This window comes from Ruditapes philippinarum, unplaced genomic scaffold (assembly GCF_026571515.1).
Source record: "Ruditapes philippinarum isolate M1 unplaced genomic scaffold, ASM2657151v2 ctg2709_1_1_1_1, whole genome shotgun sequence".
Classification (NCBI taxonomy): domain Eukaryota; kingdom Metazoa; phylum Mollusca; class Bivalvia; order Venerida; family Veneridae; genus Ruditapes; species Ruditapes philippinarum.
The window spans coordinates 271,486-343,574 of NW_026860156.1; the positions used below are offsets into that span (position 1 = coordinate 271,486).

At 32.3% G+C, this 72,089-nt stretch overlaps 5 protein-coding genes and 1 long non-coding RNA gene across 6 annotated transcripts in view; 2 read left to right on the forward strand and 4 right to left on the reverse strand.

Annotated features, from left to right (window-relative positions):
• Positions 1-2,271: 2,271 nt before the first annotated feature.
• Positions 2,272-5,598, reverse strand: LOC132759066 (demethylmenaquinone methyltransferase-like). Its single transcript, XM_060750792.1, has 4 exons — positions 5,548-5,598; positions 3,851-3,968; positions 3,245-3,475; positions 2,272-2,897 (listed from the first exon to the last, which is right to left on the reverse strand). The coding sequence occupies exons 2-4, from the start codon at positions 3,965-3,967 to the stop codon at positions 2,403-2,405; spliced, it is 843 nt and encodes a 280-aa protein (XP_060606775.1). The 5' UTR covers position 3,968; positions 5,548-5,598; the 3' UTR covers positions 2,272-2,402.
• A 15,687-nt stretch (positions 5,599-21,285) lies between these two features.
• LOC132759067 (uncharacterized) lies at positions 21,286-23,531 on the reverse strand. Its single transcript, XM_060750793.1, has 3 exons — positions 23,144-23,531; positions 22,475-22,705; positions 21,286-22,251 (listed from the first exon to the last, which is right to left on the reverse strand). The coding sequence occupies exons 1-3, from the start codon at positions 23,258-23,260 to the stop codon at positions 21,757-21,759; spliced, it is 843 nt and encodes a 280-aa protein (XP_060606776.1). The 5' UTR covers positions 23,261-23,531; the 3' UTR covers positions 21,286-21,756.
• A 27,197-nt stretch (positions 23,532-50,728) lies between these two features.
• LOC132759070 (uncharacterized) lies at positions 50,729-54,502 on the reverse strand. The gene is made up of 3 exons (XM_060750796.1): positions 54,108-54,502; positions 52,413-52,553; positions 50,729-52,071 (listed from the first exon to the last, which is right to left on the reverse strand). Exons 1-3 carry the CDS (start codon positions 54,346-54,348, stop codon positions 51,677-51,679), a joined length of 777 nt encoding a protein of 258 aa, XP_060606779.1. The 5' UTR covers positions 54,349-54,502; the 3' UTR covers positions 50,729-51,676.
• A 1,029-nt stretch (positions 54,503-55,531) lies between these two features.
• Positions 55,532-61,661, forward strand: LOC132759068 (uncharacterized). The gene is made up of 3 exons (XM_060750794.1): positions 55,532-55,920; positions 59,928-60,068; positions 60,700-61,661. The coding sequence occupies exons 1-3, from the start codon at positions 55,659-55,661 to the stop codon at positions 61,080-61,082; spliced, it is 786 nt and encodes a 261-aa protein (XP_060606777.1). The 5' UTR covers positions 55,532-55,658; the 3' UTR covers positions 61,083-61,661.
• Positions 61,662-62,941: 1,280 nt separating this feature from the next.
• On the reverse strand, positions 62,942-67,432 carry LOC132759072 (uncharacterized). The gene is made up of 3 exons (XR_009629660.1): positions 67,054-67,432; positions 64,952-65,092; positions 62,942-64,562 (listed from the first exon to the last, which is right to left on the reverse strand). It is a non-coding gene; the product is annotated as an uncharacterized LOC132759072 (long non-coding RNA).
• Positions 67,433-70,416: 2,984 nt separating this feature from the next.
• LOC132759069 (uncharacterized) overlaps positions 70,417-72,089 on the forward strand; it is a 5,509-nt gene continuing 3,836 nt past the window's right edge. Inside the window, exon 1 of the mRNA XM_060750795.1 lies at positions 70,417-70,766. Within this exon, the coding sequence (XP_060606778.1) occupies positions 70,511-70,766 (256 nt within the window). The 5' untranslated portion in view covers positions 70,417-70,510. The remainder of the gene's footprint in view (positions 70,767-72,089) is intronic.

Below are 72,089 nucleotides of genomic sequence, written 5' to 3' on the forward strand. Positions count from 1 at the left end.
TCCCCCTCAATGCCCTCTACCACTGTATGAAGTTTAAACAAATTATCTCCAAGGGTTTTCAAGTTATGCTCCGGACAAGAAAACGGACGGACAGACGGACAGACTGACGGACGGACAGACGGACAAGGCACCGACTATATGCTCCCCGAAATTTTTCGGGGAGCATAAAAATCAAATTATGGCTACTGAGCCTGCTGTCATGCTTATTTACAATAGCTCATTATACAGAGCTGTGTTTATATGGAGTATCCTTTCACAGGTACAGTTTGATAGTTGCTACATGTATTCTAGGGTTGCTTATAATTTAATATATTCCCAACAGTGATTTTATTGCTAAATAAAATCACTGTGCGGGGATGCCCGAATGAAACATGAATAATACTGCAGATCTAAACAAAAATGTTTTTATAAAGCGATAAAATCAGTGCTTTTATTTCGATTCTAATACAAAATGCTGCCGTCACTGATTATGAAGCGAAATTGTGCCTAATTTGTCTATGTTCTTATTTGCAGCGCGTCGTTCTTTTAATGATTATGTCACATGTTTAAATATAGATCGTCAACAATGGTTTTATTCCATATTTTCGTCCTTCTATGTTAAATAAGAAATATAGCATATATAGTGGTGATGAAACGTCACTGCAGTGGGCGTTACCCTGTACGGTTGGAAATTTCGGGTTTGTAAGTACACTAGTTGGCAACTAAAAATGCAGGTCGAGTTAGAACATTTTTTCTTTACGTAAAGGAAACGAGAGATAATCACAGCACAGATCATTGTACTATATCATACTGATTAAGTCCCTTAATAGTCCAGTCATTTTGTGAAAAAATACTTCAGAAAAAGGGAAAAGCACCAAACTTTGTACAAATGAACTTTGATATATATTTAAGAAAAATTGAGTTACATATTGAGTTACACCGATTATTCACAATATCTAAAATCACAACATCTTTATGACCATCATCAGTAGTCAAATATTTCATATCATTCAGGTATATAAAAGCAATGGTTTGAGTGAAAGATTTTTTGTCGACTTATTTGTTGATAAATAGTAAGAAGTATACAGTTGTTTCTAGTCCATTTACTTGTAAATATGGAGACTATGTGTTCCTTCACCTAAGCTCACTTCACCAGAGATGCGCTTCTCCCATAAATATAATATATGAACTCATTTATACATTATAATTATTATCATTAACTTATTACTATAAGGGAAATACATATTACATATTTACTTTGCGCATTTTTCAAGTTTTCAGATTTTTAACTGTCATGTTTTTAGTATGAACAACACAACATTTACTTGCACCGTATAAGTTTCAGCATCTGAGGTTTAGTTTGACATGTTCTGTGACAATGCCTATACACAAAATAAAAAGACAATAACGACTTCGAACATATTAATAATATCTGCCATATGTTGCGGTTGCGATCGGAATATCCGTCCGAGGCTTGCTGAGTTACTGCTCATGGGCGGGTGACCGAGGGATGAATATTCCGATCCGAATCGCAAACATATGTCAGATATCTTTTCTTGCATATTCTACCATATTCCATTATATTTTTAATTCTTTATCTTTAATTTCAATAGAAATTTATATCATTACATCCGTAACTATTTTCTTACAACAGTGTATGAATAACATCTTCATTCATAACGGTAAAATGACGTCATCATAAGCGTGCCATTGCACAGCATGCGACTCATCTGGCACCCCCTATGCCAGATGAAATTTACGGCATGGGTAAAACTCACGGAAACGTCAGTATGATATGCAAGAATATAAAGGTTATCGTATATGCACTGAAATGACGAAAGTTTCTTGTAAATAGGCATGCGAAACTGTAAATGTTACGTAAATGAAATGACATTGATGTTGTTTTAGTACAAAACAAACGATGGGATGTCCTACTGATGAGACTTACAATTAGCACATTACGTCCGCTCCGAAGGAGCCCCATCGCATATTCCTCCGATCAAAAATATTCAATCTGTGTGCTTCTATTATTTTATATTCGGGATATTATAGATGTTTTCAAACAAGCCAAGAAGCTGTGACGATTGAACACGTTACCGTCGGCTATGACATACTTTAAGCATTTTGATCGGCAATTGGCTCAATTCGCTCAGTGACCGAAACGCTTAGAATTTTATCACCGTCAAAATGAGGAACGTGTACTTAAGTCCACTAAAATGTCATTCATATGCGGCTAATAAATGAGAATTTGAAGAAAGGATAGAACATAGAATTTATTCATACTAATCATTTAATATGATAATAAATATATTTTGTACCATAATATAAATGCATATTATCATTTCTAATCAACCCTTGATATACATCACTTTTCAACATTTGTAAATACCCAATAGGATCAATGGTGTTAAATGTTGCACATACTATTTACAAACAAACATAGTCAGAATGCCATGGGTGTTGACCTTATCATGCTCAATGACCCAGTCATTAAGTTCCTTCTTATCCTTTAATGACTGCAAGGTTTGCATTACATCATTCAATTCTTCATCAGTAGCGCATGCCCAGTAAGAGTCGCATTCTCTCCAAGCCTTTTGGTAAGGACCATCTAGATTTAGATAGTCGTCTAGAATAGTTCCAAGAAGTCTCAGCTTCTGGGTGCATTGAAATCCTGTGCGATCAAATATATCTTGGTACTGCTTGCAGGATGCAAATTTTGTGACATATTTCTTAGTGATGTCATTGTTGATTTGGCAATACCAGGTGTTTCTAATATCATCTTCGGACTGTGCAATGATGATAAGGACGCCGTTGTTCCGAAGAACACGTCTGGCTTCAGCAATAGTTTGCTCCATTTCGTTGAATGGCCTTTCCTCGTCTTTCAATCCATCAGACCTCGGATTCAAATGATGCAACACCTGGTATTAAATGTAAAATATGATAAACAAGATCAACATGGAAAAACGGCGTTTAATGAACGCAACCCCCACACGACCATGCAATAAGAACCAGTGGCAAGGAGCCCAGGTGGACCCCAAACAAAAACATCAAAGGGTGCAAGGCAGAGTAAACCATGTTCTGTACAGGTAGTGGCATATTTTGTATGGAACATTTGCGAATAAATTACTTTGAACTAATAATTTAACAAGAAGTATTTAGTATAATGAACGTTTTTGTCGTGTATCTAGTACAAACGGCACATGTGTAAATATGGTTTCATACAAACAAACTCAAATGTTGCCTTAAAATATCTTAAAATACTTACTAGACTGAAAAGAACGGCATCAAATGAGTCATCTTCAAAAGGTATTTTTGGAAGTTTATTCTGTACAATGCTGATTACTATTTTGTCATCTATGGCATTAACTAGTTTTTTCTTAGCTTGTTCTAGCATTCCACCGGACGCATCCATCAATGTTACTTTTCCAACTCCATATTCGATGAGAGCTTTGGAGTAATTACCCGTTCCACAACCAGCATCAAGAATATGGAGGTCCTGTTAATGAAGGTCAGTTGAAAGTAAGCCACATTAGATAGATAATCAGAAAATTAGAACATGTGTAAAGAAATTAAACGAGATGACAATTATTAACTTGTGACACATGACCTTTCTGTTTTCTGTACCGAAGTACTATTTAAGTTAAGTCGGGAAAAACAAAAAAAAACAAAACAAAAAAAAATCAAACAAAAACAGCAACATTGTATACATTGATTGTCAGTTTAGTTCATTCTTTCAGCAAATCAAATCTATAAAATATGGCCTTACATCTTTATAAACATTAATATGAAACGTTTATTCAGATTTACAAAGAAATAACATCTTTATGTTTATGTCTATCATTTGAAGATTGTTTCTCTGTTTGTTTCATACCTTAAGCTGTTTTCCGATATTCAATCTTAGCATTTCTACAACTAAGTCAGCACCTAATGGTTTTCTTTGGTTGTCATAACTGGCACATGTCGTGTTGTAGTCTTCGAAAGCGCTCATCCTGAAAAGAATAAAAGGTAAACATACTAGATATAGTCTGCATTTACTTTGCCCGAAGTTTTGTTTTTGTTTTCATAACCTTTATTGGAATACCCCCTATTTGTTCATATTTGATTTTATACTACTCCAAATTGTGTGTTAAACATGTGCTTATGCCCAGATAAACCAGCACGAACCTTTACACAAATCATGACTTGAATTACTAGAGCAGATATAGTAATGTGGTGCTCATACAAAATGCTTTACAACCATAAGAAATTTTTTATACAATTGCATGTTAGGTGGCTGTTTATATTTGAATTTCGGTTCCGTTTTTGCTTTTTACGAAAGCATATCTATGGATATTATCGACTTGTGTTCCTTTTCATATAATCATTTCCTTTTCATATAATCATTTCCTTTTCATATAATCATTTATTTTTTATTAAAAATTGTAGCAAAAATGCATCAGCTACATCTTTACCTATTAGTTTACAGTAAGTGTAAATATAGGAAACAAAATACCCAAAACTTTCACATACATTTCATATGTTACATGCACTAACTTAAAGGCATACTTTAAAGATCATTGAGTGTATACCACTCCTACGTGACATTATATTATGTATATAATTATGCTAAAACAACAATTTTCAAACATCGAAGAATATATAAAATATGTACTGCAAATATTTGTACATATTAAATGTAATTATTTAATTATATGCTTTCATTTCTTATTGGGAAATTTGACTAAGAATTAACAGAAATGTTTTTTATTACCTCCCTTTATTTACTTGAAATATTAAATTCGGTAATATCTTTATAAATAATGCTTTTTGGAACTTAAAATATTGATAAATCTTAATTTGAGCATCATATTTTTTATATAAAACCATGAAAAAAATGTGTTACGGGATCTTTAAGACACATTGCAAATACCGATAATTATTATACACTTAATTATATAGGAACTTTCATTGATGCGATAACTATGTACAATTTTCTCATTTAAAAGTGATGGAAATTCCTTTATTTATTTTTGTCGTTTATATTACTTTTTTTTTGCTATGTTCAGGTAAATATTTTACGATCAAACATTCATTTATTTTGCTTCTATATTTGATGAACCTGAAACAGCTGCTGAAAAAAAATAAAGTTGCAGGTATAAAATATCGAAAGTAACATATGTTTGAATGATTGTCTGAAAAATTCAAAGTTAAAAAAGAAATCAAAATCCGTCTATTTGACAAAATATAGTTAAAACGTCATCTTAATTTGAAATCCCTTGCGTTTCGAAATATTTCATATTGTTACTGAGAAACGACTACTAAAGCTTTCTTTCCGCTTTGTTCTACTTTGATTATTTACATGTGACCTTATATTCTGAAATATAGCTCTGAAAGGGCTTTTACATATAAAATAGTATTGTATAAGAAATGTTCGAAATCGATAACTAATTTATCCACTTATGCAATTACACATGTGGCAACCCAATTTCAACAAGCTGGTTTAGCTATTTCAATACTCAAAACAAAATTATACATTTTACAACCGCTGATATTTTGAATCAAAGCATTACATAATGATAAATTACCAACCTTTAAAATATTTTGACTTGGATCCACTGACTACACTGTTCCGAACTAAAAATAATTTATTTATTTAATTTGTAATAATCTATTTTCTATTACATAAGTTTTAAATAAATAAATAAATTTTAACTAACTTAGAGGTGCAAACTCTTTTACATATATGCGTTCTTTGTATTAAATCGAAACATAAATAAAAAACCAAAACCAATTCGGAAATGTTACTCTAGCATAAAAGGGAAGTTACTGTGACATTGACTTTTTTTTAAATTTTTTTCATTTATAAACAAAAATTCATGACCCATCAGGGCATAAAAGTGAACAAACAAACATTTCAATGCTAGTAAAATTGCTTCCTCCTGTGTCATTGTTGTTGTTACATCCGGTAACTTGCGACAAAAGGCTTTTTGTTGTTGTTTTTTTAGTTTTATTTTAGTATCAATATTCAGTCGGAGCAGTATTGTTAGTGACGTCAGCGCATGGAGTCCAAGTCATTTTATTTTGTTAGGATAAAAGCATAAAATGACAATTCATAATTATGAAATGAACTTATGTAAAATATCAGCGGTTGTATAAGGTGCAATTTTTGTTTAACCCATTACTTCATGAGCATTTTGTGAAAAATGGCTGTTTTCATTGAAAAGTCTCCCGTTACAAGTTCAAATTGCTATAATACTATAAAAACTGCTTCAACACTAATCAAACTTGGCACAAATGTTGACTGGACCATTGCCCTTGCAACAACATGCTCAGGCTTAAATTTTCTGTTACCATGGCAACGAGGGGACATCTCAAAATTGCCAAAAATCACTATTTTGCGTTTATTTTTTCCATCAAAATTGATTTCAAAGTGCTGCAACTTCTCAATGGATTGAGATAGGATCAAATGCTTTTCAGCGTTGGTTACACGTTACCTTATGATCAATCTGGGGTCATTTACAGCCTCTCACAAGTCCAAAATTTTCTTGGCGATGAGGGGGACTCCGCCCCCTTTCACACCCCCCCCCCCAAACAGAAGGGGGCACACCCCCCTTCTGGCAACCCCCTGATGTATCTTTTGGTTGGGGTGCCGCGCCGAATAAAAGGTCACTTTTTTTAACAACATTTCTCAAACAAAAACAAGTTTGTTGCCTTTGATGTGAAATTCGCGTAAAGATGTATCGGGTTGTTAAAAGGTATTGCATTCCTTGTGTTTATCTATTATAGATCTGGGGCTTTTCAATTTATTTCTTATTTATTTGAGTATATATACCAATGATTGATAGAATGTCAAGCTCTTTGTTTTCAATCTATAAAGGTTTTACATTTTTCCGCATTAAGTCAATTGATATCACACATTCTAACTTATTAAAAAGGTTAACGTAATATTGTGTCTTGGATGAGATCTTTAAATGGGCGATGTTTTTTTTACATGCCTACAGCATAATAGCTAGCTTTAGTGCGCTGAGATATTTTTAATTAAGATAAATTGATGTCAAATTTCTTAAAAAACAATCCACGTTAGTAGATTTATTTCAGCTTTACTAATATCACTTCGATATCAAAATAAAATGATAAATCACAATTCAAATAACTTAATTGTTCATTTATAGAAGAATCTTTTAAAATGCTATTATTGTATATATATTTTTAAAAAAGTTACAGCAGTTATAAAGCCTAATCAGAAATCACTTGACATCAATAATTATCTTAACACTACTTAAATAAGTTCCCATAGTTTTGTAACAACATAATGATGTTTAAAAAGATAGCAATTATAACAAAAATACAAAAATAGATAAACTTTAGTAAATTCTTACCTTAAAAAATCAAGCACTCAACACAAATAGCAAAAAATGTATAAAAGTCAATATTTATCACCATCTGTTTTTGAACAGTTTAATTAATGTGTCAAGATACATCAATATTATAATGAAGATGTTTATCATTTTGTTAGATACTCACATGTGTATAGGCCATGTATCTGCTGCTTGTAGTTAACAGAAGTTTTGCTTTATTAAATATGTATGAAGGAAATATGTTGTTTTTTTAATTCCATTTAAAGCGAATGATGCATGACACGAAATCATTGTTAAAAAGTTTAAAGATTGCAAAAAAAGATAATTTTGTTCGAGAATATATTTTATAATAAATAGCATAGAAATTTGTTTCCGTTTTATTAACGATACAATACTTGAGATTATCAATGACCTAAATTTCATATTTTGGCAGTAATGAATATACAAAAAAGCACGATCACTTGATAATGAAGAGTAGAAAAGCAAAGCATCTTCTATATAAACGTTTATACATGCACATTAACCCATAAATTAGCTGTTTTATTTTACAATTTTACCTATTTTAACTTTTAGGTGATAAAAAAAACAAAAAAAGTGCATTAGGAATTTCTTTAAAAAATTACAAATCCAATGAAAAATATCCCTGCTTATGTGTTATACTTAGTATAGAACAACTAGATGATACCCACCAGGCAACATTATTCGTATCAAAATTATTAAGTTTTGGAATAAAATTTTTCATGGCAAAGAACACAAATATTCAAGTATTGCATATAATGTAATGTTACATAATGAATAAGATAAGATAAGTTTTATTTCAAGTCGCAAGTTAAAAACAGTAAGAAAAGATAAGCTCTAAGGGCTTTTATAACCGACTGTATATAACATATAATATCAATCAAAGGGCTGCAAGCTCTGTGGTATTTTCTGATCTTTGCAATCTAAATCGTACTGTATATCTGTATTTTTTTTCCTGTATAAGTTGATTTTTGGCGTCCTCGGCGCAGCGCCTCTTATGGAATGAGAAAGGGCGACAGCAACTTCTCGAGCCTTTTAGTCGGACATAATAAAAGCCGATCATTCCGATCAGTATGAGGGCGGTCTGGAGACCGCAGGGTACGCATTGGTACGCGTTTAACTTTTGAGGCATGGAGAAGCACGTGACCTGTTTTCGGTACATGGAGGAGCATGTGATCTGTAAACCGTACATGATTGGTTAATTGACCTTTTCGGAAACCTGGATAAATACCGTTTGCCGGTACGTTACGGATACTCCTCTGGGGATTAAGACACCTAATTAAGAACAAAAAAACTATTACGTGATATTTTTAATTTTCTATAATTATGTTACCGTTTAAGGTGGAAAAACTTGAAAGATGTGTTTGAAAATTATCAATGTTTCTTTAATATGTGTAAACAATAAATTGTTTATACTGAAAATCTACAAAATTAAAATATTCGTAGTGGCATCTGCTATAATAAATACTTGTGTGTTTACTTTATTAATTTTTTTTGCTCGGAATTATTCATAAAATGGTAAGCCTATTTAATTTTTTTCTTAAAAAAGAAATAATTGTGTTATGTTCGACCTTCTCCGGTCATCAACGGTCACCAGTTTCCAAAGACCTTCTTCTATATTAATCGATTACTGTCAACTATATTCCTGATACAAACGTTTATTTATCCTCGCCCCCCCCACCCATTGAAATTAGTTAAATGAAATATATTTATATCATTAAATACGTTTTCCGCAGGAAACCATTTTACTTGTTATTAATCAAAAATGAAATGTCGCGATATATACAATGAATAGCGAACTGGAGAATTTCGCAATGCAAACATTTTCAAATGAAATAACCTTTTCCGACAATAAATCGCGCTCTTCGGGGTATTTTTATTTATCATTTTGTAGTACACAGTGGGTTATTATGGTACATGTATCCGAAAGCTGAATAGAATGATGAGTTGGTGACCTATATATTCCGAAAATCTATTTATAGAGGGATGTATTCCTATCGGTAATTCCCGGTCTCTCCTGGTCTATTTTGACCGGAATTTACTAGTGACCGGCGAATAGTACCACACGTTTATTGTCTGGTCTCTCCCGGTTTTGGAGTAGATGTTTGATATCGTTACAGAACAGAACAAATATTTACAGTTATATAAGTTTTTTCAAAATGAATGTTTGTCACTTAGTTTGGTTACAATTATTAATAAACACAGATCAACTCTCAAATTTATTGATTATTATTATACATAAACATACAATTCGAAAAAAAAAACAACAACAACAATAACATGTTTTATTTTATCTATATGAGATAAAAACAATAAATATGTACAATCAAAAGGTACATTTTTATGGTATTAATATGACACTATCAACTTTGTAACATTTTATTTAATTTGTTATTCGTGTTTAGTAAAGATGCCGAGGAATTATTCAAAGTTACAAATTAGATTTTATGAATTATTCAATTGATTGATAATTTAAAAAATGATAAAGAAAAATACAAATGTACATGTATATGTTTTAAGAATAAACAATATTATATATTAAAAGTTTAACCATAATTTACTGCCTTTTCCAGTCAAGTTTTTACTTATAATCGTCGGTCAATATGACAATTGAATTCTTTAAATAGTAGTAAACGTAATAACTCAGTATTGAAATAGCACATAAAACACAACAAAGAAAAGAAAACAATATTCATAAAATCTGTATTTTTTATTAAAATAGATATTACAATTATTGTATAATAAACAATTATGCTCAACATGATCAACATGGTAATGTAACCAGTGTCATATTGTTAGTAAGTGTGAACAGATACCTTTAGAGGGGGTCTTCGCTGATAGCAATAACATAATAAGGGACAATTACACAAGTGTGGTGTTGATCATGCATTACACATATGGATTATAAATGATTGTATACATGTATATCTGTTGCTAAAAAATCATTTATGTTCATTTTTTATGATAGCTGCACTTTATCCTTGCATATCGTGGCTATTTCCTTAACAAAGACACTAAAAAAAAGAATTTAAATTTTTTTTGACTCGACTGGGATTTGAACTCTAGACCTCTCACACATTAAACGAGCGCGTTACCCCTGCACCACGGAGAAGTTATATAAACAGAGGCTGAATAAAATCAAGTCATTCTAAATTTAGAATTTCCATAGCATTTCGGGTTAGGATAATTTCGAGGTATTTTGTTCAGGGTAAACCTGTTGTTTAAAATTGAAGTAAATAATTTAGCAAAAAATCTTCTCGCCCAAACAGTCCAACATGTAGAAACTATGTATTCAACTACTCGGCAGTCAGATTTATTTGTGTAGTATTCGGTAATCGACATCGCTAAAAATAGCATTTTCATTGATTAAAATCATATTCATCCGCGTAATTTGTGAGTGTGCATTTATTGACAATTCTATAAGCCAACGCTACTTTTAAAGTTTGAATGTGTACTAATTTGTTGGACACTTGTCACAAAAAATTGTTCTTTCCTTTAAATTGCTGGTTTTTAAGCAGTTTTGAGTGAGAACTTCTTTGCGTTGTTAGGACTGTTAGGAAATTTTGTGTTAGACCGTGGATGTTAGCTATGTATTTACTGATCTTGCGAAAATGATAAAACAGCCGCAATAAAAAATGATTAGGCATAATGTAAACATATGCATATGTTTAAATATAAAACAGTTCTTTTTAATTCAAACATTAATTAATAAAAATAAATCAGATGCTAATAAAACTAATATGATAGTTAACTTAATTCTAAATCACTAGCTAGTTTTTAAAGATCTTGTATGTTGTTATTAAGGTTGTTACCACATTTAAGTGAAATTTTATTTTTGTATATAATTATGCTTCTTAAACAATTTTCAAACATCGAAGGATAATTAAAATATGCATTGCAAATATTTGTCCACATAAAATGTAATCATTAAAATAATTTGTATACATTCATTTCTTATTGAAAAACTTGACTTTATAGAAAAAAGTTCTAATTACCATTTTGATTTTATGCTTTTCAGTGGAATACTGATTTATCCGTGAAAATTATATTTGATAATTTCACAGTGAAAATTATGAAAATATAATTTCACACCTTTTCATTGAAGAAACTGTTTTTTTAAGATTTTCCCCACGTACGTGGTACATCTGACAATGTCAGGCAGTTTAAAGAAAAGCACAGCTGAAATTGATAAATAACTTAAATGTCAAAAGTAATAAAAAGAAGAAAACTTACTTCTATTCATTCAAATACCAATCACCAAATTTCGTCTCTAAATTCTTATGTTTCATTTTGACAGTCTGAAAAATACATTCCTTCCACATGCAAAACTGCTCTTGATGACATTTGTGCATATTAAAGTATCCTACGAGCAATAGCTGCCGTATGATTTATGACAACTTGAAAAGCAATGACAGCCATAAACCGGAAAAATAAGTAAACTACCCAGCGTTCCTGAGCCAGCCTTTGAAGTTTATAATTTTCTTGCTGCTTTTGAATGTTTTCTCATCTGTCAACACTTTTTTTGTCTGTAACAATCCTCAAATAAGTTTTGTTTCTTTAAAAAGTGTATGACTAATTAATCCAAATGATATCCCTCTGAATCAAACACAATTATTTTCCTCCCGTGAAATACACAACTTTATAAAATGGCTGACGCTTACATTTAACAAAGTCAGGTCTAATATAAATCTGCAGTAAGTAACAGAAATATGGATGGATGGTTGGACTTTTTCTCCTACAAGAATTGATTGTTTTTATTATCAAAACATGCGATCATTCATATATTTTTCAATAAAACGAATAATATCACCGTCATTTAACGTTGATTGGCGAACTTATTATTTCAGCTCTAGCCTTCTTGTATTTAATGAGAAATTCCGACTAAATGGGGCTTTCAATGGGGGAAACAGATTTTAATATTGACGATAATATTATGGAAATGTTGTTTTAACTTGTTTTTAAGTATAAAATAAAAAAGAAAAAAAATGTTTGTTGTGTAAGATGTAATTTCATTTCATCTCGTGAACTTTAAAAACAGTATTCTCACGAGTGGCGTAGCCATTCGTGAGAATACTGCTTTTAAAGCCCACAAGATGTAACGAAATTTAATCTTTCACACAAACAAACAAATATCCTCTATTTATTAACATGAAATTGTAAATTCGGTAATATCTTTACAAATACTAGTAATGCTTTTGGAACTTACATTTTTGATAAATCTTCATTTGAGCATTATACTCATTATATGAAACCATAAAAAGTGGAGTTACAGGATCTTTAATCATACTTACAATGTCAAATATCTAAAATAATTTTACTAAAAGTTCATACACAGAAAAAACAAAACAAACGTAAAGTAAATAAATAAAAAAATAGCTGCAAACAATACATTTACACTGTTTACCATTCCAGGATGATATTAATCTTTTAAACGGAACAAAAATTGAACATTTCAAACTGTCAGACAGGGAGTTCCATAAAACAGGTGCAACATACCTGAAAGATATTTTCAAGCATTTGTAGTCCTAACTTTTTAACACTTCATATTTTGAAACACTTAAAAATAAGTTCATTTGTTTTAACATGTCGTGAAATATTATAACTGATGTACATTGTTAATTTGACTTAATAAGGATTGTCCGATTTATAATACATATCAATATATCAAATGTAGTCAAACCAGCTTTGCTTATGTTTACTATGGCATTCAACGACATTCCTTAACCATGATTTTCTGGTGATCTTATTCTCCAAACACCATTTGTGCACCTATTTCACCACGCTTTTTCTCGGAACCTAATTCTCCCAACATATCTACAAATCACTGACATACCATATTACTACCACTCACCTTTTTGTGATGTTGATTTCCCATTGGCCAATGGGTGTCGTCTTACTGTTAATTCAAGTGTACCACGTGACTAAGGAATTTGTACTTTTGCATAGGTAAAAAATTCTGGTCACATGGTTAATTTTTAAAGAACAAAATGGCCCCCAATCTTTGGCCGATTCCATCTAGAATAGTTTGAAGTTCACTATGAAGGGTCATCGCCAGATTGACTATGACAGCCAAAGGAAACTATTGCATTTTTGCATGGGGATATACACGAATCAATATGGAACAAGCAGACGATCAAAGCATGACACAAAGGATTATATGACGAATTCAGTAATTGAAACATGAAAACTGTGGTCGACAGTTCTATATATTCAGATGTAAATGCACATTGTCAAAAATTATAAACTAAACAGAGTCAGATTTCACAGATCAAACTTTGTGTTTTGATTTCTTAATGAATTGCAGTTTTTTGTATGTTTATGATTGATAGATATTCTTATTTGCTAAACGAGTAGAAAAAAACAAGTTTAACACTAACAAGGTAAGGACAGTTGAGTTACTGTACGCTTGGTAGTTAGATTTAGTTGTAAATTTCATATAATTACAGTATTTGTTTGAGGTAATAAAATTAATAACACATAGGTTTGTTAGTAACAGTGAAAATATCATCCCGAGGAAAAACTGTTATCCGAGGCATCAGCCCTAGTACATGAACGTGTTTACTGGCTATATTTTATCATTATAAATGATATTGAATCCGAAAACGAAATAAAGCTTTAATGTTATTACAGCTTTGTTTGAAATTATACAAATACTTGCAGTCTGTCTTGAACGCGGATAAACCAGTAGCTTCACTATTAGGTATTGGCATAGCAGTAATATAGAGTCATGTTACTTTACAACAACGTTAACACGACTACATGCATTCCCTTTATAACGCCTAAAACTCCTTTGTTCGATGTATAACCTCTAAAGTGTAAATGATATCACACTTCCATATATTGCTGCAAAGAAGGGCCTCCAAATTAATATAATTTCTAATCTAGAACGGAATCACACAAAAGATGTTTTGAAAGGGTGGCATCAGAAAATGGTGTTTATTTTCAGCACATTATGCCACAGAAACAAATACAATTTTACTTCTTTCCAAAGTACAAACATGAATTGTGTACTGTTTAAATACTGTTTGTTTTAGAGAATGTTAGATTCTTGTTACCCGGAGAAAGAAGCGATGGTAAATAATTTGTCATAAATTAATAAAATATAAATAAAGAGATATATAATTTCCTATTCTGAACGGAATTATATAAATTCATGTTTGTTATTTCGAAAGATTTTTTTATATTTCTTTCTGTGGCATAATGTGCTTTAAAGAAACACCATTTTCTGATGCCATCCTTTCAAACATCATTTGTGTGATTCCATTGTTGATTGGAAATTGTATTAAATGAAATTATATCAATTTGGAGGTCTTTCATTACAGCAATATAAAGCACCGCGCTCTTGGCCATGAAAATTCCACGTGTCATGGTTGTTTTTGTACCGGCGATTTGTTCTTTTTTCTAAATGAAAGGTAAAGATTTTCCTAAGAAACACATCTGTTCATGCCAACTTTTCAGCACCGCTTATGTGATTCCGTTCTGGATTGGATTAGAAATTGTATCACAATGGCGGTTCATATTTACAGTAATATAAGGCACCAAGCTCTAGGCCAAGAAAATAGTCCGTACCTGTGATTTAAGTATGAACGGTCTACAAATACCGATTCTACAGGTATATCTGCAGTTGTTAATTTGTCATGTGCCCCTTTAACGGAACACGAACAATCCTCTCTCTCTCTCTCTCTCTCTCTCTCTTTAGGCCTTAATGTCTGCCATTTCCATTCATATTTTAAGTTTCAACGGATTTAAACTTTGAAAAGGTTACGATTACAGAAATTATTGTTGCGATAAAAGAGGGTCGGCTAGAGATTCTCAAAGTTTATAATCACAACAAACGAAACTTTTTACAGACTCAATCAAACCGAGACTGGAATGTTCATGTAATTTTATTGTGATTAATGCGTCCGAAGGATCACACTTCTTTTTCCAGATTCTTTTGCTTAATTTAAATGTCATTTCAACCAAAAATAATTGATGGTTTGATTCTCAACTACCTTAGAAATCAAGCAATTTTTGAAAGTCACACAGCGTTACGCCGTTTTTATCGACGACGTCAAATGACATTTCAATGTGCCCCGTGTACCCTGCATTTGCTGAAAACTTTGTGAATTTATTATTGTTTCAATATACATTTCAAATGATTGTATATTTTTATCAAATTAAGTGCCGTAATTATAGAACTGTCACCTTGTATAACAGGTTTGGCATTACAGTCCGTCAATTTATGAATTACAAATATATGGGGCATCTATCACCTAACTTCCAGTAAAGGCATCTTTACAAATAGCAAATTTATCCAAAAGCTATATTCCACGCGAGGCAAACTCACTTTTAACGTCGTTCTGCATGAAAGCATTATTCCAAGCTTGTTTAGAATGGATTGAAATGTATGTTTATTTAATCACTCGGAGAGGGATATAAGAAAATCTGAACATTTTTCATTATATGCTTTTAAGAAAGGTTTGGGAAGCGATTGCAGAAAATACTTCCTTTAATTGCACTTTCTATGGTAGCTATTGTTTTGAGATTAATGGCCATCAAATGTTATTAACTACTGTGGGCGTTTGGGTCCGCAGTGCTTCATAAACACATATAGAGCCAGTTTCATCTGTTCACCAATATCATCTGTTATTCTGGCATTATCCTGGTAACTCTTGACCGTATCATTCGGAGCATCTGTTGTCATAACGATCTTACTGTTGTTTTTTATTGATAATTAAATGAGACATTGTATCTCCTGCAGCGTAAACATTAGCAATAATTAAATGAGACAGTGTATCTCCTGCAGCGAAAACACATGTCATTATTGATTAAATAAAATTACTAGATACTTGACTTGATCTTTATGTTGACGTCTTGACTGTGATACACATGCTCTTAATATTCAAAATCCCATTTATCCAAGTTTCGCCAATTGTTTTTTCTTTTATGACACACACTATTAGGGACCATACCCGCTTTTCATGGAATGGCACTTACGTGTCACATTGAATGTTACATGATAATCGCCGTATGAACACATCTGCGAATGTTTCTCAGTTCAAAATTTCACCATTTTCGTCTGAAATGTTGAAATCTGTTAAAGCCAGTGCCAGGGATTGCGGACGGTCGTCAATCAACAGGCTCAATCAAACCGGGCCTTCAACAATTTCAATTTCGTCGTTTTAGTCGTTCTGTTGGGATTTCACTGATAGGTATTATTTTGTGTTGCTAATTTACTGTTGGCCACGCTCTGCAATAACTTTTACGGACCATGCTAAAAATCTACATCAGTTTCATCACAGTTGTGTCTGTGTATGGAGTTCAGAAAAGATATTCAACGAAGTCGTTGCAATAATAATCTAAATGTTCATCATCCTAGACCGAATAGATGAAAGTTTCTTATAGTTATACCCATATGCTGTCGCTTTACCCCCTTTAAAAGGTTATGAAGTTCGCAATTAAATCCGTATGCAACAAACAATGTTTCTAGTAATAATTTGTTTCAACAATTTAACCTTTAATATCTGCTGGTATGGCAGAGGTCTTTAGTGAGACAGGGGCTAATATAAATTTAATCGACAGTATATACGATCCCAAATGGTATTCACACGTTGAACCGTGCAGCTGTCTATCTACCAATTGGAATTCATTGCATTCACAGCGTTGTTCTGTAAACTTTACAGAGAAAAACTGAGAAAAGGCATATGTTTATGAGCTATAGATTTTTTCACTAAGGTACTAAACTTAAGTTCATATCCTAAGAATATTTGTTTATTTATATGTGTTAATTATTTTTTGTATATCCAAAGATTTTTCTAGCAATCGTTTTTTTCTTGATTATTGATATCGTAATGTTTATATCTATAATAATTTTTTTTTTCGAATTTTCATAAAACAAAGATTATGAGAAAGTACATCAGTAATAATATATCGTATGTCAAGTTTATCCATATAAAAACATTATTTGTATCACAGACAGACTGATACAAACAGATCTTTACACCTTTGCTCAATCACCCTTTATTTATTGTCTTAATATCAGTAGATACATTGAGTTGTTCTTAAAAGCTGGTGTCTAAGTGTTTAAGACACTGGTGCTAAAAAAGACTAGTACACTTTTAATGTTTCTGTCTTTTTTACAGGCTGATGTACATTGAAAATAATCACAAATGTTATGTTAGGGAGCCATAAAAATCGGCTGTCTTTGTAGTGTGTTATATGGGTAGGATTGTTTCAAGTTGGTCTGTCAAAAGATGCAGTTATAACATGTACGTGTAAATTCGTAGACAGAAATTATTTATAATGCCTTTGCTACGAACCTCGAACAAAATGAAACTTACATATGTCCGCCTCCTACTCAAATGATAGGCTTGTCTGAGAAAGATACAAAAAGCAATTTAGATTTTACAATTTCCTGCATCCGTGCCTATGTTTTACTTACTTTATTGGTTTAATTATTAAAAACATACTTTTTCTTTGGGTAAGTTATCATAACATGTGGCTCTCTAAGTTTTTTGTTGTATTTTCCATTCCATTCAGGTCCATTTACAAGACCGTTTTGAATATCTCCTCATACTCCAAATCTATTGCCATAGTATTCTGTTATTTTGCGTAGCTATGTAGCTGCCAAAGCGCTTTCATTTAAGATCCTGTTTGTTGAACTTAACCCTTTACCACATATATACGCGAAACAACGCACTTTCGACCCCCCCCCCCTTTTTTAGGCCTCAAATAGTGAAAAATTTCCTATTTGGGCCCTAAACATAAGTTTTCGTTTGAGAAATGTTGCTTAAAAAAATTGAGCACTTTTTCGGCACCGCCCCCCATCCAAAAGATACATCAGGGGGTTGCCAGAAGGGGGATGTGCCCCCTTCTGTTAGGGGGGTTTGAAGGGGAGCGGAGTCCCCCTCATCGCCAAGATAATTTTGGACTTGTGAGAGGCTAAAAATGACTCCAGGTCGATCATAATGTAACGTGTAACCAACGCTGAAAAGCCTTTGACTCTATCTCAATCCCTTGAGAAATTGCAGCACTTTGAAACAAATTTTGATGGAAAAAATCGAGGCAAAATAGTGATTTTTGGCAATTTTGAGATGTCCCCTCGTTGCCCTGGTAACAGGAAATTTAAGACTGAGCATGTCGTTACAAAGGCAATGGTCTAGTCAACATTTCTGCCAAGTTTGATTAGTATTGAAGCATTTTTCATAGTTTCATAGCAGTTTGAACTTAGGCTTTTCAGTGAAAAGGCCATTTTTTCACAATATGCTCATGGGGGAAAGGGTTAACTAAAAAAAATTATAAAATGTTACAAAACAACAATTTTTTCACCAAAATTAGGTGAAAGACCACATGTTAACTTGGAAAAACTAGTTTTTAGGTGATTCCAAAGTTTTTCAATTTTTTGTTAACTAAAAAAATTATTAATGTTACAAAACAACAAGTTTTCACCAAAATTAGGTGAAAGCACATGTTCTTGGAAAAACTTGTTTTTAGGTGAAATTTTTTGTTAACCCTTTACCACATATATACAAGAAACAACGCACTTTCGACCCCCCCCCCTTTTTTTTAGGCCTCAAATAGTGAAAAATGTCCTATTTGGGCCCTAAAACATAAGTTTTCGTTTGAGAAATGTTGCTAAAAAAAATTAAGCACTTTTTCGGCACCGCCCCCATCCAAAAGATACATCAGGGGTTGCCAGAAGGGGGATGTGCCCCCTTCTGTTAGGGGGGTTTGAAGGGGGGCGGAGTCCCCCTCATCGCCAAGATAATTTTGGACTTGTGAGAGGCTAAAAATGACCCCAGGTCGATCATAATGTAACGTGTAACCAACGCTGAAAAGCCTTTTGACTCTATCTCAATCCCTTGAGAAATTGCAGCACTTTGAAACAAATTTTGATTGAAAAAATCAAGGCAAAATAGTGATTTTTGGCAATTTTGAGATGTCCCCTCGTTGCCATGGTAACAGGAAATTTAAGACTGAGCATGTCGTTACAAAGGCAATGGTCCAGTCAACATTTGTGCCAAGTTTGATTAGTATTGAAGCATTTTTTCATAGTTTCATAGCAGTTTGAACTTGTAACAGGAGGCTTTTCAGTGAAAAAGGCCATTTTTTCACAATATGCTCATGGGGAAAGGGTTAACTAAAAAAATTATAAATGTTACAAAAACAACAATTTTTCACCAAAATTAGGTGAAAGACCACATGTTAACTTGGAAAAACTAGTTTTTAGGTGATTCCAAAGTTTTTCATCATTTTTTGTTAACTAAAAAAAATATTAATGTTACAAAACAACAAGTTTTCACCAAAATTAGGTGAAAGACCACATGTTAACTTGGAAAAAACTAGTTTTTAGGTGATTCCAAAGTTTTTTCATCATTTTTTTGTTAACCCTTTACCACATATATACAAGAAACAACGCACTTTCGACCCCCCCCCCCCTTTTTTTAGGCCTCAAAATAGTGAAAAATGTCCTATTTGGGCCCTAAACATAAGTTTTCGTTTTGAGAAATGTTGCTAAAAAAATAAGCACTTTTTCGGCACCGCCCCCATCCAAAAGATACATCAGGGGGTTGCCAGAAGGGGGATGTGCCCCCTTCTGTTAGGGGGGTTTGAAGGGGGCGGAGTCCCCCTCATCGCCAAGATAATTTTGGACTTGTGAGAGGCTAAAAATGACCCCAGGTCGATCATAATGTAACGTGTAACCAACGCTGAAAAGCCTTTGACTCTATCTCAATCCCTTGAGAAATTGCAGCACTTTGAAACAAATTTTGATTGAAAAAATCAAGGCAAAATAGTGATTTTTGGCAATTTTGAGATGTCCCCTCGTTGCCATGGTAACAGGAAATTTAAGACTGAGCATGTCGTTACAAAGGCAATGGTCCAGTCAACATTTGTGCCAAGTTTGATTAGTATTGAAGCATTTTTCATAGTTTCATAGCAGTTTGAACTTGTAACAGGAGGCTTTTCAGTGAAAAAGCCATTTTTCACAATATGCTCATGGGGGAAAGGGTTAACTAAAAAAATTATAAATGTTACAAAACAACAATTTTTCACCAAAATTAGGTGAAAGACCACATGTTAACTTGGAAAAACTAGTTTTTAGGTGATTCCAAAGTTTTTCATCATTTTTTGTTAACTAAAAAAAATATTAATGTTACAAAACAACAAGTTTTCACCAAAATTAGGTGAAAGACCACATGTTAACTTGGAAAAACTTGTTTTTAGGTGATTCCAAAGTTTTTCATCATTTTTTGTTAACCCTTTACCACATATATACAAGAAACAACGCACTTTCGACCCCCCCCCCTTTTTTTTAGGCCTCAAATAGTGAAAAATGTCCTATTTGGGCCCTAAACATAAGTTTTCGTTTGAGAAATGTTGCTAAAAAAATTAAGCACTTTTTCGGCACCGCCCCCATCCAAAAGATACATCAGGGGGTTGCCAGAAGGGGGATGTGCCCCCTTCTGTTAGGGGGGTTTGAAGGGGGGCGGAGTCCCCCTCATCGCCAAGATAATTTTGGACTTGTGAGAGGCTAAAAATGACCCCAGGTCGATCATAATGTAACGTGTAACCAACGCTGAAAAGCCTTTGACTCTATCTCAATCCCTTGAGAAATTGCAGCACTTTGAAACAAATTTTGATTGAAAAAATCAAGGCAAAATAGTGATTTTTGGCAATTTTGAGATGTCCCCTCGTTGCCATGGTAACAGGAAATTTAAGACTGAGCATGTCGTTACAAAGGCAATGGTCCAGTCAACATTTGTGCCAAGTTTGATTAGTATTGAAGCATTTTTCATAGTTTCATAGCAGTTTGAACTTGTAACAGGAGGCTTTTCAGTGAAAACAGCCATTTTTCACAATATGCTCATGGGGGAAAGGGTTAAAGATGTAACAACACATAATTGAAAGATTATATATGTACATGTATATGATTATTCTTCTCAAACAATTTCCAAACACACAAGCATATGTATAATATTTACAGCAAATGCTTACTTGCATTAAAAATAAGCTTTAAAATATATGCTTAGTGAAACATTTGGCTTAGACTTTATCAAATAACATTTCGAATTACCTCCCATTATTTACATGAAATTTAAATACGGTAACATTTTTACATATAATGCTTTTTGGAACTTACAATATTGATACATCTTCATTTGAGTATCATATTTATGATATAAAACCATAAACAATTGAGTTACAGGATCTTTAATTATTAAAGAGTTGATGTTAACAAACATGTCATAAATGTGTGGTAAGTGGGAAAACGATAGAAGAGTTGAATTTTAATAGTAATATAATGAAACAATATGCATATTTTGTTCCATAACATACAAAAATATTATAATTTCTAATCAAACACAAAGGAACTTGTACGTGTATATAAATTTTTGAAAGAGTAGTAATTAGAATTTGTATCAAAAAATAATGGCACAAATCATTTACAAAGAAACATAGTCAGAATGCCATGGCTATTGACCTTATCATGCTCGATGACCCAGTCATCAAGTTCACCCTTATTTTTTAATGACTTCAAGGTTTGCATTACATCATTCAATTCTTCATCAGTAGCGCATGCCCAGTAAGAGTCGCATTCTCGCCAAGCCTTTTGGAAAGGACCATCTAGATTAAGATGGTCGTCTAGAATAGTACCAAGAAGTCTCAGCTTCTGGATGCACTGAAATCCGGTGCGATCAAATATATCTTGGTACTGCTTGCAGGAAGCAAATTTTGTGACAAATTTCTTTGTGATGTCATTGTTGATTTGACAATACCAGTTGTTTCTAATATCATCTTCGGACTGCGCAATAATGATAAGAACGCCGTCGTTCCGAAGAACACGTCTGGCTTCAGCAATAGTTTGCTCCAATTCCTTGAATGGCCTTTCCTCATCGTTCAACCCATCAGATCTCGGATTCAAATGATGCAACACCTGGTATTAAATGAAAACAACGTAAAACTCATATTTCAAGGAAATGTTAAATTTTATACGGAAAAATACGGATACTTTACTTTGAAAATATCTCAATTATTAATCAACAAGAAGTATTCAGCATGTTGAACTTTATTGTCCAGTTCATGCATTTATGAGTTATAAATAATAATATTAAATATGTCTTTTCATAGCTATACTTAAAATATCTTTTAGTACTTACAAGACTAAAAAGAACGGCATCAAATGTTCCATTTCCAAACGGTATTTTTGGAAGTTTATTCTGTACCACGTCGGTTACTATGTTATTTTCTATGGCATTAACTAGTTTCTTCTTAGTTTGTTCTAGCATTCCACTGGACGCATCCATCAATGTTACTTTTCCAACACCATATTCGATGAGAGCTTTGGAGTAATTACCCGTTCCACAACCAGCATCAAGAATATGGACGTCCTGTTAATGTATATGTCAGTTAAATGCTAGTCACATCGGATAATTACTATCTTATTACAACATTGTTTGAAGTCAGAAAAGGAGATATGAAATGAAAAATATGAAATATTGTATTGCTTTAAATTTCAAAATCGTCAGAAATCATATATTTAAGTCTGAATTTTTTTTTTGCTTTATCGAACAGTGTTTTAGCCTTAAAATCGTCAAAAACAGAATAATTTAATATGTTGCAGGTCCTTACCAATTTTATTTCCAGTAGTATCTGATACAATATTGCATAGATTGGTTGTCATTTCCTAATATTCGTTCCTACAGCATTTGGGATCCGAATTATGCCCCTATATCTTTATTTCACATACTTCAAAAACAGACTTAAAATGATTTTACATTATGGTGACTATATTGATCATTTGAATCTTGCCATTTTTTGTTTAATACCTTTAATTGTTTCTTGATATTCAACCGTAGCATTTCTACAACTATGTCAGCACCTAATGGTTGCCTTTGGTTGTCATAACTGGCACATGTCGTGTTGTAGTCTTCGAAAACGCTCATCCTGAAAAGAATTTAAAAAAAAAACACTTTTGATATGGTCTGTATTGTCATTTGTTTGTTTGTTTGTTTCATTTAACGCCTTTTTCAACAGTATTTCAGTCATATAGGCGGGTAGTTTCCTAACCATCGTTCCTGGAGAGTTACACCAGTACTAGACTACCTTCCTCCGCGCTAAACTACCAAAGCATCTCCCGGGGATCGAACCCATGCCAGAGAGGTAACTGGATTAGAAGTCATCGACTCTAACCCCTCGACCACGGAGGCGGTTGTATTGTCATTTAATTCGCCGAATTAGCTTTTTTTTCAGAGGATTACCTTCATTTTGTCATCTTAGATGTTTAAACAGAGTAAATTTATTCCGGAAATCATAGTTTTAAAAATAAACAAATAAATGTCGGGATGTATCATCATGAAAATTTAGACACACGAAAAATAAATGAATGACAAAGGTATCAATAACAAATGCTAAATAAGGACAATAATTATTATAGAGTGACGCGCTGGTCAGGTCCACTAACCGTTATTATATTGTAAAAGTTATCACCAGTCAAGCAGACCAGTAATATATATTACTTATAGCCATTTTCTATACCAACTGTCGCCGTAAAGATGTTATCTATTAACTTTCTAATGAAAATTTAATTGACTATTTATTAAATATATTTTGTATTTATTTGTATTTTCTTTGTTTCATAGTCACTTTAATTATCTTTCTCCTCATGTTGTATAAAAAGAAATGATTTTATTGCATTAAATTTAACATCATTATAAATAAGTTTCAAAGCGTTTCTTTGTTATGTTTCGCTATAAAATTAATGTATTTGCAGTCATATCTAGCAAGTAGATGAGACCATATACTAGTACATGTAATTACTAAACGAAATGCATATATGTACATTGCAGTTACATTAGATCAGTTGGCACGAAATACGTGTGCACTGCACTACCCAGGACAGTAATTCATTATTACCGGTTTAATTACATATTCTGATAGACAAACAATATAACACACTTTCTCGTGTATGTCACTATACGTCTGATTTATTTTTTGTCCCCGCCATATAATGGCTTGGGCATATAGTGTTACCCTGTTCCGTCATTCGTCCTTCCGTCCTTCTGTCTTTCCGTCATCATCAGTTTCCGTCTATTATCTTAGTCACGGTTGCAAACATTCAACTTAAATTTCACATATTTATATGTAATGAGAAAACAAAGGTCAAGTTCGAATTTGGATATGGTTCGATGATTTTTGGCAGAGTTATGTCTCCTTCACTTTGAAAATAATATGAAATTTTCAGTTTCCGTTCACTTTCTCCTCTAGGGTATAACACATTCAACTCACATTTGACATATGGATACGTCAAAGAATTGTGCAAGTCAAGTTCGAATTTTGTCATGGTTCGATGATTTTTGGCAGATTTATGCCCTTTACCTCAGTTCCCATTCATTATTATATCCCAACAGTTGTACATATTAAACTCAAATTAAGGATATGGATATGTCATAAAAATGCATTGGTCAATTTCTAGTTTGGTCATGGTTTGATGATAGCTGACAGAGTTATCCTTCTTGAACTTTGAAAAAAAAATCAGAAATTTTAAGTTTCCGTTCATTATCTCCCCAATGGTTGTACCCATTCAACTCAAATTTGACATAAAAATACATTTTGGGAATAAGCAGTAAAAGTTTGAATTTGGTGGTGGTTCAATGATTTTACTCATGAATGTTGGAAAACATTTCAATTTTCAGTTTCAGCACTCATACTTTTGTGGAAGTGTATGTAGCCATTATTTTGGCTACAAATTTGCAATATGCAATTTACAAAAGGTTAACACTGCCTTAAACTTTAAATAAAATGGTTTGTGTTAACATTGAATAGTTTTAAGGGCTTTGAACTTAAAATGAAAAAAATAATTTGTGCAAACAAATTTGGAATTAAATATTATCACATCTGAAATTTTGGCTACATGCGGGGGCATCCGTGGTGTGACGATACATTTCTAGTTTTTGTTGATCTTGGACTTGTGATAAAATATTTGAACGCAAGGAATCACGACTACTTTACCAAGCGCACCACCCTGACGTTCAAAAGTTTTGTAGATGTCAACATGACGAAGCCATCCGATTATGTTGGTTCTCAAACTTAAAGCGCCGCGCATTTTGCACATGGCAAAGCTGGGGCAAAGTTTGAATATATGCAAAGATTTTGTAAATGGAGAGAAACGGCGATAATCTTATTTCGGCTGTTGCGTTGTTTATATTACCATTGAAGTTTAAAATTGACCATCATCGTGAAGAATTATATCTTCTGTGTCGATGGACCAAAGGATTATGTGAAAATATTGGAAATGGAATAAAATACATGGTGATTATGACGGTAGGGGTGCGGATTTTTTACCTATGATCAGTACATGTGCTGGGGTTGACAAATATACATACATTTTATTTGGATTTTAAAGGCATTTTGAGCTCCAAACCTCAAGTGTCTGTGCAATATAATAGAGCTAATGAAAACTCGCATCAGCAATATACCGACTGAAACACAAGGGTAAATGCGTCTTCAGGCGCAAAGTGACGTAAATCATGCATATTTATAAGGTCAAATTCAAACCCACCAATCAGGTAATTGTTAAATAAAGCGGACTGGTAGTGACGTAATAAAGTGAATATTTATCAGGCCAAATATAGTGTGACACTAAGTATGTGAGTATATTCATCCGTAGCTGTTCTTGTTTTGGTTAGACTTCCGGTTATTTAAAAGTAGTGGCGCGTTTTGAATCTCCAAATAAAATGTAATTTAAATGATCTTGTAACGTTTGTTCTTGGGAAATGTAATGATCAGGATTATAAACAGATATATATAGTAAAGTGAAATGTAAAGAATAGCGGATTTTTGTGGGTACGTAAGTTAAAACGTCTTGTTTGTGATACACGCACCATACCCCACCCACATCATACCCCACCCGCTTATTGTATATATCATCAATATGCATCCAGATGCCTGACAAATTGAAAATTAAACGTAAAAGAAACAAATCCTCCCCAAATCAGGAAACGCATCAGAGTATATTTCTGAAACGCCACAAAGTTGTTGACCAATCAGATACAGAATCAGAATACTTGAGTGCTGTTTCGGATAGTTCGGACACTCCAAACACAACATATCTCTCACCCAACATAATGTTTTCCAAGGAGGAACTTGAGGAAGTTGTAGCTAGAATGCTAGATAAACTGAAGGTAGATCTTATCCATGAACTAAAATTCGAACTAAAAACAGAAATAGATCATATTGTGAATGCTAAAACGGAGAAATTGAAAACTGAGGTCACAGACCTACGTCAGGAGGTATTACATCTACGCAACTGTATTAAAACTGCTAACCACAACAACGATGACTTAGAACAATATGGTCGGCGGATGATGTTGGATATTTCTAACATACCTGGAGATACAGGAAACCATCAAGAAGATGTTGAGGATAAAATTGTGAAATTTGCCAACAGTCAGTTAGACATATCCCTATCCGCTGGAGATATTGATAAAGCCCACAGAATAGGTAGATTTGATAAAGGATTGTCAAGGAACAGACGTATTATAGTGAAATTTACCAATTCTAAAGCACGCCAGCGCGTATACAATAAGCGCAAGTCAGCACCCGACGGAATTTTCATACAGGAATCACTAACAAAAAAACGTGAGCAACTTGCGTACGAAGCCAGAAAATTGAAACGTGAAAATAAACTTCAACATACATGGGTAGCAGGAGGTAACATCTATGGGATTATGCTTATAAACAGTACTGAAAAAAAGTAACAATAAAGTCCCTTGAAGACATCGAGGAAATACGAGAAGGTAATGAACCAACTTACCATGCTCCAGCATATCCATAAATTAACTACTGTGGGCAGTGTTTGTTTATTTACATTATGTTGACCTCAATTATAAATCGAATATTTATAGACAACCGGTTTTCCACTCTAATTTTAGCAACGCTGTTCTAAAAATAAACTGTGTAAACTTACCTGTAAAATTCATATTTATCCAGACTGTATAATTGTCAAACATCATCAGGAATCCGATCTATTAATCCATGAATATTAAAATATCATTGTTATTTAGATGAACGATACACATGTATAATTTATATGCACTTTATATATTGTTAAACTCAAAATGTGTCTAAACCGCACGTGACATAAATCGCGTGGCACGAGAATTCCGCTTTTCGTTAGTTGTCGTCTGCTTATGAATAAGAAGAGAAAAAATAGGTAGTTTGTCACTTTTGTTCCTCTATAAAATATCTAAAGGAGATACGCATTTTTGTTAGAAATAAGAATAATATTATAGTTAAATACCTACTTATTATTTTAATCAAGAATTGATGTGTTATTTGATCTTCTATAGAAAAATACAAACTCAAATCATATTTGTACAACAAAATATGTTTTTCTGCCCATTATATCAAAAGTTACGAGATTATTTGGGAAAATGAATCACTGTTACACACACATAAAGATATTGATGCTGATGATGAATGTGAATGTTCACATTTGTTGTAAATATTTGATTGCTGATGGATGTTTATATTTGTTGTAAATATTTGATTGTTGATGGATGTTTATATTTGTTGTAAATATTTGATTGTTGGTGGATGTTTATATTTGTTGTAAATTTTTAATTGCTGATGGATGTTTATATTTGTTGTAAATATTTGATTGTGGATGTTTATATTTGTTGTAAATTTTTAATTGCTGGTTGATGTTTATATGTGTTGTAAATGTTTGATTGATTGTGGATGTTTATATTTATTGTAAATCTTTTATTGGTGGTGTTTATTGGTGGTGAATGTTTATGTTTGTTGTAAATGTCTGACTGATGGTGAATGTTTATATTTACTTTGCCAGCTCTTTTTCTTAATTTTCAAAGTGTAACATTATTAGTATCTTTTATGGAATGATTTAAATGATGCATATTATCATCAGCTTTTTTCATTATGATCATTGTCATTTTACCCTGGACTCTTTCCAAAATGTCCTTCAAATATGTTTTATTAAGTTTAATTTTCTTTTTTACATTTTTGTCTGTCTTTTTGTGTTAGTTTGCCGTCGCCTACTGTTCCCTTGTGCATTTGTCAAATGACCCTTTTTACGTCCGCCATGATTATATTTGCTTTTTATTTATACCCCCATGGGTAATGATCTAATGTCGTGGCGGGCATCCGTGGGGTCATTTAACAATCGTAGACAGTTGACTTACATGAATACAAATCTAAACAAAAACTTAGCATGTCTTTTTGCAAAAATATTAAGATTTATTTGTTTAAGTTTGTGTAAGAAATTATTTAAATTTGTTAAACTTACAGCTAGATCCGCTATTAACCTTCAATTCATCATAGTCTTTTATCTAATCACAAGCCTCTTACATACCATGATTTTTAAATATAAACATGCAAGTTATTCTAATGAAAATATTTCACTCGACAACTTTAATATATTTATCTGTTTGTTATATTTAGTGTATTTATTAATTTTGTCTGGTGACGTTGAGACCAACCCAGGTCCATTGATTAATCGAGAAAATTGTTTATCTATATTTCATCAAAATATTCGGAGCATTAGAAACAAATTTGATTTTATAAATGACAATTATTTAGATATGGATATTCTGTGTTTTACGGAGTCCAAACTTGACGTACATGTACAAGATAGTAATTTGAAATTAACAGGTTTTGATTTTATGTTTAGAAAGGATATATCCAGTTACTGCGGCGGAATTTTAGTTTACGTATCATCATTTCTAAGACCTAGACGACTTTTTACTTTAGAAAATGTACTTCCTGAATCAGTTTGGATTGAGATAAACGATAAAAAACAATCATATCTACTATGTACAATTTATAGACCGCCACACTACACCGTCGCATTTTGGGACAAATTAAATAGATGTTTAGAAATAGCTTCTGAACAAAAACAAAATATAATCTTGGTAGGTGATATAAATGAAGACCAACTCAATTCTTCCAACCATAAATTCCGTGACATTCTTTTACTAAATAATATGACTAATTTTATACATGCCCCAACTAGAATAACATCTAGTTCACAAACATTACTTGATCCTATCGCAGTTACAAACAATATTTTCGTTTTTGATTCAGGTATATTTGAAACACCAAAAGAAGTTAGTGACCATTTTGGAACATATATTTTTTCTAAAAATCGATTTTGATTCAAATAAACCATTCAAAAGACGTGTTTGGAATTATAAAAAAGCTGATTTTTCAAAACTTAATAATCTTATCCGCAATACTGATTGGTCAGATATAAAAAATGGAAATATAGATCAAGCTTGTGACTTTTTTACCGATAAATTCTTAGAACTTGCAAAACAGTGTATTCCTACATATATGGCGTTGATAAGACCTAAGGATAAACCCTGTTTCAATTCAGAAATTCGCAGAAAATCGCGCCAAAGAGATAGACAGTTTCACAAAGCATTAAATTCTAATAGATCATCAGACTGGGTAAAATATAAACAATTAAGAAATACAGTAAATAATATGAAAAAACATGCAAAAGAAATATTTTATAATAACCTCGAATTTTCCCTTAATGACTTAAGTTCTTCAAATCCGCGTAAATATTGGCATACAATTAAAATGCTTGTCAAGGAAAACTCGTCGAATACTGAAAGTATACCACCTTTAAAATGTAACACAAGTAACAATAATTATTCAATGACAGATTTTGAAAAAGCTAATACGCTTAATTTTTTTGTTTCCATTTCAGACCTTGAAGAATCAAATATAGACCCTTTCATTTAAGCGATAATAGTCAGGGAAGAGTTACTTCCCTTACCGGATGTGACGTAAATGGGGGATAAAACTATGCAGGCCGCATAGAATGTTAGCTTATTGAAAAGTTAAATGCGTTAATACTGATCGTTCAATTATGATTATAACATGTAATTTTACGCATGCATACATAAATTCAATATCAATACAATAGAAAAAAATACAAAAACAAAGATTGAGATTAATTCTCGCTACGGAGTGAAACAGCGAAATTTCAAAGTGAATACTGCAGTATATTTATTAGATCTAGATTTTCTCTAATGCCCGGATAAAAATCTAGTAATGCTGCCCTCACACATAAACCACGACCTTACTGCGACCTGAAAACTAGTAAAATAGCATTTTTCTTTCGAAAATCGTTGGTTTTCTTTAAAATTTCCAAAATTTCTCTCGAAGACGGTCCGAGGCTCTGCAGTCTTGTGTTCAGTACGTTTTCTCTATGTCCTCAATACGACCCTTCTACGTCCATGGCGTTTCCACTGCGACTGTATTGCGTCCCCAAGGCGACCCCACTGCGATCATCGGCGACCCAGCTGCGACTGTGCTATGTTCTCTGCGTCCTTACGGCGACTCTACGACGACTACGGCGACTGTCCTGCGACTGTACGACGACACTACTACGTTCTTGCTACGTCTATAAAAACAATACTTTTTACCAGTAAATTTCACTGCTCCAAATCCCTCCAGAGGCGTGCACGTCGCGGAGAAGGCACACGGCAGGTCAAGGTCAAATCATCTTAAGTACCAGAGGTGATTGGTTGACCTGTCGTGACTAACTCTGGAGGGTTGGCGCTAACGAGAGCCGTTTTTGTTATCGACCAGTATGGAACATGATGCCTGGCCAGTATTGTCGTACTCCTCTACCACCAACGAACGAAGAATAGGCTTCAGGAAAGATTCAGCATGAAAAAGACGTCCCCGATGTGACTACCCTAGTGGACCGGCACGGATGCTATATTCTCGGACAGATGGTTTAACCGGCGCCGAGTATAAATAAACTCAAACTGACTGACTGAGTAAATTTCATCCTGAGTCTGACCTTCAACGAGTGAAGACGTATATTTAATTAGTATTAAGTTAAATCATCCATATTATTCCAAAGATGAGAGGCGGACGAGGCAAAAGAGCGAGGGTCTCTAAAGTGCTACAAGTTGACCCAGTCGCCGCTTCAGATATGCAGTTTGGTAGTGGTTCATAGTGTGTAGGTAGAAATCGCGGCTTTATCCACTGGCGGAGACGCATACAAACAGTCTTCTAGTGGACCACAGTCTATTGAAACAGCGGCGTCCTAAGTACGAGTGTACTACGTCTATTGCGTTCTTATTGCGTCCTTACTACGATGCTGCTGCGACTATGGCGACTCCACTGCGATCCCACGGCGACCTAACCAGGACTCAGCAAGAACGCAGAGTTTCTGCGACTGTTTTGTGCATGTTCAAAATAGTCGCCGACGGTCTGCGACCTTGTGCGTCCTTGGGTTCCTCGCTACGACCTCGCTGCGTCCCTGCTGCGTCCATGGCGACTGTGCTGCGTCCTTGGTCGTAGCAAGGTCGCAGTAAGGTCGCGAGGTATGTGTGAGGGCAGTATAACTAAATCAATTTTAATATTTTATAAACACCCATACACACTGAAATTGCCTATTATAAATTTAAATGACCATTTTCTAGTTTTCAGTGTTATTTTCTGTCATTTAGAAAATTCCGGCGTTCTTTGTGACAAACATGAAAATAAGATTGCCAATGTCTTTTAATGATAGTTTTTCAAGCTTTAATATAACAATAACAGAATGCATTCTATCATTACTTACTGATTTTTTTTTTCATTATGCCGTATAAAAATATTTCTAAGAACCAGTGAAGGATATAATTCTATAAATATTCCGGAAAGAACGAAAACCATATGGCATTGACTTTTGTAATTTTAGATACGCAACAGACGATAATAAGGTAATTTTATATTAAAAATCTATTCTTATGGTTATGAAAATTAAGACCTCATAGATAAATAGATGTGTATATATAAGCGCCACTGGGCCGTATCATATTAATTAACAGGGTGCATATGTTGTATATTCAAGCGGCACTTAGCTGTGATATCATAAATCACCAGGGTGCATTTTTTAGAGTTATAACATTACATCAGATTACGTCACTTTTGTTAGTTGTCAAAATATTTATGGTCCGAATTTTGTTATGGATCATCCTAGGGACTTTATTGGTCATGCCTTACTGATTTGATACTCGATCCAGAGTCCTACCAAGTGGCACAGTCAAAAATACGTAAAATTATAATCCAGTTAATAACGAATTTCTGTGCACGTGTTTCACAACTTGTTTTTTTTTTTGTGATTTTTTTTAGATATTTGATAAGCAGAGTATGGATTAAAAAGTATTTAAGTTGACAATATTACTTAATCAGCTTAAATATATTGATGTGATGTACGATTTTTTTGAGAGTGCATTCTTTGCCAATACAAATAGTATACAGTCATGTACATTCAAAAGAATTTTTACTTTTTATGCATTTACATTTTTTTTTTTGAAATTACATAGATTTATATTGTTGTTTTTCTTTGTCTTAGTAATGCTTAAATCAAAATGATTTTTAATAAACCAGTATCTTGCAATTAATTATTACGCAGCCGTTTTTCGAAACTACAGAATCCTTACATTTTTGAAACTCAAAATATCTTTTGGGTATTGTATATTACCAGAGACATAGATAGATTATCTATATCACTGGTATTAGCAAATTAGTACGATTTAACGGCCTGGTAAAATTCTCATTAATTTATAAAGAATCTAACGAAAATGGTAAATATGATCAGTTACCCAGCAATACGGTCTACTATTAAAACAAATCGTTAACCTTATTATAGTAAACATTTTTATTCATTTCACTATCCTTTTATGTAATATCTTATTAAATTACCCAAAATTTTGGCAATTCCAATCTCCCAATCTTACAAGAGAAAGGATTAAGATCTAATTATATCCCTCTATTATTGTACTTAATCGTATCGCCATTGTCCACCGTATCCCCCAATGACGTCATCCAAGGGCGACAACTTGAATACGGTCTTAAATGAAAGGGTCTATTGATCTTCCAGACTTTTCATTAAGAACAGAAGCGATTCTTGAAAATTTTACAATAAGTGAACAGGAAATTACAGATATTTTGGCAAATTTATTCGTAAACAAAGCATCCGGGCCTGACGAAATTAGTCATAAAATGTTAAAAGAAACATCTAAAACACTGTGTACACCACTCTCTTTGCTTTATAACCGTTCTTTATCAGAGAAAATATATCCGTCTAATTGGAAATTAGCACATGTAATGCCTTTTTTTAAAAGAGGTGACAAAGATATACCGTCAAACTACAGGCCTATTTCTCTTATCAGTTGCACCGGCAAAGTTATGGAACGTATCGTTTTTAAACATATTTTTAACTATCTTCATGAAAATGCTTTAATATTTCAAAATCAATCAGGTTTTCTGCCAGGTCATTCAACTGTTTTTCAACTTATAGATATATATGATCAAATTTGTAAAGCATAGACAAAAAAGAATCAACATGTATGGTTTTCTGTGATATATCAATAGCGTTTGACAGAGTTTAATTTTTAGATTAAGACAATACGGAATTTCAGGTGATTTAATTATTTGGCTAGAAAATTATTTAATGAATAGAAATCAGAAAGTTTTTGTTGGGACTTCTTTTTCTATTTTACGTTACCTTCATGGCGGTGTCCCTCAAGGCTCGGTTCTTGGGCCTCTTTTGTTTTTAATTTACGTTAATGATATTGCCGATTCCCTTTTAAGTATAACATGACTTTTTGCAGATGATAGTTCTTTAGCTGTGTATACAAATAATATTAGTACGATGGAATATAAACTCAATCATGATCTCAATATGTTAAATAAATGGTCTAAACAATGGTTAGTTAATTTTAATCCTTCTAAAACCGAGGTTATGTTCTTTTCGTTTTGTAATAGAGATCGCCCACAATTATACTTTGATAATGTTCAATTAAACTTTGTAGAGCACCATAAACACCTCGGCGTAACTTTAAGTCAGGATGGATCATGGCACGAACATATTACTACTATAGTTTCTTCGGCATCAAAAATTTTAGGTTCGATGAAAATGATAAAGTTTAAAGTTCAAAGAAGTACACTCAATAATATATATATTTCATACTTACGTCCTCGTCTTGAATATGCATCACTTTTATGGGATAACTGTACCCAGTACGAGAAAGATATTTTAGAAAAAATGCAATATGACGCGGCTAGAATTGTCACCGGTTTAACAAGATCAGTGTCCATTCAAAAATTATTAAAAGAAATAGGTTGGGTATCTTTGGCAGAAAGAAGAAAAATTCAAAAACTTGTTTTAGTATACAAAGATAAACATACTTTACTTCCATTATATTTATCACAGTTATTTCCCCCTTTAGTAGAAAATGCAAATGAAAACCAGTATAATTTAAGAAATAACATCAATTATGTTACTATGACAAGGAGGACCGAAATATACTCAAAATCAGTTATACCGTCATCAATACAGCTTTGGAATGAATTATCAATAAATATTAGAGAATCTGACTCGTTAGCAAACTTTAAAAGAAAATTGAAAGAAATTTATAAACCTCCCATTGTTCCGTCTTAATTTTTGTAAAAGGTGAGCGCTTCACCAAACAGTATACCATACACGGCTTAGGAATAATTGCAGTAATTTAAACTCGGACTTGTATAACAATCATAATTAAACAAAACCCAGCTTGTGAATGCGGTGCTTTAATAGAGGACGCCTGAACATTTTTTTATTTCAATGCAAAAAATTTAATCATCAGAGGATAGAACTTTTTTAGAAATACAAGAGAATTTCATCCCTCTCAGTACGCAAAAGTTAGCTTTTTTTGGTATAAATACTTTAACTAATTCTCAAAACATGCTTTTATTTCATCATGTTTTCATCGGTTTATTAAAGAAACGAAAAAGGTTTAATATAGTTTTAAGAAAACATTTGAATCTTCTTTTATACTTTGTTTTATGGTTCTAAAAACAAATTGTTAGACTAAATTGGTCAACTGTCAAAAATTCATAGTAAAACTGTTGTAGGGGGTAAGGCGACGTGTTTTTTTTTTTTTTTCAATATATCAGAAAATATATTTAAATTTACAATTTTCTTTTTTCTGATTATTTTTTTCTTGATTTCAACTTGATTAATCATACTTTAACATAATGTCTTTTTCACATCTTTTTTCAAATAACATTGCAGTCAGTATTTCAGGGGAGGGCCCCCGATAATGTTGTTATAACTTTTGGCCCAACCCTTTTGTATATTTACATTAATGTATTTATGTGTAATTGTGAAAATTTATGTTTGTATGTATATATATACAATAAAATATGTTTAAACTAAACTAAGCTGTTCTACAGAAATTATAAACATTCTCCGGTCGCTATCGCTCCCGCTTATTTTCTGTGAAACAGCAAAGAGGATGAACACAAAATATAACATAGGACATTGTCTTTTGGACCGTAGGCCATTAAATCATGCGCCTCAGAAAACTATTAAAGTTTTAGATACTTTAGAAATAATAAAATAAAATAAGAGGCTTTTAAACACAAAATTGTTACCAAGGATTATAAACACTTTCTAAACTCGGCCTGAATATTCATTCAGGCGTGAATGAGGGGGGTTTACAACAAAATTTTTCAGGAGCAACGTCAAAAATGGTCAATATATTTCTGTCCGAACAAAAATAGAAAAGTAAATTTGGGCGAACTATTGGGATATTGAAATGACTTTTAAAAAAACCTTTTTAAATGGCTAGACCCTTTCATATTATAATTATTCCAAACTTTTTTAATTAACGAAAATTTTTGAAACAAATTTCATTCGTTAGTTCTAGCACAACTAAATTCGCAAAATATTTCATATTTTAAAAAAAATGTGTTTTTTTAAAAAGGGCGTATCCCAACCCCAACATGATCGTACGTTTTCCACATAAACATGTGGGGTTTAACGAAATGTGCCTTTTTTTGGTACCGCAAAAGAGGGCCCCATATAATTAAGCAAAAATTTAAAAATTTCCCGAAAAAAAATGGTGGTTTTTTCTATTTTAAAAATTTAAAGGGGGGTGAAAAAAGGAACCCCAACCCCAACGGATATTGGAAGGCCCCCGCCCAAAAACTGAAATTTAAAAAAAACGCATTTTTATTCCGTTAGAATGATAATATCTGGCATCCTTTTCTTTAGCACCATACTAACAGTTGAATTAAAGATCTTCTTACAAATATGTTTTGTTTAATGCAAGACTGTTCACTTGCAGTTTTATAAATTATATTTTATGGAAGACATGATGGTCGAATCTATGTCAAAAATACCAGTTAGATAAGTGGATAATTAGGTTTATTTTTTCAAATGTCTTCAAACACATTAAATCCACATGTAAATATCTTTCTTTGACCGACGTTACTGATATGTGTTGTGTGAAGTCTTTTCCCAACTTATTTACACACAAAAAAAAAAGAAAAAAAGAAGGATATTTTAAGGACGAATAATGCGTGTCCACATCTTATAAGGGACAAAGTGGTTCGGTGTCTAAAAGTACACATGTGGAAACGTTTAAATCAAATCAAATACATAAAAACAGGTAATTAATGTTGTGTAACTACGCCAAACGACAATATTGTACGTTTATATTGTATTTTGATCTGTCATATGAACTGAACGGAATAAAAAAGGCGTTATATTTCGTAATTAAAGCAATATTTTTCACGGTATGTCCCAACTGTTTTCACTATCTTTACTTAACGAAGCATTATGCATGAAGTAAAGAGTAATAAGCTTCAAATTTTATGACACATTCGATGAAATAAAAATTTTAATGAGTTAACCTTGTATGGGGAAAATTATTATCTGATTTCTTCTCATATGCAGGCTTGACATCCATTATGTACGACGGAGAGATACGGTGTCTCGGTCAAAAGCAAAATATTCTGAAGTTGCGCGGAAAACTTGTGGTAAAATCACAGTTAAATGTGATTTTTTGAAGACGTATATCTAAGATCACTTACATATGACCTTGTTAACGTAGTAAATCAATTACCGATTATATTATATGTGTATTACTTTTTTCAATACTATATTTAAAGTGACAAGCAACTACTAAATAGTGTTAGCGTGCGGTGGACAGCCGATCGACCAATAAGTGTAGTGTTTTAATGATATATTAATGCCGTCATCGTAAATGATTAATTTGATAAAAAAATTCATAACATCATGATAATTTCCTTGCATAGCATATTTTTTTTTGTTATTTACACCGTTTACTTAAAATATACCCTTTTACCCAACTTTAGGCAATCTTATAACAATTAAGGATACACAGAAAAATTAGTCGTGTATACATATTGCCAGCAATGTTGTTTTTCTTTTCTTTGGGGCAAAAAAGTATAACAGATAAAAATGTCATCCACGATTTCAACTTCACGAATTCACGATTTCAACTTCATGAAATCACGAATTCACCGTCATGAATTCACGATTTCAAATTCACGAATTCACAATTTCAACTTAATGAATTCAACTTCGTAATTTCACGATTTCAACTTCACGAATTCACGATTTCAACTTCACTAATTTACGATTTAAATTTCACGAAGTTTAAATCGTTAATTCGTGAAGTTGAAATCGTGATTTCATGAAGTTCAAATTGTGAATTCGTGAAGTTGAGTAGTGTATTCGTGGAGCTGAATTCGTGAAGTTGAAATCGTTATTTCTTGATGTTGAATTCGTGAAGTTGAATTCATGAATTCTTGAAGTTGAAATCGTAAAATCATATTGAAATCGTGAATTCGTGAAGTTGAAATCGTGAATTCATGAAGATGAAATCAGAAATTCATGAAGTTGAAATGTCCCTACCGGGCTTTCGTAAAATACAAAAGGCTTCTTATTTTACATCTGAAGCATAAATCGACAAATTGATGCTATATGCCAAATATCAGAGCTCTGTGTTTTGTATTGTTACACAATAAGTATAGAATGTTTTACATATATAAGTCTATATAAATCAATTGACCTCGAGGCGGGCCAATATTGGCTCAAGGGGCATTTTTATTATCGGTTTTGCATAGGTTTACAAGGTAATGTTACATCTCTTGCTATTGTACTCAAAAACGTTTTTACTGAATTCTATATAAAATATGTGATCCCCAGGTTGGGCCAATATTAGCTCAAGGACCATGATTTATGTCAGTTTTGTAGATGTCAACATGACAATTCTTTAAACTACATTAATTGATTCACAAAACAAGACTGAAATGTATTTTCTCATACAAGAGTATATTAACTAATTGACATCAGGGACAGAGCCAATACTGATTAAACTATTTTAACTAGGTAAAATACTAAGTCAAAGAGCATGATTCATACTATCTTTTAGTGGTACATAAAGTAATATTATCTGCTACAATAATATCTTTGCTCTTGGCATCGTAGTTTGTAAACAATAAGTCCCAGATTTATATTTATATTATATAAATCAAGTGACCTATGGGCGGGGCCAATATTGACCCAAGGGATATAATTCTTATCAGTTCTGTTTATTATACTACATGCATAATATCTAAGCTCTTAAACATTGTAATTTCGCACATTTTTCTATATAAGTCTATATAAACCAAGTTATAGGGGTGGGGCCAAAAGAAGCCTAAACCTTTCTTTTGCACATCGTCTCATTATTCAAACCGTTCTAATTTCTTTCAATCGGTTCAAAAGATACAGAGCGGATACGAAATTTTGAAATTCATACAAAAAAAACTAAGAGTGACCTTGACCTGAGGAAGGTTAAGCCTGCGCTCTGCAAACCGTTTCATTAAAATTTCTTCCATGTAGTTTCAATTTACTTCCACAGGTTCACGGACACGAAAACTGCTAACAGACGGATTGACGGACAGGCGGGTGATCAGATTGATAACAATACGAGGGCGTATAATAATAAGTACGAACTTTCTTGGACAAGACATTACAGAGGATTTAATTAAACTTGGCTTTGACCTTAATTTGACCTTGACTCTTAAGGTCAAGTTAGTATATTGTGCTACAATTAGACATATGTTTTGTTATTTACTCATTTATTTGATTTATACTTTGATAAAAACACACTTATAATAAAACTGACATACTTGATAATTGGATTAAACTGTTATTATTGTTTTCATTATTTCAACATCAAATGTCTATGTGTTATTCAAATCTCTTTCTACAAATCTTATCAACATTTTATTTTATAATGTATTATAATTTTACTTTCATAAGGATAAAAAAGAGACCAGGTACTAAAGGTGACAAACAAAATATTTCTTTAAGTCAACAATTTTTAAACAATTTGATAATTTCCTCAACAATAATTCCTCAACTTTTATGAGAATAGAGAACTGTATTATTTTACAAGCAAGACAATTGAAGCACAAGAATACTTCCACGCTACATATTTAATGTAATTTATTTGCAAAATACATTTGCCAATTAAGGTCGTGATTCTCGTGTATGTGCAAACTATACATTTAAATGATACCAAATCATGTCTGTCATCAACCGATTAGACACATTTGAAAATACCTTTTATTGTTTTGGCAATGTTGACCTGATACATTTACGGGAGCATTTCTGTTAGTTTCCTTATATTATGACGAAATCTCTATCCCATGCAACACTAAGAGATTCATCAAGAGCTGATTGGGAAAAAGTTATGTATTATTTTGTGATTTTTGTTTTAAATCATATCTGTCAATTGCTACTATTGAAAAGTTAAGGAAATCTGTATCACGTTTCAGGACTTCTTCGCATAGATTAAAATGGCATAAACCTGACGCAAATCCTTGCAATTCCTGATAACGAAAGAAAATGTGATATTTGCTTAAAACTAGAAGATGAATTTCATGCATTATTAAAATGTCCACAGTACCATGTTTTGAGAAAACAGCTTATTGATAAATATTTTCGGAATGGACCAAATTTACCAAAATAAGTATGTTTGTGTGAGCGCGTGTGCGCTTGTGTGTGCGTGCGTGCGTGCATGCATGTATATACTCATGGGTATAATGCCCACATATATTTGGTAATAAAATCCAAATTACGGCCCGATGTATTAGTGGGTAGTATGATGACATAGCAATCGCGTAGTTGCAAGTTCGAAACCTGGACAGACAAATATTTTAATTTCTGTTCTTTTTTTTCTTTCTTTTTTTGTTTTTGTTGCTTTTTTGTTTAGAACTTCACAATCCCAGTCTCAAAATCTTCCATTGCAGCATCCGTATTATACTCATTTGCTAAAGATATTGACATAAAACTATAATTTCCCTTTTAGACGGTTGATTTCAACATGAATTGTTAATGGTGACAATTTATAATATATATAATATGAATTGAGATAGATGAATCAAGTGGTTAGGTCAAGCGTAACTAATTTCTTATGTAGCAATATACCATCCCATCAATTTTATGTATGAAATGTAAAAACTTTTTAACTAGAGGTCAATAAAAATTCGGTCTTTTTCTTGTAAGTTCAATCAATTCATGATAGCTTCAGTTTATTTATAATATTTCAGTTCAAAATGTAAAATGCCAGTAATACATAATCATAAATTGAAAACTTTATTGGATAATTGTCGTTTAAAGATTCAATGCAGATTAAGGCAATAATAGGTAAAGCATGGAGCGTGAGTATGGTGTTTTGAGATCTATAATGAGTGTATTTATTAGCCACCCTGACAAAATTATCACCAACAAGTTTTTATAAAGTCAAAATATCATTTCATATCGGGGGTATTTGCTTCATAAGCCATGCAATTTGATTTTAACGGGTACATGATTTATGTAATTTTTATTTTGATTATAAATCAGCATGGAAACGAAATCAAAGTACAGAAGTACAGATGCACTAGCTACCGGTGGCCTATTTTATGTTTCACTCACGCTTAACGTTATCTTAGTATATGTTTTTGTGAAAAACAATGCTATCAGTTTCAATATTAAAGATAGTTAATACAGCTTACACTTATTTCAGAAAATATAAAAGAATGTAGGACTTGTGAATTAAAATGATTTTAATCATGTATTTTAAAATCTATGAGTTTAAACTTCAAATAAAACGTTTTTTGTTTTTTTTACAAAAAAGCTCAAATTTACCAAAAGAAATATATATTTATATGTTTTAGTGATAAATGTTCATTATCTCCTTGTTGATATCTAGTAACAGAATGTTTAAGTTATAAAATAGCTCTCACAAAAAAATCAAATGTTATTCAGAGATTAGTTTTACAGCGTATGTTCTTACACACGCATAGTTATAGCAGAAAGACGACATTTTATGACATCTTTATAATTATATCAGGACAAATGTCAATGTACGTAAATGTCATTGTGTATTTCACAACGTAATTTGAATTGTTCATATTTTACTGTAACAATTTTTTTGTATGTTAAATAATTTAAATGCTTTATCTATTTAATTTATTTCTAAACAAAACTGATAACAAAATATCAGGCAAGTTAGAATCTAGAAAAAAAAATATATTTGCTGGCGACAATGCTTTGCAAATTAAATACAAAAATAATGTTTAATGTTAAAATTCAAAGTATACATCAAGTTTTCCCTAAAGTCATACAAAAAGTCTGATATATATATTTTTTTATTTATATAAGATATTATGCACAATTGAAGACGTAATACAGTAACGTATTTTTGCATTTTGTTAAACAATCTATTAATACTTGTTACGCTTTTATAATTTGATAATATATATAACAAATAGAGCTTCGTGAGTAAATTTCCTACAATAGCTTTTGAATTGATTTCTTCCTTAAATAAGAGATAGGAGAAAACTTTACTTACTTATTAACTTTATTCTACAGCTGTAGGAAATGAATGTAAAACGAATCCGTCTTCTCTATAACCGGCTTACAAAAAAACCCTGAGTTTTTCTTCCAAAAGTAGACAAATGTAAAATGGTATAACGTCACAACTGACCTACCAATCTCGCTCTAGTGCAAAAAAAAATCATAAATGAGTTTTACGCATAATAAAACAGATACTGATCTAAGATGTTAATGTAAGCGCTCACACTCAACAAAATAAAAATACCCATAGCTTAAAATATATTCTTATGAACATTCATTTTTTGAGTCAGTTAATTTCCGAATATGTATTAAAATAATTTATTACAAGAAATTAGCAAGTACATGTGTTCTTATGTACTTTAACATTTTTAGATTTTCGTGTAAAGCACATTTAGCAAGGATCACATTTGTCACTATCATAAAATAATTAATCGTCTTTATTTATTTTTTAAGTCGCTCTGATAACAAAGTAGTTACCTTCAGAAATATGAGTTTAAGAAAAAAATGCCTGACAACTTGAATGTTTATAAGGGCGTGTTGTGAAGGGTGAATGCAATGTACCTACGGGACTAAAACATGTATATATCAATGTCTTAATTTCGTTATTTTTCTTGCTTGCGATCCTACTGAATATTACTGAATATGCGTATATTACGGCATACGGAATTTGACATCGGTCAAATCTTTTATGAATTTAATACTGGTCTGTTGGGTAACCAGGATGTTTGGGTTTAGTAGGGCTGATCATCACCAGTAGGATTTAGATGGCTTCATGGTCAGTTGAATGTAGTAATTATTGTTTCTGAACAGAGCAGAACAGATATCTTTATTTCTTTCCCAGGGTACCCACAATACAACATTGGGATATACTATAAACAGATACAAGAAAAACGTTGATGCAAAGCATCAAAGCGCGTCCAAGCAAGAAATGCTGCAAGTGAAGATTAAAAATAAAACCGGAGAGACCTACGGAAAAGACAATTTCTATGATAAAACAATTTGTAAAAATGGCCTACTTAATTTCATTTGAATATGTTTACATTGCGAAATTCTCCAGTTCGCTATTCATTATACATATCGCAACATTTCATTTTTCCTCATACCAATCGGAATGATCGGCTATTATGACAGACGGAAACGCCCGAGAAGTTGAAATTGCGCTTTTACAAAATCTGTTTTTATTCCATAAGTGGCGTCGCGCTTCGGCGCGGACGCCAAACAACATACTTGCTCGTTTACTTAAACAAATAAGGTGACAAATGTGATTTTATGGCATCTGGAAAAAAACCTCATCACGAACGTCACAGCAAATGTAAAAATTGTGTTTGAATAGTGCGACATATGTAATCATATATGCCACAATTCTGACAAATGTGAACACATAAGTCACACATGTGACATAGTTTATTCGTGAGGCAATTGGTACTACACATGTCTACACCTCAAACTTTCGCCATTAGATCATTGGAGTGTTTCGAAGTTTATCTCAAAATGAGATCATGATGACACCATGTTCCTGCAATAAAAGTAACGTTAACTATACGTGTATTTGAGTAACTTTGTTATAACATATAACAATGATGACACTTAAAGGAAGGTTCGAAAGCTTTCACATTCTTTATGATTCTTAAAATAAAGTGTAATTGTGTCAAACATGAATCGTTTTCATTATAGGTGAACTTGTTTTAAAGCGACATTACGGTCATTTTTCCTTGTCCATTTCACCTGAATTTACTATATATTTTAAAAGATTGGCCGTTATAATAGTGATTGACTAACAGTTGATATCGGAATTTTTTTATAAAAAACTTTCCCACTCTTGTTTATAAATGGAATGTTTCAGGTAAGTTTAGGTGGATATTTACAGAAAGTTCCTTGATTCACACGAGTTAATTATCTTATGTGAAGTAAATTATAAAAATAAAAGTATATATAGCAAAATGTAAATTCATTTTGACTTTCACCTGTTCACTCACTATATACCCATGTCACTTGAAGAGACGAAAAATAATGCGATCTATCTAACAGCTATTTATATTTCTGTAGCTACAACACTTATTTAAAATTGTAATTTTGGATCAGGTGGTATAAAGAAGCTGTCAGTGCAAAGTTTAAATAAATTTCATTATGCAGAGTTCAAAGACGGTATGTTTTAGGTAATAAAGCAACATAAACAGCAAAGGAAATTATGGAACGTCCACCGGGTGTCTTTAGGGATTCTTTATTTCTCTCTATTGTATCAACTTCTACTTTTTTATACTACTAGATCATATAAAAAAGATATGTATTTACTTTACTTGCAGTTAATATGTCTGCGTTACGTTCAGACAATGAAGCATATATTTTGAAATTTAACAGTTTAAATTATACATAACCCTTCAAATTTTACCAAAAGAAATTTTAATTTTATAAATTTTGGAAAGTGCGATATAAACACTTCATAAAGAATTTAGTGTCAACATTTAAAATCAAAAGTAATGGAGAGATTTTCTTGTATTTCATATGTTCTTACATATATAGAAGGAGATAGTAGAAAGATGACACTTTATGGCATATTTATCATTATTTGTTCATTTACACGTGTTAATTAACAGGCATACAAATATACATAAACTTACATACATATAAATAAATAAAAGAATGGCATAAATTCTTATCAAAAGCTTTAAATTTTACTTGTATGTCTTGGTACGTAAAATTATAAAATCAAATAATGTCACTCTAATTTAGAAAAAATACCTTAGTAAGTCCAGCCTGTTTATGAAAGCTAATTATATATTTCTACTAGAAGTTAAACAAGAATGCGCAGTATTTCTGTAAAACTAGGCATACCGGAACTCTTCATAAATGCGTACTTTGACAAAGATGGTCTTAGGTTTACGGCAGTTTGTTTTGGTAACAACAACCATAGTATGTTTTGAAAAATACGCTTTAAACTCTAAAGCATTGCGATCTGAAGAACGCCAGCCAAAACTACTTAAATGCATGTACCATCAATAGATAAATTACTGGTACCTGTAGTAGATGGTCTTCATGCTTGTGACCTAAATATTTTTGTTAATTTTGACCCTCCTTTTATCTCTGTCCTTTTTAATAAACGTACGTAAAAATTCAGTTAACTTTAAAGACTCATTTTATATCAAATAAGCTTGTAGTGACCTTAAAAAGTGATAATAATGCCTGAAAGACCGCTTTCGAATTTATAATGTCCGTCACTAACATTATACTACCTGGCTGGCAGACTGCCTGATTGCCTACTTCAAGCTGCTAGGCTGCCAACTACAAGCTGCTACACTGCCTACTTCAAGCTGGTAGGCTGCCAACTACAAGCTGCTACACTGCCTACTTCAAGCTGCTAGGCTGCCAACTTTAAGCTGCTAGGTTGTCAACTTCAAGCTGCTATGCTGCCTACTTTAAGCTGCTAGACTGACAACTTCAAGCTGCAAGGGCGTTCTTCTTCAAGCTGAGAGGCTACAAACTTCATACTGCTAGGCTGCCAACTTCAAGCTGCTAAGCTGACAACTTCAAGCGGCTAGACTGCTTACTTCAAGCTGCTAGACTGCCTACTTCAAGATGCTAGGCTGCCAACTTTAAGCTGCTAGGTTGTCAACTTCAAGCTGCTATGCTGCCTACTTTAAGCTGCTATACTGACAACTTCAAGCTGCAAGGGCGGTCTACTTCAAGCTGAGAGGCTACCAACTTCATACTGCTAGGCTGCCAACTTCAAGCTGCTAAGCTGACAACTTCAAGCGGCTAGACTGCTTACTTCAAGCTGCTAGACTGCCTACTTCAAGATGCGAGGCTACGAACTTCAAGCTGCTAGGCTGCCAAAAGCTGCTAGGCTGCCTACTTCAAGCTTCTAGACTGCCAACTTCTAGCTGCTAGACTGCCAACTTCAAGCTGCTAGGCTTCCTACTGCAAGCTGCTAGGCTACCAACTAGGCAAACACCATGTTCTCTAAGCTCGAAGTAGTAACTTTATTTTCTGTATTTATAAGATCAGTTGTTTTGCACTAGAATAGGTTTTTATTTTGTTACGCAAATAAAACAAATCAGGATAACAAACCGGTTAGTAAATGCTGTAATGCATTTTCTAATATTTAAACTGTTCACAATAAACTGTAAACAATTTTACATTATTTAAACTGTTCACAGTAATTAATTTATGTTAAATAAAACAGATTGCTGATGAAGGTGTTTTAGAGATGAAATACGAAAAGAATGTTTAAATTCAAAATGGACATCAAATATCCCTTTAAATCAAACAAAAATAACTGATATGTTTATATAAAAATTTATACACCATTGAAGAAAAAACATAAATATGTTTTCACATATTGTTAATGATTAGAATATCCGTTACATTTATAACACTTGATAATGAATATTAACAAAAATGAATGTCGAGAGTTAACGTCTTACAATTAGATTTAAATACTACAGGAGAAAAGTTTACTTACTTCTTAACTTTACTCTATAGCTGCAGGTAATGAAAATAATGTCAGCCCGTCTTCTGTCTAGCCTTCTTACTATAATAACACCTGAATTTTGTGAAAAATAGATGTGACAAATATAGTTGTGAAATAGTTTACAGACACAACTTATCTGCTGCAGTCGGTGCTCCATATAAGCTCTCGTACAAAAACATTATAAATATATTTTACGCATTTTATGATTTTGTTGTAAATTTTGACATTGTTTCTTTAAGTGAAACTTGACAAAAAAATAATAATTTCCGTCACATGCTGCGGTTCGGGTTGAAATATCCGTCCCGAGGGTACCCGCCCACTGGGCGGTAACGAGGCTTGCCATTATACCATTATATTTTAAATTCTTTACCTTAATAAAACAATTTTCCATGAGAATTTATGTCATTACACACGTAACCTTTATGTAATTACAGCTTCATTCATAACGTCATCTTAAGCATGTCATTGTATAGCACGCATACCCCATGCCAGATTTAATGTCCAGCTTAATTGACAAGACTGTATGCTCGAAGCCTCTGTTTTCAAATTTTGTAGTACAAGACAAGACAATTTGTTTATTAAAGTATTTTAATTGTAACAAAGTTATAAAAGAAATACGTGTACAAAACAACTAAGAACATGGTTATAAATAAAATATAAAAAAAAAAACATTTTAAAACAATATAAAAAATATTGTTTAAAAGCTGAAATATGTGGCAGCAATAATTTTTTTATAACAAGTATAAAACAAACGCATTATAAGAAGTATTCAAATTTTGATTATGATACATCTGTACAGAGTAATATTAGCCATTATATAATAACTTGCACCTCACACATAATATAAGCATGCTTTGGCAGAATATTAATATTTTCACTTTATGGCAAATATGTGAATTTCTCATTAACACTATAAATTAGAAACGTGTCATTTGTTTTGCAAACGTCGATATAAAGGTACATTTTGACAAGGACATGGAGCCCATCTTCAAATTAAAACATGTTTTCTAATTAATTTTCAAGGTTTTTAACGATCAGTCTCAATTTTTAAGGGAGCAACTACACATCTATATTTGGATAATGTGCAACTATAATGTCTTTTGATTACAATTATTTCTGAATTTACATAATAATCTGTTTTGAAATATTTTTAGTTAGTTTATAAATGTCTTAGTTTGTTGACATTTGTTCGTCCGCTAACACAGGTAGTTGAACTTATTCTTCTTAACCAATCATTTTTGAAATCAAGAAACAATTTGTCTTGCAACGAGTTCGTAGTGTTTGATATATCTCTGGCTGATTATAGTATTTGTTAAATAACAAAAAAAATAAATATCTAGACACTTTTGTGTTAAAGTATTCATTTCATAACACTTATTTCGTATACTATACGACCACTTTAATACATGATTATTAAGTTTTGACGATGACATATTATTTTACTTAAACCAATGTCTGAGCGCAGATAGCCATTTCCGAGAGGGTGGCCATCCCAAGTCGCCTGTAACTGCATCGCTCGGAGTATATTTGCCAAGATACACCAAGTTGCAGGAACGATGGTGAACAGTGTTGATCGCTAAGTACTATCGGGTTCCCAATATTCCCATATTGCTGCTCCATAACTGGCCAGTTGATCACTGGCACTCAATATTGTGGTATAATTTACTATACTAGTAAACTGCATACAACAATCCATCCATGAGTTTGAATTTACTGAGCACGAGTAGCTGATTGCGCAACGTATTTTGCTATTTTTACGTAATCTAAAGATTCATTCAGCATCAAATGTTTTGCGCTTCACAGTCTGTTTTGTTACCATTTAAGGTGAAATAATACTCGGTTTGCTGGATAGATGGGTTACGGAAATGCATGACTTTAGTTATGTCAATTATTAAACGCATTATGTTCTCAATATATCATTTGTCATGCTCATTTATAAGCGATTGAAGTTCAATTTCATGTTCAGCGACAAGTACCAAATCATTGGCGTATAACAGGTGACTTATATTTTTTCCATCGATTTTATTCCTATATTCATGTGATCAAGCTTTTCACTAAAGTCATTAATGTGCATGTTGAAGGCCGTCGTAGACAGGAGACATCCCTGCCTTAAACACATGTCAACGTTGAACCAGTCGGTGATATAGTTATTTACATGTATGGCCAATTTCACGTTTTTATTTGTTAGTTTGTTTGTGTTTGAACATAGACACTTAACTGGACACTACTATTGTTAACATAAGAATATTTAAAAGAGGTTAGAAAATGTTTTTACAAGTTTAGAAGGAACTGTATCAAAATGTTCTGAAAGTGAATTAACTTGGTTTATATCTATTTCGAAACTGCGAAAGATCATGACATTTATGTTTTATATAATGATTATTTAATTGCGTTTAACATATTTTCTCTAATTCGAATTTTTTAAATTTCGTCCAGTACACTATTTATATTCCTTTTCACCATATTGTCCTATCCACGTTGATTTACTGAAATAAATGAAATATCTTATACTTTTTATGAAAAACTAAAAGCATGTTTAGTAAAAGTACATGTAATACAAGCAATACAAGGTATAGAACGCATAAAACCCCTTGGTTGAAGTCGCTACGCGAGACTTAAGGACTTTGAATAAATTGAACAGACAAACCGAGTTTGCAATTTTCATATGATATTTTAAATGTGTCCCTTTTGTTTATTCTTTCTGCTTCTCAGTATGCCTAAAATTTTTGGCACTAAGCCCAAAGATGTCAAAACACTTCCTTTGACTGCGTTATTTATTTCAATCGTTTAATAAAACAATCCAAAACCTGGACCCATTTCGATACTATTCAATTAATCATAATTATATAATGTAATTATAAAGACCTTTAAAAAATACACTCAATATAGGTTTAAAGTACCAAGATGGAACCTGGGAAATGCCAAAAATAGTTTGTTGTTGTGATAAATGCTCCCGAGCGATCACGTTTAATCCAGATTTTATACTTCACAACAGCAGGTGTCAAGTGCCCTCTGGCAGCTGTAAAAGTTGCCCCGTACATCACTTCAGTGTAGTGGCCATGCAGTGTGACCATTCATGCCAGCACAGTTCCAACAGGGTTACTTTTACAAAACCAGCTACTACACATCATGCTGATCAGGGGAGTCTGCTTTTGATGGGTTTGCTACCCATGCCACCCAGACCTACATGGCAATCATGCCTACAAAAGTCCTGGCAAAGAGGGACGACTCTTGAAAAAAATGTAAAAGAATGAGCACAAACGTTCATTCATGCCTTTTCAATCAGAAGGCAAAATAAACGCAAACGCTACATTAAGTACCAATGAAATGTCAAGAATTGACATGTTTAAATGAAAAAAATAAGCTCGTGTAATTATCGAATTGAGTAACCTGACAGAAAAATCACTCCAAAAATGCGTTCGATAGCCAATTTGGCATTATCAGTGTTCCCTACTTCTGTGCAAGGATTAGTTATAACTAAAGTTTCCAATTTTACTGGTGGTACTAACCAATTTATTGCTTCAGATCTTTTGCCTTTTTTGCATATGCAAATAATGGGAGATGTTACTTTGTAAAGGCACAATTTGAAAATTTCCAAAGCAGTAGCATGTCTGTTAGTTATATTCCTATCATTATCAAATAAAGGAACACAAATTTAAATGTCATTGCGTCAACGCAACGATGGCCTTTTAAAAAGATGAATAAACAATGGAAAGCAAAACTGATGGCTTTTAATTCACATCAAAATAAAGTTTTCAGACTTCAGATTTTGACTTATTAGTTTGACAAATTACCCCAGAATCACTTTTAACAACAGTCCAAGTGGCATAAAACTAGCATAAAAGCATGTCCAACGTTGATTCCAGATCTTGCATTAAGTCAAGAGACCCTGATTCATTTTATACTGTAAGATATAAATACTGCAGTGTCATTTGAAATGTATAAAATTTCTAACTGAAGATGCATGACTTCAACTCTGTCAAGCAATTAAATTGTTGGCCAGAAAGCTTCTCAAATAGCTATCCCGATTCTCTCTGCATATGTAACCACATGATCCGCTCATTTCGCAATTCACTGAAAAATACATTAAAGCCATGCACTAACTTTTGTAACAACACAGCATGTGTTCATCATGTTATTTTTAAATACAATATTGAACACATATGATATAAACTTCTTTGTCGCTCTTATATTCCATGATAAAAAACAAAAAATAAACAACAAGAAACAATGCTATTTTAAAGCGTCCATATGTTTTAGTAAACAAATGAAATGTATCCTACATGTTAAATGCATATTACATAGGTAAAGAAACAAGATGAGATATAAAAACTTTATATCATGTATATTATTATAATACACGTGTGTACATTATACGACAGGAAAGATTCCTCTATGTTGTCTGTTCCTTCTGCATATGACCAACATACGATCAACCATATAATTAGGTGTTACTTAAGTATACAGTAAAATTACTGTATAAGAACAAACATCTTCCTAAAACTGTACAAAGAAAAATATGCCTTGACCAACTTTATTTTTGGTGTTTCATAAAAAATATTTTCATTTAAATGATATATATATTTGTTTCAAACGAGCACCTACTGGTTGTCTTGACAGAATATAAAAAATTCACTGTAGTTATGTCCTTTTTAAGCGTGATGTAGTCTTTTGAAGGTAGAATCGAGCATCATTTTGAATGACCTCACTCGGACTGGTAGTTTAAAAGTATTAACAAAAAATCTCAAAATTCAAAGTTGCCTTCTAACTTTGGTTTATAAGCAAAACAATAAGGTGAAATTGTTGCAATAACTTTGCAAAACTATTTTATTATGCTACCCGGTCTACGTCCCTAACAATTAAAGACTTGATTTATTAGTTTTAACATATATTTTTCTGCACGATTGTGGCTGGGCCTTATCTGAGCCCGTTTCTTGACCAGGTACTTACTTTATAAGAACAAACACTATCATACTATTATTAGGCCTCGAAGCTTTATGATCCCTGTGTTAAAAGGTAAAACCTTTTAGCACGTACACCTAAACTACAACAAAATATGAAGGACAAGTAAAACATCTCTGTATTTCGCATTTTGTAACAGGATTATGTGCTTTCCAGGAAACAATCTACGTTGATTATAACAGCCATTACGTCTCTTTCTTTGTGAATGTAGAAAAATGGTTACGATTTATACGGTATTCCACTATTGTCAGGTTGGTAGTACTGTTCATACGCGGGCGGTGGTCCCCACTGCGCCTGCATCGGTATTGGTGCCAAGCCTACTGGTTGTTGACCACCAAATGTACTTCCGTGCTGAGGAACATGAATTTGACCTCGAGGTGTATAATAAACTTGTGTTTCAGGCAGCGGTGATCTGTGCGAGTACAAGTCGTAGAAAAAGAGAGGCGTGCACACAAATATACAGAGAAATCCCGCAATAATACAGAGAATATAGGCATAACTTAATTTTCCCACGGGAATTTCATCGTAGATACGGCTGGCAGATGTATTAAATGCGTCCAAAGATTCCCTAGACTTGATGCCAAACAAGGTCAGACCAATGAAAATCAACACACCTGAAATAGATATTGAACAAGTAATCAATATATCTAAACAAATTAGTAACTTGATACATATTTGACATGGTAAAATCGACCAATACAAATTTCAACATAGAAAGTTATAGTTATGTTGATGATTTAATATTTTTCCTAAAGGATACTAGTGTAATACTATTGCTATCCAACCTTGTTATTGTTTCAAGCACAGGAGTGATTCAGAATAAAACCAACAACTGTTACCCGTTTGCTGATTAACTTTCTCAAATGAAACTCAAAATTATAAATGTTTTAAAAATGAGATTATGTTGACTATACACATTATATAAAAACCTATCATTTAATATAAGATAATTTACCTGACAATATCATACAGCAGATGTTAAGAGTCTTGTGGCGTTTGTTTTGTTTGTAGAACAGCATGAATGCAGATATAAACACCGATAAAACCAGACCAATGAGACCAAGTGTTTCTGTAGCTTGCACAATCTTAAACCATTCTGTTATGATATGTAATAATAATATATAAAACTTAAGAACAAATATATACATATTATAAATTTAGTAAGGGAACAACCTTATATGGATCATAATGTTAGTAGGATTAAGAGGAACAACGTTATATAAATCATAAATTTTGTAGGGGAACAATCTTATATGGATCATCAAAATGTTTTCCAGAGCAAACATCTATTCGCGTCATAAAGAGAATGAATTTTATGGTGAGCTTTCTTATTCCAAATAATTTCAATTCAATATTAAAAAGTCGAAAGACTTAACAATGGCAAAGCCATACCTGTTTTGACCGGGGCAAATTATAGGGTCCGGGGGCGTGCCCCCCGCCGGATTTTTTTCTTAGCTAGACCGTCTCTGATACGTTTTGGAGCACTCTTTGACAAGTTTTTTTGTCATTCTTAATTTAATCAGCTTGATACCATATTGGTAAATTTTCATACATTAGAAAACAAACAAGAAAATTTAATGTTCTTTACCAGATTTGCAATACATAAATTTAATTTATTTAAAAGGTCAGGTAAAGATTCATGAAAAGACCAAGGCATTTCTTCTGTTTCCAGGAGAATCCAGGTGACATTTGTTTATGAGTATCAAAGCTTGAAAATTCATGATACACGAGATTTTTCGTCCAATACCAAACATTGAAATACATAATTTACGCATGGTTGCTGGCTACATTTGAATAAAACATCGAGTTTTATTTCTATAATGTTTGTGTACTTCAAGAGCAAGTTGAGCAAGTTAATATGCCACAAACAAAATAACTAAAAAAGATAGCACTGCACAGAAAATCAAAACATAAATATTATCTAAATAATTTGCCTACCGATTTACAAAATATGTGTTTTCTCTTAAATAAAGTAATTCATACTATGATTATCTTGACTTCAGGAATTAATTTACATGTAGTTAAATGTCAGGCATATCTGACATTTACAAGAGCCGGCCACAGTTTTCTCTTTCATTGGTTTTATAGCTTATTTAACCAGCTACTTTTATTATTCCATCTACTACCGGATCTTGACAGACATATTTCCGTTATCATTTCAATCACGTTGGGATTATATTTTGCGATAAAAAAAATTGCATCCTGAAAGGCAATTTATGTATATACACAAAACTTATTTTGTGTTCGTTATGAAATAGTCGGAGCTTCTAACAGAAACAAACCAATTCTTATATTTTACACGGTGTATCGTGAAAATGAAAACTTTTTTTATTTATTTGATATATATTTATATAGGAACAGTTAAATCAATTGTTTCTTTTAATATTGTATATATTCGCACAGGACATTTCTATAAATTGTTTTCAGAATCCACCCGTTACGCTTTTAGTTTATAAAAAGGGTAGGGTAGTTTTTTTTTACATTTTATGCAGTTTATATATTACATATAAACAGTTCTTATTATTAATTATCAGCATCAATCTTTCGAATTATGAATCTAATTCAACTTAATTTGACAAAGGAAAAAAATAGCATAATGTCAATTATTTAATTTTAAAAATCTTAAAATCATTTGTCCTAGAATTATTACCTGGATCATTTGTCCTTGAGACACAAAGGCACGCACCAGATTTTATAACGGAAGCACATACGCAGTGTTGCCAGAGACCGCCGTGATATGCAGATTCGGGGTAGCGCAGTCTAAAATTTATTTCGAATGTAATCCATCTTGGTATAGAAAATCCAATTATGTGAACTATCATAATAACTAACAATATTAAAAAGCCGATTTTCAGACTCACAGAACTTGTAGAAAATGTATTATTCGCCATTTTTTTACGTATTAGTTCCGGCAACGAAAAATAATCAGTTAACTCACAGCGCCACTATTACTCAACTACGCATTTTGCATTTTCTGAAAATATACACTGTTAATATTCGGAATGTTTCCGGGATAACTGAATTCAGGTTGCAGTACGTCTTGCAGTTATCTATCAACTCTGATGTTTATGTGTAGTAGAAGCTTGTACATCAGAAACTTATATACCAACACGCCATATGAATTCTATAATCACCAGTGTAGTTTGTAAACAAATACACACTGTTTCTTTTGTAAAATATGAACAATCGAGATTTTCAAGATCCTGTTTTGTGAATTAATCTATGTTGGGAAGATCGTACTTGGGATGACTTGTTTTTATAATATATAAAAGATAAATAGTAGTACTTATTATTAGATAAACATATAAAGTGGTAGAAAGATGAGTACAAATCAATTCGTAATATAATGCTTTTCATCTGTAAATAAAAAACAGTAATCTCAATTTAACCAAAACTCAATAATTTCACCATTATAGTCAAGGTCACCAGTTTGTCAAAAAATCATAATTCAACATTTCAGTTTTGTCATAGAGATCATTTGGTCCAAGTGTCAGTTAAATTCATAAAGTTATAAGAATGTTATAACAATTTGATTAGGGTTGTATTGTTAATTTATGAAGTCAATCTAAATATAAATTACGAAGTTATAGCCAGTACAAGTGACTATCGAACAGTGATTTAAAGTTACATTTAATAAAAACCAAGCATTCTATAGTTTCATTAGGGCCACGCATGACCAATTTATTTTTGTAAATACGTACTCATAAACTTTATCCTATACATACGTATAATGCGGAAATATACCGTAAAAATTCGGACTGCTTATTGATTTTCTTTTGATGTACGGATGACCCAAACGCGGAGTCTCATGCCAATAGAAATTGTGCTTCCGATTTTTCCACAATGAGGTTCTTATAAAACTCCCTTTTGTTGTTTTGACACCAAAACAAGAACAGGAATCAATATGAAATTTATTTAATTAACGCCATGCAGCTATTTTTTTTTATGAAATTTTATTTGATTTAAAGAGCTTTAGTGTGAACGGTTACAGCGGCAACAACGTTACATTGGTATATTAAGTCTCTCAATTCCCAGATATTGGGTTATGTTTACCAGATGAGAAGCACGTGTAATTTATCAGTTAACTTTCTGGCATGTACACAGGCGTGTTTTTCGTAGATCAATATGAAGCCAGAAACAGAACGTTGTTCAGTGGAGATTTAATCATAGTCCAGGAATGTGTGTGGATTCTAGATAAACAATGGCAATTAGAGAACTCTCTTCTAGTTCTAGCAGTCTTAAATCTGCAACAATTATTTTACTTGTTGTGCTAGTTATTCATATAGTTGGATTTTCTTTACCAAGATGGATTTCTGTAGAATTAACACTTACACAACGTATGGAACATATGGAAGGACAGACCATCGAAACCGGCTATCATGTCGGTCTCTGGCAACATTGTGCATGTGCAAACTTTCTCGACTCCGGTGCATGTCTTTGTTTCTCCAGAACAAATGATCCAAGTAAGCGTTTATTTTTATCTGAAATAATTATTTACTTCTTTTAAAGTTATATGTATACAAACGTTTGCATTGAGCTAGTGTAAATAATGAATTTTGGAACGCCTTTTTATCTTAAACTCTATTATGCATTGATTTATCGTGTGTAATTAAACATTCGATTACCAACAATCATCACTCATATCTAAAGTTCAATGGAGGATGTTGAAAGTTTGTGATTTGTAATCAATACACTTTACATTGATTGATTCTTGTAGTATTATCATACATAAAGAACTTGAACTGACCCTATGTATAATGCTTGTTTGCGCAAGCTCCGTATTTCTAGTAAATATCTAAGATCACATGTAACGGCTTTATAGAATAAATTTATATCTTGTGATGAAGAATAGTCGTGTTTTATTTACTTCAATGTATCAATGCACTTAATTTATTTTCTATTAATTATTGTTCATTAATAAACGAACATTACAACAGATTCTATGTTGATTAATAATCTCTGCATATTTAACAAGAGGTTTACTCGTGAGATTACTATCTCAGAAGCTCACTGATGATAATCAAGTTTATATTTATTATTTATTTTTATTTATTTGTCGGGTAAAATACTAAGTAAATCAGAAACAACCTTTGAGAATATATCAGAAAGAAATAATATTTTGATATTTTTCAGAGCGAAATAATCTGTTACAATTTTTCACAGAAATCTCAATAATCTATTAGTACAAATGTTGCTGCAATGCAGTAATTGAGAAAGATACAGCGGGTATTAATAATAGAACTATATTTCTACAAAATAAAGCAGTGAAAATGATAAAACCTAACATACCTATATGTCAAAATATATCATATAATTATATACATACATTCACTGGGAATTAGCGCGAAAGCATTACTTTAATTCGCTAGCAAGTTATCTAGACTAATAAAAAAGATAATAATAATAATAACACCAACAACATTATCCATTACATATTATCATCACCATCATCATAATCACCACAACCAATAAAAAAAATAATAATATCACCAATAATAATAATAATAATAATAATAAAATAAATAATAAAAACAAGAAAAATATTACATACATTCGTATGTAATATAGGTCGATTGTATACTACTTTTTGTGAAGACTTTATGTTTGCTGAATTAAAGATGTAATGTAAAACGAACAAACATGTCATGAGATATTTTATATCTTTAAAAATGTTCATGGAATGTAATAAATGTATCACCATATTAAAGTTGCATGCTCTCAGATGAGAAAAATGATTTCAAGGAAATCAAAATATGAAAAGAAAATTCACGGTCAATTGACTGCTTTGAAGCATAATCACAAAATAAAAATTACAGGAAATTAAAACCTTTTTAATACACTTAAGGTAGAATTTCATTGTAAATCATAGTCAAAGATTTGAGATATGATTATTTATTCATATTAACCTCATTATTGGTTATATATTGATAAAAAAAACCCGACAGACACAGTTTGTAAATATTTATTAAAAGGTATACGCGCCGAGGTAAGCTATAATTAAAATTCCCGCGCTAAGTCGCGGTGGTGCTTGGGATAATCACTTGATACTGTAATTGGCAGTCATTTTACAATACGAATCCTCGAAAAGTTTATGCTGCCGAAAAGATATGAAAAAATACTTGCAATTCAAAGTTTGTTGGCTACATAAAGATTATCGATTTACTCTTTGCACACTTTTTCTCTGCCTGAGTAAAATAATATTGACGTGTTTTCATTGGCTTAAACCATCACGTTACCAATACACATGTAGGTGTGAACTAATTTCGTGTTCATTAAAATTATTCCGTTAATAGACATATAAAAATCTTATTTACAAATGAATTGATAAAACAACAATCCCAGAAGCATTTAAGATAATAACAATCATTGGAAAAAAATAAATGCATATAACTTGGAAATTTGTGTATGACAACTCAACCCCCTGAGCAAAACATAATAGACTTAACCAAAACAAGCGCCTGCTTCTTCACCTTACTATGTAGTTGCATGACCATGATTAGCAATTTAGCGAACCAAATCTAGAGATAAACCTATTGTAAAAATAATACTATGACCACAGCAGATTTCGTACAGAAAATAAATGAATAGGAGAATATGTAAAACTAATTTATCAAATAAAAACATAAAATGGAAGGGGGAAAATATTTTTTTCAAAATTAAAGGGAGGTAATAAAAACAGCAAAAAGTACAAGAAAAGACAATTTGCATAGAATAAAGAAATATTTGTTACTGTAATGTGACATGACAGTAGCGCAACATTGTTCTATTTGTGTCACTCACTACTGTACATATATAGTCAGTAATATTAGGTGATAAAAAATATGAAAGCATGTACATTTTCTTTTCACCTAGAATGGTACTCACTTTCTACAAATATCAACAACTAATCATTGTAGGAAATATTAAAATCCACCTTTAAATAAGCCAAATCGACTTTATTTTTAAAAATGCCCGTTAAATGTTTCGCGCCAAATGGTATATCATGTTAAACAAGAAAGGCATTGATGCAAAGCAAGAAATGCAGCAAGTGACGAAGAACTTGTCAACATCTGATGACCATATAATCTTTTAAACTTTTCTATGCTTAATTGAATTTTACCATAATTGTACATGTATATCATAGATGAATGGGCGGAAAAAAGACATTAATCTTCATAAACTTTGGTCGGCTTGCTAAAAATAAAAATATTAAATGTATTTTCTTTTAAACATACAAAACAGTAGTCAAATTGAACAAAGTCTGGTTTTTACTATAATTGTAACAAATATACAAACAGCATATAAAAATAGTAACAATAGAGACTAATATTGTAATATAACAGGCAATTTTCTATCAAATTAAGAAAAAATGGTTTCTTTTGATGCATTGGACTTAAGATACAGTAGTTATATTTTAAGTCTCAAATAAACACACACTGGAATGAAAAATTTGGTATGAATTTCTAATAAACCAAATTCAGAATTTTTTTTGTGATACGCGTTAACAAAAATAAAGATACATTAAAATCATGAATAAATGTGCATGACATGTTGATATATTGAAACATTATACTGTTACCTGTATTTTAGACAGGTATCATACTATGAGTATGAGGAAATTCACTAACATCATGTTCATTCGAGTCAATGATATAAAAGCTACTTGACATACGAGTAGGTTATAAATAAAGAGCTATTGTTATTTGTTTATTGGGGGATGAATCTACTATTTTGTTGAATTGCTTCAAAATCCTCGTCTGACCCACCAGTGTGTTTACATTCCTATTATTGAACATAATAAACCCATAACACCTCGACGAAAGTTTCTGTTGTTAAAATACATGTCGCTGTATTCGGCAAATCAACATATTCCGCTCAAACCACCAAAAAACCGATTGCCTTCAACTTCTAAAAGCAAAAGTCGGGACACCAGGGTGGATTTAGATAATCAGGGGAGCTATTAATTAACTTTTACTTTTTTTCAATAAGTTATAAAGGGTGCAATTTATTGTTGAATATGTTTGCATTTCATTCTGCAAAATTCTCCAGTTCGTTCAATTACCATAACTGTTACGGACTTATCTATTTATAGCCTTGTTCCCGTTCTCATTCATAAATATGACATGCTGCAAATCACCGAGGGAGAGACCAATATATGACTTGAAATATAGAAATCGAAAGGATATCGTGCTTCCGAATTTATTTTTAGCTGTAAATCGAAGGGCTTAATTGATAAAATCGGGTCCATGAACCAATAAAAAAGTAAACACAAATTGAAATAGTTCCGCGCCTGTGCACTCACAAAGCATAAATATGTAATTTTATAACATTTGATTGGCGTAACTGTCACGGTATATCGAATACATTTGTATATAAAATCAGGTTTTTAGTATTAAATCTAATAATTTGTGTGTACAGTATTAACAATTTATAGATGTTGATAATATTTTCTTTGATAATATTCCTGACTTTTTTATATTTTCTTTACTAGCGTGGTTCAACATAGTACAGGCTGCGGAAACCCTCGGACTTATTGGACTAGTTGTGTCTATGTTATTGTCACTGACCACGTTGTTCTATCAAAAGAACAAGAAGTTTATGATAGCCAACGTCCTGATTTTACTGGTCTCAGGTAATTGATAGAATACATGTATAAACATATAGTTTAGAAATGACGGGGTCAATATTAACAGCCTCTCGACTTTTTCCGTCAAATTCCGGTGAAGAATTGTATTGCAGTCATAAAGCGACTTTATTATGCATTAATTTTCTTGTTACAATTTCTTGTTAAATAGGTAGAAAAGTAGAAAATTACTAAAAAATGCTAAAAAGCAAAAATTGAAAAATGTTACACGGACGGCACGGTGGTAATGCAAGATAACGTCCATGCACGTCCCCTATCATCGGCTTAAGCAACATTCAATATTTATGCAATTTCGAATTTAGAAATATCCACAGATGTGCACATATGCTTATTTCATTGGATTTTCGTGGTACTACTACTATGTTTTAAAAAATAGAATTGATAAGAAATCGTATTGCCCTTTCCTATATATCATCAAACATATTTTGGCAGGCAGATGTAATCAAATTACATAATGAAAATTCCAAGTGTCACATTATGTATTTTACAGAAATGGCTCATCGGTTAAAACAGAAATACTCTCCTCTTAGTAGCTTCTCTTTAACGATAAAAAATAACTTAAAAGAAGTATTTTCATATAATATAGTTGACTAAAATTGTAGATATATTTTCATTTCAGGTACATTGATGGTGGTTGGTTTGGTCGTTTTCAAAGTCAAAACGGATACATTTGAGTTATTTAAAGACTTGGGTAAAATTGATACATCAGTAATGGAAATCGACCAAGTTCACGCCAAGCTTAATTACGCTTATTTCCTGTGTGGTGTTGCAGGCTGCCTTAGTATACTCGTGTGCGCGCCTCTCTATGTGAAAGATTTATGTTCTTATACCCCCGACACATTGAATGAATCTGCGGTACAATATACAGCTCAAGGTCAATGCCTTGTACAAGGAAATATGGACAGCGGATATATGAGAACCTCGGATGAACAATATGGATTTCCACCAGCTTACGAGCAGCGTTATGTGCCGAACAATGCTGAACTGCCCTATAAATCATAACGTGAACAGTGCAGAACTGCCCTTTAAATCATAACGTTCTCAAGCGCATACATTCACGTTTTATAAATGCCTTGTAAGTAGCAAAATTACACATGTATTTTAATACCTTTAAAATAATATAGTTTATCATGGTATCACCGTAATTACAGGACGGTGCCTTACGTGCTTGTTGTAGTTTAGAGAAGGGCATCGTTAGACTTAGTATCCACGTAGACAATAACAATTACGCCAATATTTGACGCTATGTATGCAAATTAGCAAATGTTCGGATTAAGGCGATAGCGGTGTGGATGCGATACTGTACATTATGTAAATAGTCCACGAGTATGGTCTTCTCATGACGTGTTTAGCTCGAGTTAATAATTACACTATATGAATTGTCCTTCTATATATCTTTTGTGAAAATGCATAAAAATATAAACAAACCCGGAGGGATTTTTTTAAAGATTGTGTGTACATACAGAACGTTGATTCCAATCCCGGCGTCATGATTCGATCAAATATGGACAATCGATCTCCGATGCATGTATAAATAAATCTGTTCATCGTATATAAATAAATATTTGTATATTGACAAAATGATGCGTGTTCTTCTGTGTTTATATTATAATAGTGAATTGCTAGTATCGTTTGACTTCTGGTACTATTGGAATTGTGTCAGAGTTAAATTCAACTGTAGATGCTTCTAGGAATACTTTCATGTAAATGAACATTATATTTGTGACGAATATTGAATCATACTCGGTTACTTGATTCACAAAGAAATGGACAATTATAAATCACGTATGAATGATAATTATTGTTTATAAGTTAGCATTTACAAAATAAAATGGGTCAAAAGCGGCCCTTTCTTTCGACCACTTTAATTAAGAAAAAACTTACTATAGAAATAATAACCAATAATGTGTTTGAAATTATATTTTTAAAACTCGATTTCCTAGACTGATTTAATTTAGCCGATTTACTGAAGTAAGTGTGATAAGATTCATGTGAAATACTGCAATTCAATTATAAAAATAATAATTTCAGACTTTACATATCTTTACAGATACATTCTTCAATAGATCACAACCTGTACTGTGTATGTGTGGTTATCAAATTAGGTCTGTAGTCTGCATATAACCAACAACAAGAATGTCTATAAGATGAACCATATAATTAGGTGCTGTATAATGTAATTATGGTTGTAACCTGGTGGTGGTGACGGTGTTGATAGTTTCCGCTCCAAATCACTGCAGTAAGCCACATGAATTCACCAAAGCACAGTTCAACCACTGCATCGTTCCTGGGCATCTTGTCAAGCAGTTAACCAGTCCAAGTTGCCTTCACTTTCGAAAGGAACTGGAACTTTTGTACATGCCAGATAGGGGCGTCCGTGGCCGAGTGGTTAAGGTCGTTAACATCAAATCACTTGCCCATCACCGCTGTGGGCTCGAATTCCGACAGGTACTTTGGATTATTTCATGTGTGGAAGCTATTCAGCTAGCTTACGGAACGTCGGTGGTTCTACTCAGGTGCCCGTTCGTGCCTGAAATAATGCACGGAAGGGCACCTGAGGTCTTCCTCTACCAGTAAAGCTGGAACGTCGCCAAATGACATATACTGTGTCGGTGTGACGTAAAACCCAAAACAAACAAACAAACAAACATGCCAGATCAGAGGTGTATAGAGTGACTGGCCGTAGAAAGAATTATGGTTGTGACCTCTCTATAATTTATATATGTGTATGATTATGCTTCTAAAACAATTTTCAAACATCGAAAAATATGTTAAATATGTACTGCAAATATTTGTACTCATTAAAATATATGCATTCATTTCTCATTGAAACAATTGACTAAGGCATAATAGAAAATGAATTTCTGATAACCTCCCTTTATTAACATGAAATTTTAATCTGGTAATATCTTTACAAATAATGCTGTTTTGAACTTACAACATTGATAAATCTTCATCTGATCATTATATCTATGATATAAAAAAAGAAAATTGAGTTACAGGATCTTTCAGTATATAGTACAACTCTGTATCACACAAAAAATCTTCCAAAAATGTATAAAGAAAAAAATTCATAGACAAACTTACTTTTTTGTGTTTCATAAAATAATGCACGCTTTTCATTAAAGATATTTTTATATTTGTTTCATACGAGCACTTACTGGTTGGCTTGACAGAATATAAACAGTTGACTGCAGTAATATCCCCTGTAGGCGTTGGGTAAAATCATTTTGAATGACCTCACTCGGACCTGTTCCCCTCACCCCCCCCCCCCCCTAAAGAAATGCTTTTTCGATTGAGAGTTAAAATGTCCTAATGTAATCAAAAATCTCAAAATACGAAAATTGCCTTCAATCAATTCTTTGAAACTTTTGTTTTACAAGCAAAACATTAAGGTGAAAACTGCTGCAATGAGATTGCTGAACTATTTTATTTTGTTACCCGGTCTACGTCCCTAACAATTAAAATCTTGATTTATTAGTTTAAACATACATTTTTATGCACGATTGTGGCTGAGGCTTATCTGGACCCGCTTAATTAATTCTTTACAAATACTTATTTTATAAAAAAAAAAAGATTGTACTACAAAATAGGCCTCAAAGCTGTATGATCCCTGTACCTAAAGGTAAACCTCTTAGCACGGAATTGCACACCTAAACTACAACAAAATATGAATGACTATGAAAATCACTGATTAAAGTATTTCGCATTTTGTAAGAAAATTGTGTGATTTCTAGGTGTTAAGATCAAAGAACAATCTACGTTTATTTTAACAGCCAATACATACATATCATTATATGTTAAATTATACGTAACATAACGGAGAAAACTTTGGAGTTATAATAAATAATTACAATTTTATTAGTTTGATCAATGTTCTCTTAACAATGATTTTCATTTTTTCGTTTTGTTTTATAGGTGATGAAGCCTTGTTTCTATGACTGCTAGATGAATCTAGAACGATATGATGAACTCGTCAACTACAACAATACTTTTTTACTGTCTTATTTACTGACGCGAACGTTTTTCTAAGAATTAAAATATGTTCATTATAATTTGTTATAAGAAACGACTCTTCTTTGAAAATGTAGAAAAATGGTTACGATTTATACGGTATTCTACTATTGTCAGACTGTTCATACGCTGGCGGTGGTCCTCACTGCGCCTGCTTCGGTATTGGTGCCAAGCCTACTGGTTGTTGACCAACAAATGTATTTCCATGCTGAGGAACATGAATTTGACCTCGAGTTGTATAATCAACTTGTGTTTCAGGTGGTGGTCTGTGCGAGTACAAGTCGTAGAAAAAGAGAGGCGTGCACACAAATATACAGAGAAATCCCGCAATAATACAGAGAATATAAGCATAACTTAATTTTCTGACAGGAATTTCATCGTAGATACGGCTGGCAGATCGGGTAAATGCGTCCAAATGTTCCCTAGATTTGATCCCAAACCAGGTCAGACCAATGAAAATCAACAGACCTGAAAGAAATATTGAATGTTTTATCAATATATCTCAATAAATTAGTAATTAAATATATGTTTGACATGGTAGAATCGGCCAATACAAATTTTAACAAATTTTAAGAAAATTATACTTGTTTATGCTTTGATATTTCGATCTTTTAATTCTCCTTTCAGATCATTAAAAGGATACTAGTTTAATACTATTGGTATCCTAATTTATAATTGTTTCGAGCACTGGCATGAATCAGAATAAAACCAAAAACTTTTAAGTAAAGCGAAACATGTACAATGTATTGATATTTAATATTGTGTTGGTTCTGATATATTTGTCTTATTATATTGACTTATATATAATATACACATTGTATAAAAACTTTTATAAAAACATTTAAGAGATAATTTACCTGACAGTATCATACAGCAGATGTTAAGAGTCTTGTGACGTTTGTTTTGTTTGTAGAACAGCATGATTGCAGATATAAACACCGATAAAACCAGACCAATGTGACCAAGTGTTTCTGTAGCTTGTACTGTCTTAAACCATTCTGTTATGATATGTAATAATAATATATAAAACTTGAGAACAAATATATACATGTACAATTAAACCTTATCAACCCTATTTGGAATTTAGTAGTGGAACAACCTTATATGGATCACCAAAATGTTTCACGGAGTTAACATCGTAAAGATTATGAATTGAACTGTGCGTTTTCCTAATCCAAATCCTTGGGTAAAAGTGTGTCAAACACAACTATGTATGGTGGCTGATTTGGAACGCTTTCGTGCGTCTAGTTGGCGCTAGCGACAACACAACAATTAAAGCGCCAAACGGCGCATTGTTGCACTGTCGTCTTGTCTCTATCGCGGCATGCCAAACGGCGCGTTTTGTCATTCTGTCGCCAACGACAACATTTCAAAGCGCCAAACGGCGCATTGTCGCACTGTCGTCCTGTCTCTATCGCGGCATGCCAAACGGCGCGTTGTCGTGCGGCGCATTGTCTCGATATCGCCCTGTCTTTTGGCTTATAAGCCAGTCCTTCAATTTGAACCGAGTGACAATGTGACATCGCGACATTGCGTGCCGCGCTAGAGACAGGACAACAAGACGACAGCGCGACAACGCGCCGTTTGTCACTTTGTCCTGTTGTCGCTAGCGCCAACGACACGCACAAAAGCGCACCAAATCAGCCATCATAACTATGACCAAGTGATGATGTGGAAAATGCCCTGATAACAGTGTTAAAGATACATACGAAAACTTGATTTATAATTTTCATGAAAAAAAACATCATATTTGAATGGAACTTTTTAAAATTCATGACGTTGTAAACATTAGATTTTTCGTTAAATACCCACCCTTAAAATCCTTACATACGAATGGTTGCGAGCTATATTTGAGTAAAACATCGAATTGTATTTATTTAATGTTTGTATAATTCAAGAGCAAGTTGAGCTACCATACAAAAGCAAGTAAACCTACCACAAACAAAATAAATATAACAGAATATCAAAACATATTTTTTGAATAATTTGCCTACCGATTTACAAAATATGTGGCTTCTCTTATATAAAATTATTCATACTATGAATATCTTAACTTCTGGAATTAATTTACATGTAGTTAAATGTCAGGCATATCTGCATGACATTTACAAGAGCCGGGCACAGTATTCTCTTTCAGTAGGTTTATAGCTTATTAACATTTAACCAGCTACTGTTTATTATTCCATCAGCTACCGGATCTTGATAGATATATTACCGTTATCATTTCAAACACGTTGGGATGGTTCATTATTTTGCGATAAAAAATTACATCCGGAAAGTACATTTATATAATTTTTATGTATATATACGCTGTTTTAGAATTAACCTTTTTTGTGTCCGTTAGGAAATATTGGGCGGTTCTAACAGAAATAATCCAAATGTTTTACATTTTATAAATTACACGTACAGTGTATCGTGAAAACAAAAACTTTACTATTTTTTTTATTAGATCGATTAGGAACCGTTTGCTCATAAATGTTAACGTTTTGCCATAATTATTTCCAATATCCTACTTTTAATGAATATAATCAAGAACCCACGACGCCCATGAATTTCCTATGAATTGTTTTCAGAATCCATCGGTTAGGCTGTTAGTTGATAAAAATGGTGGGGCAGTTCTTTTACATTTTATGCAGTTTTTATATTATATCCTAAATATTTCTTATTATTAGTTATTGGCCAATCAGCAAAAGTCATTCTTTCGAAATATTAGTCCAACTAGATTGTACTGCGCGACGAGATATTGTGTTATTTTGTGTCAGGGCAATATCTCGACTCTACAAAGAAGCGAGATTCTGGCCCAGAACGAAAGTTTCTCAGAATCTAGCTTTGGCGCGCCGACATATTTTGACTTTCGAAATACATATCAAATTCAATCAAACTGACAAAGGAAAAAAATAGCATTATGTCAATTACTATATTTTTTAAAGTTTAATTGATTTGTTACAGAAATATTTACCTGGATCATTTGTCCTTGAAACACAAAGTCACACATCAGACCTTATAACGGAAGAACATCCGCAGTGTTGCCAGAGACCGCCGTGGTATGAAGATTCGGGTTGGCGCTGTCTAAAATTTATTTCAAATGTAATCCATCTTGGTATAGAAAATCCAATTATGTGAACTATCATAACAACTAACAAAATTAAAAAGCCGATTTTCAGACTCACAGAACTTGAAGAAAATATATTATTCGCCATTTTTTGCGTATTAGATCTGGCAAAAAAGAATCAGTTAACTCACAACGCCACTATCTACTCAACCACGCATTTTGCATTTTCTGAAAATAAACACTGCTAACATTTGGAATGTATCCGGGATCACATTTGCATTGCATTTATCTATCAACTCGGATGTTTATGTGAAGTAAAAGCTTGTACACCAAAGAGGAAAACTTATATATTCCAACACACCATATAAATTCTATAATTATCAGTGTAGTTTGTAAACAAATACATAATGTTTGTTTTGTAAAAAATAGGAAGAATCGAGATTTTTTCAAGATCCTGTTTTCTTAATTCCATTCGATTTTGTTGGGAAGTTCTTGGGACGACTCGTTTTGTTGATCGCTTGTTCATATTATATAAAAGATGAATAATATTATTTATTAGATAAACATATAAAATGGTCAAAATATTAGTATAAATCATTTCGTAATATAATGCTTAAAATCTGTAAATAAATAACAGTAATCTCAATTGCAGCAAACTCAATAATTTGACCAATATGATCAAAAATATGATTAAAAATCCTGTAACACATTATTTTTATGGTTTTATGTGCACATTATGATGCTCAAATTAAGATTTATCGGTATCAAAAAAAAATACATTAATTATAAAGATATTACCGAATTTAATATTTCATGTAAATAAACGGAGGTAATTAGAATTTAGTTTTAGTTGACAAATTTGCATAATTACATACATATATAGTTTAATGAAGAGTGGTATTCAATCTCAATTACAAAACATACAGGATCTTTATCAAGATCAACAAGGGAAGGCGGCGTTCAATGAAAGTCACAATTTTCAGATCAATGGAAAAAAAAGATAATTCAACATTTTGGTTTCTTCATAAATGTCTTTATGTCCAAGAGTCAGTTAAATTCTTAAATATATATCACCCTATAGTCTGATATTACAAAATTTATCAGGCAAGGCTAAGAAATAAGCAAAGACGAGGCTATGCCGTGACATTCATTTTCTTCGTGTCGAGCCTGATAAATTTGTTTGATATTCTATTTTTCATGTTTGCAGTTTGTATGTGATTCTTTCTTTAAATTTCAAATGAAACAAAACATGTCAAGAACCTCTCGAGTTCATGCCGTGCGTAGTTATATAGCAAGGGTCATACATTTTTCTTTAAGAAATAGTCCCAAATGTTTTAGTCAGATGTAAGTGAGAATTTAAAATAAAAAAAATGAATTCGATTCAAAGTTTATCACTTTATTAAATATTTTCAAACTAGTAAAATAGGTAAAATATTCCATTCTCAATATGTATTGATGAGAAGCCTGGTAAAGCTGAATTAAATTTATCAGGCATGCACTTTATCACAGAAATCAATACTTAGAATGGTATAACAATTTAATCTACAATTGTCAAGCTAACATATGTCAAGCTAAATTCTTTAACTTGACCATGGATTTAATCTTACATGTTTGGTGCGACCCAGTATGAATCAAATCCGACAGAAAACATCAAAATAATAACACTTTAAGCTAAAAAGATGATTTCACTTTGATAGGTCATTTAAAAGTAAATGTCATATTTCAATAATTGTTCAATCTGTTGGTTTGGTCACTAGCGTTGGTTTGTTCAAGTATGAACGAAATCCCTAAATAATTAACAAAGTTAGAAAAATTCAATAATTTGACCATAAAGGCCAAGATTGAATAAACGCCAAGTTTCATCAAACTAGAAAGGCCTTGTCCTTAGGGTTGTTATATCAATGTATAAAGACCATTCTTATATAAATTACAAAGGTTTTTTTTTTGCCAATTTAGCGTACAAAAGATAAAATGATATGACCCTTCAGATCAAGGTTATGTTATTTCTGAGTCGATGTTCAGTTTAGTCTTCATAAGGGACTTGTCCCAAAGATTGTTGTGTCCAATTATTAAGACAATTTATTCCTGCATAACCAATTTGTAGCCAATTATAGCAATCAATAAAATAGTAAAAATACCATTATGCATATTCCTGCAGGTGAAGGTCAGCTTGATTTTCTACTTAACATTTTTGTGTCCAAGTGTGAAAACAATCCATTCATAAAAACAAAGTTATTGTCAGTTGTAGCAAAGATTTTTAGAAATGTTAAGTGTAGAAGTGGTGGAGCCTAGTGCTATAATATTAGCTTTCTAATGACGTACAAGCTATATAATTAGGGGGTTCGCACATTTTTTAAATAAAGTAAGCGCGTTCATTTTTACAAAGTTTATATTTCTGTATAGCAGACAGAAAGAAACGGGTTAGATCTATATAATCTACAATGTGATGAGTAATGTTAAAATCAAGGAACTGACTGGAATGACAAACTACCGATATCCTTATCTGTTTTTCCCCACATGTTGAAAATTATATAACTGCATGGGAATTGCAAAGATAATCAAGGGCTTTTTGTTGATTGCAGAGAGTATATTGACAAATGAAAATCTAATTATTATAAGCAATAACATTACTGATAACCGGGCATGATATCAGAAATGTGTGTTCTATATCTATTATCAACCACATCATATTAGTATTCTTCTGGGGGCCGTTTTATCAACGCTGTACGACACGTTGATAAAACGGCCCCCTGGATATGAATTTGTTTATTTCAGCGTTGTACTGGACGTAAAATATAAACGAAACTAGTACTAACGCATTTCTGATATAAAAAAGAAAATTGCTTTTAGTTTTGAGAACTAAACGTTTTGAACTATTTTCCAACCTGAATCATCTAATTCAATAAGAAAAAATCGAAATAACAACGATGGTGAAAAGTCGGAAGAACCATGCATAAGGGAATCACGAAATTACATGGAATTTTCACCATCGTGGTTTCATTATTTCAAAATTTTCATCCGTTTTTTTTGTTTGTTTTTTATTATATTTTAATCTCTATTCCAATAAAAGTGACTATTGAACAGTAATTTGTGTTAAGAGCTATTAAAGGAACGACTTATTGTTAACAGTTACTGCTAACAATGATATTTTTGTTAAAACGAGCTTATATAAGTATGAAGTCTCTAAATTCCCATCGGATATTGGGTTATGTATACAAGATGAAAAGAACATGCGGTTTATCAGTGAACGTACTGGCATGTACACGAGCGTTTTCTTCGTAGATCTATATGAAGCCTGAAACAGAACGTTGTTCAGTGAGAATTTAATGATAGTCTAGGAATGTGTGTGGATTCTAGATAAACAATGGCAATTAGAGATCTCTCTTCTAGTTCTAGCAGTCTTAAATCTGCTACAATTATTTTACTTGTTGTGCTAGTTATTCATATAGTTGGATTTTCTTTACCACGATGGATTTCTGTAGAATTTACAGTTACAGAACAAGAAGGGCAGACAACAGAAACTGGCTATCATGCTGGTCTCTGGCAACATTGCGGATGTGCAAAATCAAAATTTCTAGACACCGGTGCATGTCTATGTTTCTCCAGAACAAATGATCCAAGTAAGTGTATAGATTATTGACGTGCTGAGATATTTTCGTTCTGAGGTTTTACGCGAGATATTGCACAGACACGAAACCCTTTCAAAATTACTAAAAATAGAACGCTGCATATCATTACTAACCACAGATTAAAAGCTGTCTGCTAATAGCCTAAATTCATGAAAAGAGTCTACAGTTTATGTCTGTATATTTAGTATTTTACTTTGATGAACTATCCATTTCTGCAGACAAAACGATTAACTGATAGATCAAATCCATGAAACCTAAATTGTCATTGATTTGTTTTAAATCATCTTTTATTTATTTTTAACCTCAGGCATAAACTCAGTTTCATATATACAATTCAAAACTACCAATATTATCAAAAATATCAGAATACAGAAAAAAATGAAAACAGACTGGCTTAAATACATATACAATATGTATTTGTGTTCACATCTATCCAAATTATTCAGATATTCTTTAAATTCTAAAATGCATAACCCAGTCATTTAAAATATTTCGACTTCTGTAGAAAAGCCTGTAAAAATATAAGGCTTAACTTCAATTTTTTGCAAACAATTAATTTACTTCTTGGAATGGAGAAATTATTAGACAGTTACTTAATAATTAATTATGTTATAAAACATAGTAAAGATCATGAAGCAAAAACAATTGGTCACAGTATGAAACGTAAAATGCATACAAAGAATTATTCGTTGATTGCCAAGTATTTATTTTTCTTAGCCCAATGTTTTTATAGCTTTTGTCCATGCATCCCTTCTTCACAATTAGTATTTAGGAATCAAAGTAATGACATTGTGTTTTCTGTGTTTTGCCTTTTTGAGCATCCATAAATTGGAATAAGAATGTCTGTATGAATAAATATGTTTTGTTTTGTTATTAAAGTAGTAGCATTATATTTTGTTCCGCAACATTTTATTCTTTTAATGCAGTTTTCATGTGTTTTCAATGAAAGAAAAATTCTATGTTGAGAGCTGACCGTAGAGATGGAAACATCTCTTTTAATTTTATAAAAAAAAATATTTCATTTGAATATTTCATTTTTAATATATTCATTAGTTTTTTAACCCTTAACTTTTTTATTCACCATTATGTAATATCCTTAATTTCTACATAAAACAAATCCCAAAATAAAACAACAGACAAAAACATCAAATAATTCACAAATATCTGAAATATGTTAGATGTATTTTTTGCTAATAACAACTGCTTATTTTAACAATTAAAGTATAATAAATGTGAAATAACTTGAAGTTCTCTTTAAATTTGTTCTGGAGGCTTATCATGCAGTAAACAGCTTCTGTCTGTCTCCACTAAATA

Bases quoted from the DNA above. Each gene is read 5' to 3' on its own strand.
- LOC132759066 (XM_060750792.1), bottom strand. From the start codon at position 3,967: ATGAGCGCTTTCGAAGACTACAACACGACATGTGCCAGTTATGACAAC. The intron at 3,476-3,850 runs GTATGAAACAAA...CTTCATTAACAG, and splicing joins ATATCGGAAAACAGCTTAAG to GACCTCCATATTCTTGATGC. The intron at 2,898-3,244 runs GTAAGTATTTTA...ATTTAATACCAG, and splicing joins ATGCCGTTCTTTTCAGTCTA to GTGTTGCATCATTTGAATCC.
- LOC132759067 (XM_060750793.1), bottom strand. From the start codon at position 23,260: ATGAGCGTTTTCGAAGACTACAACACGACATGTGCCAGTTATGACAAC. The intron at 22,706-23,143 runs GTATTAAACAAA...ATACATTAACAG, and splicing joins ATATCAAGAAACAATTAAAG to GACGTCCATATTCTTGATGC. The intron at 22,252-22,474 runs GTAAGTACTAAA...ATTTAATACCAG, and splicing joins ATGCCGTTCTTTTTAGTCTT to GTGTTGCATCATTTGAATCC.
- LOC132759070 (XM_060750796.1), bottom strand. From the start codon at position 54,348: ATGGCGAATAATACATTTTCTACAAGTTCTGTGAGTCTGAAAATCGGC. The intron at 52,554-54,107 runs GTAATAATTCTA...ATATCATAACAG, and splicing joins CTCAAGGACAAATGATCCAG to AATGGTTTAAGATTGTGCAA. The intron at 52,072-52,412 runs GTAAATTATCTT...TATCTATTTCAG, and splicing joins CTGCTGTATGATATTGTCAG to GTGTGTTGATTTTCATTGGT.
- LOC132759068 (XM_060750794.1), top strand. From the start codon at position 55,659: ATGGCAATTAGAGAACTCTCTTCTAGTTCTAGCAGTCTTAAATCTGCA. The intron at 55,921-59,927 runs GTAAGCGTTTAT...TTTCTTTACTAG, and splicing joins CTCCAGAACAAATGATCCAA to CGTGGTTCAACATAGTACAG. The intron at 60,069-60,699 runs GTAATTGATAGA...TTTTCATTTCAG, and splicing joins CCTGATTTTACTGGTCTCAG to GTACATTGATGGTGGTTGGT.